Source organism: Epinephelus lanceolatus, chromosome 11, assembly GCF_041903045.1.
Source record: "Epinephelus lanceolatus isolate andai-2023 chromosome 11, ASM4190304v1, whole genome shotgun sequence".
NCBI lineage: Eukaryota > Metazoa > Chordata > Actinopteri > Perciformes > Serranidae > Epinephelus > Epinephelus lanceolatus.
In genome coordinates, this window is record NC_135744.1 from 3612622 (window position 1) to 3684710 (window position 72089).

At 40.9% G+C, this 72089-nt stretch overlaps 1 protein-coding gene across 1 annotated transcript; it reads left to right on the forward strand.

Annotated features, from left to right (window-relative positions):
* The first annotated feature begins 34653 nt into the window (after nucleotides 1-34653).
* LOC144464629 (uncharacterized) lies at nucleotides 34654-56976 on the forward strand. The gene is made up of 11 exons (XM_078172170.1): nucleotides 34654-34674; nucleotides 34761-35502; nucleotides 38898-38988; nucleotides 39097-39187; nucleotides 46732-46856; nucleotides 52451-52537; nucleotides 52569-52853; nucleotides 53114-53164; nucleotides 55484-55595; nucleotides 55755-55835; nucleotides 56543-56976. Exons 2-11 carry the CDS (start codon nucleotides 34795-34797, stop codon nucleotides 56619-56621), a joined length of 1710 nt encoding a protein of 569 aa, XP_078028296.1. The 5' UTR covers nucleotides 34654-34674; nucleotides 34761-34794; the 3' UTR covers nucleotides 56622-56976.
* The last annotated feature ends 15113 nt before the right edge of the window (nucleotides 56977-72089 follow it).

The window sequence follows — 72089 nt, forward strand, 5'->3', positions numbered from 1 at the left end:
TCCTCAGAGTTTCACCTTTGAAACAAAAGACACAATAGAGATTGCATCTGGAACCACAGCTCTTTCCCGCCTTCTTCTGCCAGCTAACAAAGCAGCACACCACCAAAGCGACTCTTTGTTCCATCCATTCAAGGATCGGTAACATAACAACTGGACATAGCTTTATCACAGCTTTACAGGCTAAGCAAGACTGTTTAACTTGTTGTATGTGATTTAATGCTGTCATTGAGTTATTGTTGTGATTGTTTGCAGCTGGGCCATTGGTTAGTTGGCTTTGCCAAAGCTAAGTGTTTAGTTTGCTAATGCTGTTTTGTTCAGAGAAAGATTCTTGCACACAACTAAACAATCTCTGCACTAATCTAGACTGTTTGCAACACAAATCACATTCACATAGACTTTGATTCAGCCATCTTGTAGTTCCCGGCCCTTTGATCACCACACTGCGTTTCTCTCTCTCTCTCTCTCTCTCTCTCTCTCTCTCTCTCTCTCTCTCTGTCTCTCTCCCTCTCTCTCTCTATCATTTTCCCTTTCCAGGAATGGTGCCCCACAAGGGAATTTAATGTTAATTAAGTCATATTATTTAACATAATTATTAATTATTAATAATAATTATTCATTAATGGTGTCCCCTTGGTGAGGCCAAATATTATTGTTCCCAATAATATAATTGGTGCCTTCGTGTGACACCTAGAAATGTGATCCCTACAAAATTGGTGCCACTGTCTGATGCCCTAATTTATGTTCCCAACACTGTTATAAATGTTTCAATAACAAATGCATTATCGGTGAGCAGCAATCACATTTCTCTGCTTCATCATTAGTTTCCTTGTTTATAACGGGATGTGCATGTAAGTCATTTTTTAATGTGATATGCTTCAGGCATATTAGGATGGAGATTTTTCCTGAAACGGTGCCAAAATGCTCGCCTGGATGGAAATTTAGTTTTAAAGCGCTGCTTTTAAAAATACCTGTGTATGTGTGGACTAGGCTTCAAATAGATGAGCAGATGTTCTGTAAAAGGCATAGCCTCAGTTATGATATGATATTTGATGGAGGTAAAATTATTATGGCAATACTTGTAATAAATAAATAATAAACGTCATTTATTTACCTTTATAAGAAACCATTGATGTGTTCAGCATGGATTAGTACACTTTCAGCACTGTGGTGAAGGACAGCTCCAACTTAGGATGTATCTTAGCAGCTCTCCTTATGAGCACCCGCTAAGGAACAGTTTGGGAAACACTCGAAGGAAAAGAAGTCCCTTAGCTAAGGTATATCTTAGAGACCTTTGGAGAGCGTTAAATTACATCGAAACTGGGAAACGAGGCCCAATACGATTTCACACTGGAAATGGAGATTCTGGCACTTTCTGTGAATTTTTGTCAAATTCTAGTTCCTGTAACCTGGGCGTGTACTGTCCTTTGCTGTGTTTGAAATTGCATATGGTGTACTATGTACTCAGTCAGTATGTACTGCATACTGCCTACTGAATGAATGATTAAGCACACACACATTTCGTCAAGCAGAGCAGTTAACAAGTATACACAAGCAATATGTCTTCTCACTGTCTTTTAAGTTGCTGTTAAATATACATTTTTTTTATGCCTCTGCGCTGGCTATAGGCCAGGTCAGAGGCATTATGTTTTTGAGTTGTCAGTCCATCCATACGTACGTATGTACCTATCTTATGAACGCTATCTCAAGAAAATCTTGAGAGAATCTTTTCAAATTTAGCACAAATGTTCAGTTAGACTATACAATGAACTAATGAGAGTTTGGTGGCTATAGGTCAAAGGTCAAGGTTACTTTGACCTTGTCTGTCTCATTCTTGTGTGCAATATATTAAGAACACCTTGAGGGAATTTCTTCAAATTTAGCACAAACGTTCACTTGGACTCAAAGATGGATTGATTGGATTTTGGTGTTCAAAGGTCCAAGTAACTGTGACCTCATCAGTCTGATTTTGTTAACACGATATCTCAAGAACACCTTAAGGGAATTTCCTCAAATTTGATATTCACGTTCAATTATGGTTTTTATCACAAATGCAAATCGACATTACCTCCTCCACTCAATGTGATATTTTCCAGTATGTTTTAAGGCAAATATATTTAACATATTACATAACACTTAAATGATTGAATATTTTGGTGTTAGATATGTTTTCGAAAGTACATTATAATGTGTGCTCTTGCACTTTCCTCCTGACTGTACCTTGAAGTCTCTCACCATGATTTGTAACTATTTTATCCAAGGTTAATATTTAAACTATCTGCCTCACTGGCCGATAATAAACAATCTGAAGAGCAGCAGTGCTTTTTGGGGCAGTTGAGAATGTGTAGTAAGCTCATGTCTCATATTCAGAAATTCTTGCTCAACTAGTATACATTCTAACATTTTTTTTTCATGCACAAAGTCCACATACACTGCCTGGCCAAAAAAAAAGTCGCCACCTGGATTTAACTAAGCAAATAGGTACGAGCCTCCTATTGGATAATTACTGCATGGGCGATTATCTTTCAGCTGGCAACAAGTTATTTAACCCCAACTGGTGCAATGAGTTGCTTCTCATTTCCTAAACAACCATGTCGAAAGACACATCCCGTGGTCGTGGAAAAGATGTTAGTCTGTTTGAGAAGGGTCAAATCATTGGCATGCATCAAGCAGAGAAAACATCTAAGGAGATTGCAGAAACTACTAAAATTGGGTTAAGAACTGTCCAACGCATTATTAAAAACTGGAAGGATAGTGGGGACCCATCGTCTTCGAGGAAGAAATGTGGCCAGAAAAAAATCCTCAATGATCGTGATCGGCGATCACTTAAATGTTTGGTGAGATCAAATCGAAGAAAAATAACAGTAGAACTCAGGGCTATGTTTAATAGTGAAAGTAAGAGCATTTCCACACGCACAATGCGAAGGGAACTCAAGGGATTGGGACTGAACAGCTGTGTAGCCTTAAGAAAACCACTAATCAGTGAGGCTAACCGGCAAAAAAGGCTTCAATTTGCTAGGGAGCATAAAGATTGGACTCTGGAGCAATGGAAGAAGGTCATGTGGTCTGATGAGTCCAGATTTACCCTGTTCCAGAGTGATGGGCGCATCAGGGTAAGAAGAGAGGCAGATGAAGTGATGCACCCATCATGCCTAGTGCCTACTGTCCAAGCCTGTGGGGGCAGTGTTATGATCTGGGGTTGCTGCAGTTGGTCAGGTCTAGGTTCAGCAACAGTATGTGCTCAAAGAATGAGGTCAGCTGACTACCTGAATATACTGAATGACCAGGTTATTCCATCAATGGATTTTTTCTTCCCTGATGGCACGGGCATATTCCAAGATGACAATGCCAGGATTCATCAGGCTCAAATTGTGAAAGACTGGTTCAGGGAGCATGAGACATCATTTTCACACATGGATTGGCCACCACAGAGTCCAGACATTAACCCCATTGAGAATCTTTGGGATGTGCTGGAGAAGGCTTTGCGCAGCGGTCAGACTCTACCATCATCAATGCAAGATCTTGGTGAAAAATTAATGCAACACTGGATGGAAATAAATCTTGTGACATTGCAGAAGCTTATCGAAACAATGCCACAGCGAATGCGTGCCGTAATCAAAGCTAAAGGCGGTCCAATGAAATATTAGAGTGTATGACCTTTTTTTTTGGTGGTGACTTTTTTTTTGGCCAGGCAGTGTATTATGCAGTTGCAGCACACTACTTACATAATTTTCCATCATACTTGTATGAGTAGATTGAGTTCAAAAAGAGTCCCTATGTTGAGGTGTGTGCCTGTTTGTTCTTCTGTTTTGTCCAAACATCATTAATGCTAGCACGCAACTGTCATAGTTAAATGCTAGTCCAACCTTAAAATGCTTTTACAGTGGTAAAAGAGTTGAAACAGCTTTTCAACTTCAGCCATTTCATCCAATAACTTTTCATGGTAAAATTGCAGCATTTAGTTTAGCTGTTTTGAAAATAGCTTTCTAGAATGAGTACAAATGAGGTGCATTATAAAATCTGTAAATGAAAATCAAGCAGGTGGTTCAACAAGTGTTTTAATCAGATCTGCAGGCCGCCACCCCTAAATCGGTGTGCAAAGCACCATCCAGCAGGTAGAGTATTGAGTGCATAAGACTGCTTTTGTGTGACAAATAAGTGTAGAGTCTAAGAACAGTGGTGCAAAACAAAATGAGGGCTGCATACAACAAATGCTCTTCCCCTGCCAATACACACAGTGTTAACCTTAGGTCAGAGCTACAGAGATGGCTATTAGATACACTCCCATATAATCAATCAATCAATCAATTTTATTTATAAAGCCCAATATCACAAATCACAATTTGCCTCACAGGGCTTTACAGCATACGACATCCCTCTGTCCTTATGACCCTCGCAGCAGATATGAAAAAACTCCCCAAAAAAACCCTTTAACGGGGAAAAAAAACCCGGTAGAAACCTCAGGAAGAGCAACTGAGGAGGGATCCCTCTTCCAGGACGGATAGACGTGCAATAGATGTCGTACAGAACAGATCAGCATAATAAATTAACAGCAATCCGCATGACACAATGAGACAGAGAGAGAGAGAGAGAGAGAGAGAGACAGTGAGAGAGAGAGAGAGAGAGAGAGAGAGAGATGCAGGTAATGACAGTAGCTTACAACAACATTGAAAGTAATAATATTATAGTTATAGTTCTGGCTACTGTGGTACAATATGTTGAAAGTATGTATTAATATCTGGCAGTATACATGTGTGACAATAGTCATATGTGTATAATAACAGTAGAAGTATGACTAATGACTAATGATGGCAGCAGCAGCAGGAGGCATCTGGCAGGAACACGGCAGCAGCACAACCACACACGTCATGCTGTCCAGGCACCGCTGCGATATGAGTTAATATAACCACTCTGATATATTAAAGCTACTAAGAGAATATGCTATCAAACAGATGATTCTGTGTGTTGGAATTGTTATTTGCCCACTGCAAAGTTAGTGTACTCAAAGAGGAATTGTTTTCTTGCTAACAATACAATATTACTGCATAATCTAATGCATGTGAAAGTCATTTTATGATAAACTATCCACAGTTCTGTTGTTGTCTATGTTATGTATAATCAACTGATATGTTTCTGTGTGATTCTGCTCCTTTTAGTGGAACTGACATGCAGTTCAAAAGGAGGACAAACAGCAAATCTTCCTGCACAACAGCCCACTGTTTAGGCTTTGGAAAGGTATATCACTTCACATAGTACACAGTAGATACTGTTAACACATTGCTGTATGTACAGTCTGTGTTGGCAAGTTTGACGATTAATTGTCTTACAAATAATTAATGATGTAGTTGTATTATCATATAAACCTAATAACCGTAAGTTTCTTGAATAAAAGCTGGGGGCTTGCCCAGCACAAATAAATAAGAGCTGGTCCCAAATAGAGTGCTCCAGGGATGAAGTTTTTCTGTGGGTCAATGTGGAAGTTAACGTCACCCTGATTCCCTCATCAAAAAGCCAACAGAATTTTGGATTATTGTAGAAAATAAGCTCTGCAGCAAACAAACATTTATGATGGTTACACGTTTTGAGATAATCTTTACAAATGAACACCACTTTTAGGATTTTTGAAGCATAACTGCAATCCTCAGAAGTAAAAAACTAACGTTAGACTTTAAACAAAGTATACCATAGTTGCGTGACTTAACATCACCACTACTAAGAGACTATGAAGCTGTGCTCAGCCTGATGATGCTCTGTTAATTCATTTAGCCACTTATTAACAACTGCCTTTTTAAAGACACATAAATGCTTCATAGAACAAAACGTGAAAATCTCTTCAGTTTGTGTTAAACACAGACCTTATTTAAGGCATCTAATCAAAATCCTATTAAAAAAGCCCAGTGACTTTGAGACACGGGAAGTTTAGCGCAAAAATGCTAAGTAATTTATGGGTTTTAGGAGTCATTCCTGGGGCACGCTCCACAGGTGGGTAAAACAAACAAGGGTGGGCAAGCACCTGGAGCCGTTTATATAATGTGCATGCCAACTAAGCATTATTTACATTTCCATTGCTTTAATTTAATAAATTAATAGCATAAATGTTTGTGGATGATAAAGCTATCACTGCAATAGCACATCACAAACTCAGCTGCATGAATATTTATTAAATGATTTTGAATGTGTTACCAGTGGAAAACAATAAATTTGTATTGAGTATGAATAAAACAAATAAAAAAAATGTTATGTACAAGAAAGAGGAGGAAATGATGCCATGGCATTTATCATATGGTAGTGTTGAAATTTAAGAGGTTACAGAACTTACATTATCGGGGGTTAAAATACAAAACAGTCTCTAATGTGTGGCTTATATTGCAGATATTTCTATGAGTAATGATAAAAATGGCAGGAATGGTTGGATTAATTTATCTAAAAACATCCTTAAGGTAACATCTCCTAGCCTAATCTACAGTCACATTCATTGATACTGAATTGGTAACACCAATCCTGCGTGTCTATCTTGGAGCTGTGCTGATTGTATAGATCTTCTGCGCTGACAGGGAAGATGTGTGTGAAGCATCCATGTTTTCACAGACATGAATATAAACCTAAGAGAAACTTGACTGGTATGCAGAGGTGTACAATTGCTAGGCAGTAATTGTAGTTTTTGTAGCAGACATAAATGACAAACATGCTTCACAAAGCTGTGGGGTTGGACAGGGCAGTAAAGTCTGAGAGTGAGGCCGTGCTGTCAGGAGGTGACAACAAATCTTCATGCAATATTTACACATGGGAGTACAAAACAAAGCAGCCTATGAGCCATAATTATAAAAAAAACACCCTGCACATGTCCAGACTAATCATGTGACACACACTGTTACACAGTGAATCTTTTCACGTGGAAAATAATTGACAACTGTATTTTGCCATAATACATGTACATGTAGTTTAAATTAGTCTCCACCACCAGGCAGGGTGTGGTGATCCTCACATCCGTGTTTTAGGATTCCTCCCTCTACTCTCCCTGTTAGCTGGAGAGCCTGTGTGTCTCTGTGTGGACAAACACACTGACAGTCACTGTAATAGTATACTGAGATGAGAAAGCCTTGCAAATAAAATGGTCATGACAGAGAATTATCTTAGAAATATTTACAATATTATACTTAGATTAGAAATGACATACATATTGCTTTAGGGATATTATGGGAATAGCATACAGGGCCTGAAATGAAAAACTAGGAGAACAAATGCTTCGGCTTTTAGCTTCAGTCTCTTGTTTCCAGAGTTACATAAATACATCCAGCACATAATTCTTTATCACATAGAAGATTCAGTGCTCTTCTTGTTTTGTGTTTTACCAGGTGTGTGTAAACACACCATGCCAAGCACTGGCTGTGCCAGCTTCTATTCCACTGATCCGAGAGAATGATCTGACCAAGGCTGATCAAGAAACTTTGCTGTCCTTCACCTGTGGCTCTTTGACCTCCATGACCAAGTAAGTCCATTATTAAATCACACAGTAGGTTGACACAACAAGGAAGACAAGGAATTTGACCGTTTTTGAATAGCTCTCAATATTCTCACTCACCTGCTCACTATGGAAATAACATGATGCTTTTAAAATATATGTATGTATTTTTTTCTCCTTTTGTCCTCGGTGATCTAATGTATTCACTATCACATGTTTTTCTTCTTTTCCTTTCTTCTAACGTTTTTACTACTCTGTAAATCAACCTGCCAAGGGACTACGGATGAAAATATAATCCGGCATATTTACATGCAAATGTTACATTAATGTGCACTGTCCCTTCTAACGTAAATAACTAAATAAATCATTTCTAATTAAGGGGAAAACTGTTGAAGTGCAGTATTTTCCCTATATTCATTCAACAGTGGCGGAGCACCCTGCTAAATCATTAGTGTCAATCAATCAATCAATCAATCAATTTTATTTTTAAAGCCCAATATCACAAATCACAATTTGCCTCACAGGGCTTTACAGCATACGACATCCCTCTGTCCTTTGGACCCTCACAGCGGATAAGGAAAAACTCCCCAGAAAATCCTTTAACGGGGGGAAAAAACGGTAGAAACCTCAGGAAGAGCAACTGAGGAGGGATCCCTCTTCCAGGACGGACAGACGTGCAATAGTGTCAGTGCTATATAAAAATCTCCCCAAACACAGTAAGCTCTCTGCCATTCTGACTTTAAGCAGCCAGAGTCAGGGATGAGCAAGAAGATCCTGGTTTCTCAGTGCCAGCGATTACCTGCGCAGGCCTGGCTTCAGCCCAGAGACAGAATAGAAATACAAATAACTCCAAAAATCTTCTCCCTCGTCCAAGATTTTTATAGTATCAATGTGGGTAGTATGCGTAAATAAACTGTTGTAAACTGCCCTCCATCTAACCAGGGCCTAGATTTCCCTACTCTCATCCCAGCAAAACTCTGCCAGCAACACACTTTCATTCCGACCTCGTCACATGTCAACGTTTGGTCATGGACTTTCTACATCAAGATATGACGTGCAAGGTACTCTGGGTATGTTAGTTGTTGATGCTCTGGGACGCCGTGTCAACTTTAGCCTGTTACATGCATTGTCTGTTTTCACGATACACTTGGGTTTTCACAGGAAATGTACAGTTTGCATACAGTCTCTTTTAAAACAAATGCACCACCTCGGTACAACACTGTGGATTGACGTTTCTTTCCCTCAACAACAAACGCACATGGTTATGTTTTGCCAACACATATGTTGTTGGGTTTAGGCAGCAAAAGCACGTGGTTGGGTTTAGGATAAAAGAACAGGGATTGGTTTTACAATCTAACGGGAAGCGAACACCAGCCTCCTGGGTGAAAGCCAGTGGTTGTTGGACCCATCCATCACCTCCCCCGATCTACCCTACTCGGACTTCCGCTGCCTTAAGTTTTGTTGTTGTCCACCATGTTTCCCCCTGACACTGTTAAAAAATAATGACGACCGTACTGAAAAAAAAAAAATGTTAACAAAAAGAAACTTTAGGGCCACAACTAGAAAAAGAAAAAAAAAAATCGACCCAAATGTCGACTTGGACTCAAGAACGAACTGATTAAAATTTGGCGGTCAAAGGTCACTGCAAGCTCACGAAACATGTTTTTGGCCATAACTCAAGAATTCATACTCACAGATAATTTCACACAAACGTCTGATAGGATAAAATGATGAAGTGATGACGTTTGATATCCAAAAGGTCAAAGGTCAGTTTCACTGTGTCATCATAGTGTTCTGCAAAAACACTTTTCTGGCCATTACTTAATGTCATACAGAAATTCAGAACCAGAAGGGGAGACATTTAGTCAGATACTGAATTGGTGACACTAATCTCGGGTGCCCACCTTGAAACTGTGCTGATTGTATAGATCTTCTGTGCTGCTGGGGGGAAGATGTGTGTGAAGCACCTATGTTTTCTCAGACATGGATGTAAACTGTAAGTGCAACTCGTCTGGTGTGCAGAGGCAAACAACAGCAAAGTGGTAATTCTAGTTTTAATTTAGCATGATTAGATTTGATTTATTGTATTACATGTTCAATAAAAGTGTATACTTTAATTAATCTTGAACCATGTCAGTAATCATAATTTGACTATACACCACAAATGTGTCTAAAGCCTTTTTTAAATTTTTTTTTTTTAATTATCATTTTATAGGGACAATGCAGTTAACATAGTTTCAATACAAAGCATGAATCTGATGTGCTGCATATAGAGTTATAGCTACAGCTAATTTTCAACTCCTGTCCCTAGTTGGGCTTTTAAACAAATACAACATACAAAATCACAATCCTATAAAAATACAATATACAAATACCCTGTACAAAAACAAGTACAACCTATCCTACAGAATTAAGTTCAAAATAATCACAACTCTAAACAAAATAGAATAAACTTACAAACCATGTCAGCGGACACCCTAAAAATCCTCCAGCAGTGCAAAATAACTTTTATATGACAGTGATGACTTTTCTTTAAACTCATATTTAGATTTTTATTACAATCATCTCCAAATGGTTTCAGTTCCAGGTGGAAGGGCTCCAGCGTGACAGTAAAAACACTGAGGGACAGTCACACAGCCTATTTGGACCTGCTCCTCATAGAACAATACTACTGCAGGTGAAAGAGAACAGTGTGTGTGTGTGTGTGTGTGTGTGTGTGTGTGTGCGTATGAGGGGTGAAACGTATCAGTGAACACACACTGCATTCACTGCATACTTGATACGTGTACATTACGTGTGCAACCATCACCGTGTACTTGCTTCGTGTGCACTGCATGTGCATTCACCGTGTACTTGTTACACATGCAATGCGCGTGCATTCACCGTGTACTTGTTACACATGCAATGCGCGTGCAATGCCTGCACACGCCTAGACGTGTGGTTATTAGACGTGTGTGCGTTGACACATCATGTGATCGCAGGGGTCAAAAGTTTCAGCTCGAAGCAACAACGCGTCGTGTGACAGGTAGCATGTCATACGAAAATTATTATAAATTTCAATAGAATAAACTTGTCTGATTAACTGAAAACAATTATACAATAAGGAAAAAAATAATAGCCTATCGAAAATAATAGTCAAGTCAAGTAAATTGATCATCTGAAAAAAGCCCATTTTACTGCGCTGAGACTCACAGCGAGCAACTGAGACTGAAGTGTCCCAAAATGCGTGTGACAGATCTTCTGTTATAATACTTACAGCTTTATATCAAAGAAAAAATGTGTCTCATGAAATTGTTATATTTTTAATGTAAACTGTAAATGTATGTCTGTTTAACGTTTAGAGTGATTTCAGCATATGGTAGTCTGAGTAAACTGTTAGCATTGTGACTGAAAATATTTCCCCATCATTTACATGGAGTATTAGATTTTTAAAATGTATCAAACTATTTGAATGCATTGCAGAGTAGAGAGTTTCACCCTCCTGGTCACAGGTTGAGGTGGATTAAAATGAGGTGTGTTAATTCAGCACCATGGACAGCTCCACGGATTTATCATTAAACATCGACCTGCTCCACCTCAACCTGTGATATCCACGGATTTGGGTCATTCAATTTTAATTATTAATTAATAGCGTAATAGGGTACGGGCAGATTAAAACCAGGCTTTATTGTGTGTAGAACCACTTTCTACAGGTGGCGGCTGGCTTAACTCGCCAATAATGCGCTGAGAAAAATGTTTGAAGTCCAAAAAAAGTAATTTATTACAAAAAAAAGGTCAACAAAACAGGTTTCAAAATTCAAATTATACTTTGTTCAAACGAAATCTTCAATATGACACCTTATCTTTGGTTAATTTTCTGTCAAACATTTTTTTAAAGATGTGCACTCCACAGACAGAAAGCACCGCACGGAGCGAGGTTTTTGAGCGCGCTCGGCTTTCAGTTATAACTGACAGGACTGCAAATATAACACAAACACTTAAGATGTCATACTTTAAAACAATCTCTTAACTGGCCGGATCAACGAGACCCTCCCCTGGGGTCTAGGCTTGTGGTGCTGGTCCGACCCGGCCCGTATGCAGTGGAGGTTCCAGCGCTGGAACACCAAGCGGCTGACAGCGTGACAGACGCCCGCACACACAAAGCTGGAAAGCGGGAGGACACTCCTAATTCCCTGATCCTTAACTAACCTCCACCCTACCCCCGGAACTTCTCCACCTACACTGGCCAGGAGCAGTAGCATCGCTATGCTAACTAGCTTGCTATGCTAATCAGACGTGTGTGCGTAGACACGTCATGTGATCACAGGGGTCAAAAGTGTCAGCTCTTGAAGCAACAACGCTTCATGTTACGGATGTGTGACATGTAGCATCGCTATGCTAACTAGCTTGCTATGCTAATCAGACGTGCGTGCGTAGACATGTCATGTGATCACAGGGGTCAAAAGTGTCAGCTCTTGAAGCAACAATGCTTCGTGTTACGGACGTGTGACACGTAGCATCGCTATGCTAACTAGCTTGCTATGCTAATCAGACGTGCTTGCGTAGACATGTCGTGATCACAGGGGTCAAAAGTGTCAGCTCTTGACATATATATATATATATATATATATATATATATATACACTGCTCAAAAAAATAAAGGGAACACTAAAATAACACATCCCAGATCTGAATGAATGAAAAATTCTTATTAAATACTTTGTTCTTTACATAGTTGAATGTGCTGACAACAAAATCACACAAAAATTATCAATGGAAATCAAATTTATTAACCTATGGAGGTCTGGATTTGGAGTCACACTCAAAATTAAAGTGGAAAAACACACTACAGGCTGATCCAACTTTGATGTAATGTCCTTAAAACAAGTCAAAATGAGGCTCAGTAGTGTGTGTGGCCTCCACGTGCCTGTATGACCTCCCTACAACGCCTGGGCATGCTCCTGATGAGGTGGCGGATGGTCTCCTGAGGGATCTCCTCCCAGACCTGGACTAAAGCATCCAACTCCTGGACAGTCTGTGGTGCAACGTGGCGTTGGTGGATGGAGCGAGACATGATGTCCCAGATGTGCTCAATTGGATTCAGGTCTGGGGAACGGGCGGGCCAGTCCATAGCATCAATGCCTTCGTTTTGCAGGAACTGCTGACACACTCCAGCCACATGAGGTCTAGCATTGTCTTGCATTAGGAGGAACCCAGGGCCAACCGCACCAGCATATGGTCTCACAATGGGTCTGAGGATCTCATCTCGGTACCTAATGGCAGTCAGGCTACCTCTGGCGAGCACATGGAGGGCTGTGCAGCCCCCCAAAGAAATGCCACCCCACACCATTACTGATCCACTGCCAAACCGGTCATGCTGGAGGATGTTGCAGGCAGCAGAACGTTCTCCGCGGCGTCTCCAGACTCTGTCATGTCTGTCCCATGTGCTCAGTGTGAACCTGCTTTCATCTGTGAAGAGCACAGGGCGCCAGTGGCGAATTTGCCAATCTTGGTGTTCTCTGGCAAATGCCAAACGTCCTGCACGGTGTTGGGCTGTAAGCACAACCCCCACCTGTGGACGTCGGGCCCTCATACCACCCTCATGGAGTCTGTTTCTGACCATTTGAGCAGACACATGCACATTTGTGGCCTGCTGGAGGTCATTTTGCAGGGCTCTGGCAGTGCTCCTCCTGTTCCTCCTTGCACAAAGGCGGAGGTAGCGGTCCTGCTGCTGGGTTGTTGCCCTCCTACGGCCTCCTCCATGTCTCCTGATGTACTGGCCTGTCTCCTGGTAGTGCCTCCATGCTCTGGACACTACGCTGACAGACACAACAAACCTTCTTGCCACAGCTCGCATTGATGTGCCATCCTGGATGAGCTGCACTACCTGAGCCACTTGTGTGGGTTGTAGACTCCGTCTCATGCTACCGCTAGAGTGAAAGCACTGCCAGCATTCAAAAGTGACCAAAACATCAGCCAGAAAGCATAGGAACTGAGAAGTGGTCTGTGGTCACCACCTGCAGAACCACTCCTTTATTGGGGGTGTCTTGCTAATTGCCTATAATTTCCACCTGTTGTCTATTCCATTTGCACAACAGCATGTGAAATTGATTGTCAGTCAGTGTTGCTTCTTAAGTGGACAGTTTGATTTCACAGAAGTGTGATTGACTTGGAGTTACATTGTGTTGTTTAAGTGTTCCCTTTATTTTTTTGAGCAGTGTATATATGTATATATATATATATATATATATATATATATATATATATATATATATATATGTTAGGCTTGTGCCGATTTCCGGTTTAACTGGTTCGGTCCGATTTAAGAGCTCCACCCGGTTTAATTCATGTCAACCGGATAAACCGGAGGGAAAAAAAAAAAAAAAAGCTTTTCACATCGGCAGCGTGTCAAGGGACTATGTTCAACTTATCTTGCATTGTAACATGCATTATGACAACTTAATAAGGTTTATGTTTGTTTATAAATGAATGAAGCCTACAAGTGTTTTGTTTAGTTTGTCTCAGAGGCTTCAGAGGGACTCTGCAGCTCCGCTCAGCTGTCTGCTGCTGCTGCTGCTGCTAGAGATCAAATTTCATTGGGGGCGGGGAAAAGTGCAAGGGAGTCAGCAGTCATTCAGTCTGTTGCCCTAGTAACCCGTTTCCACTGAATGAGTTCCTGGTACTATTTGGGGGGCTGGAACTACTACAGGAACGTCCTCTCGCTCGGCCCTCTGAACTGCCGTGTCTCCACTGAGAGAGCGGAGTCGGAGGAAGGTTCCTTGGGCCCAATTCCAATCTGCCCCTAAAGACTCAAGCCCTGAACCCTCACTGACTTAACTGACGTCATCTGTAAGTGATTGAGTGTGAGAGTCTGAAAGGGCTCCGGATGCTACAAATAGGAATGGGACAGCACTTATCCTCCTCTCTACAAAATGTTGTTGAAACTGGCGGCTCTGGGCGTGATCATTATCAGTTATTGTCAGCATATATTCCACACACAAAGAATATATATATCTATATCTATCTATCTATCTATCTATCTATCTATGTATATGTATAGATAGATAGATAGATAGATAGATATAGATATATAGATATATATTCTTTGTGTGTGGAATATAACCACTGGTATTCCTCTGACTTCGTGTGTTTATGTACCATCTTAAATCCTTGTTAATGTAATGTTTCATTGTTTATCTATCTGTTTTTCTCGCTCTCCTTCCATAACGTTACCGTTTGCAAATCTGCCGACCATGTTTTCATTTTTTTTTTTTATAACACATCCGGTGTTCCGAGGGCAACCCCTGTATTTGACATCACAACGCTATGAACTGTGGGTAATTTCCTTACCGTAAGTCCGCACAGATGCTGACCTACGGTAAGGGGGCATAAAGGGCTCACTCACTGACTCACTGACTTGACGATTTGACAGTGGGACAGCCCTCACACACTCACGCACTTCACATGAACGCGCCTCTAAGTCAGTGAGTCTGTAAGGGATCGGATTGGAATTGGGCCATGGTGTCCTTCCGCGTCTTCTTCTTCCTGTGTAACCTTGTGTGTATTGGCAGTTAATACAGCATTACCGCCACCTAGTGGATTGGAAGCGCATTACACCTATAATGGGCTTTTATTGGGAAAAATAGCTCAAATGCGACCCCCAGTGGTAAAATTAGGTATATAATTCGATATATCGGTTCGGTTAGATATTTGGCTTTAAATCAAACCGGTTGGAAAATTTTCAAACTGGCACAAGCCTAATATATATATATATATATATATATATATATATATATATATATATATATATATACAGTAGGTATATATATATGCTATAAGTGTAGCCTATATATATTTACACAGTTTCTATCTGTTTATCTATCTATCTATCTATCTATCTATCTATCTATCTTTTTATTTTCTTTCCTTGTTCAGGCACTATTTTTAACACTTCTACAACAGATCATTTGTTAGCCTATAAGAATAGGATACTTGCAGCTTTATATCAAGGGGAACAAATTGGCACAAGCCTAATATATATATAATATATATATATATAGATATATATACAGTAGGTATATATATATGCTATAAGTGTAGCCTATATATATTTACACAGTTTCTATCTATCTATCTATCTATCTATCTATCTATATCTTTAGGCACTATTTTTAACACTTCTACAACAGATCATTTGTTAGCCTATAAGAATAGGATACTTGCAGCTTTATATCAAGGGGAACAAATTGTGTCTCATGAAATTGTTATATTTGGCAGAAAATGTAGCCTATGGCAAGCCGTTTTAACATTTAATCGCTAAGTTTGACTATCCGGAATTACCATTGTAGATATCAACAACGTCATTTTGACTAGTAGTAATGTCATTGTGACTAGTATGAATTTTTATTGAAGATATCTATAACGTCATTCTGACTAGTCAAAACTGAATTACAGATATCTATAATGTCATTTTGACTAGTCAGAACCGAATTACAGATATCTATAACGTCATTCTGACTAGTCAAAACTGAATTACAGATATCTATAACGTCATTTTGACTAGTCAAAACCGAATTACAGATATCTATAATGTCATTCTGACTAGTCAAAACCGAATTACAGATATCTATAACGTCATTCTGACTAGTCAAAACTGAATTACAGATATCTATAACATCAGTCTGACTAGTCAAAACTACAGTTACAGATCTGTAATTCAGTTTTGACTAGTAAGATTCAAACTATTTTTGCCATTCATGTGTATGGGGTTTGTCATTATAGATATCTACAATTACATTATGACTATCTATAATTCCAGTTTGAGATATCTACAACATCATTTTGACTAGTCATAATTCAGTTGTAGATATCTACAACGTCATTTTCACTAGTCATAATTCAGTTGCGGATATCTATAACGTCATTTTGACTAGTCATAATTCAGTTGCAGATATCTACAACGTCATTTTGACTAGTCATAATTCGAATTCAAGATATCTACAACGTCATTCTGACTATCTGAAACTCAATTCAAGATATCTAGAAAGGACCATGTAGATATCTTCAATTGATGATAATTAAAGATATCTTGAACTTGAATTATGACTAGTCAAAATTAAACTGTAGATATCTCAAACTGGAATTACAGATATCCACAATTCAGTTGCAGATATCCGCAATAACAATTGCAGATATCCGCAACTACATTGGAGATATCTATAATGACAAACCCCATACACATGAATGGCAAAAGTAGTTTGAATCTTATTAGTCAAAACTGAATTACAGATATCTGTAATTAGAGTTTTGACTAGTCAAAATCTAATTACAGATATCTTGAATAAGAGTTTTGACTAGGCAAAATTATGTTGCAGATATCAGTAATGAATATCCAGTCTAGCGATTAAATGTTAAAACGGCTTGCCATACGTAGCTTACTTATTTCCACAGCAGTTGGGGTGCTGTGTGTTGTTGCCTGTTCCTGCCACAAGGTGGAGTCTGGGGTTTGTGAGTCAGTGCCATAATACCAGACTGTATAGAGATTTCATTTTTATTTTGAATGTGTGAAAATAGGATCTGCACACTTGGATCAATGCAAGTATCAATTAACCAAGCTTTTGGTCAGAGGACCTTCATCAGGGTGACAATCAGCACATGAGTACAATGAACAGTCTTATGTGATTCATCAAAGCAATCAGCCACACCTGTGCTGCACCACTCCTGCTCAGATGGGAGATGTAGTTCAAAAGCAGAGTGTGTAGTCCTCTCTGCACAGCAATAGAGTTCAAGTCAAGGAAACATTATAGAAACACACCACAAGAACCATGCGCAGACAAAAACAACCAGACAACAGAGAAAAATAGATATACAAATATATACACAACATAACAAGTAGGAGATTGACTATATACATGCCACTAAATAAAGGGTATGGACACTGCATAAACATCAGGCAAACGGTCACAAAATGCAGTGCCTAAAACCTTAAGAGATGAGTCTAAGACAGATCTATAAACATCATATTATAGCACAACACTCATATCAAAATCAACATTTTTATTTTGAATAAAAATGAAATCTCACGTTTCCAGAGGACGGTTTCACTTCAGATTGATAGTAGACCACCTCAGAATGTCACACACTAAATTTCATTTGATTCTGATGTAGAATTTCAAAATAAGAGCCTTCTTAAAAAGTAAAATATGAGAAAACACCTCATATTTAATTTTTTATTATCTCTTATTTTAACCCTTTGATGCACAACATATGCACACCCCTTCCAATGCACAATATGGGTCAAAAACGACCCATATCCATTTCTCATGTTATTTCATGCTGACTGAGTGTTTCTTTGCTCTATCTTTTGAAATCAAATTATTTTATGATTAAATATTTAAAATATTTATGATTAAGTATTCTTTAAATATCTTGTTTTTGATTATAACAGATCATTATTTCCATTTTTCTTTTCATACTTTATGAACAAAAATAGTTTTTGTATTACTACATCAAGTTTACACACAGATCAAAAATGACCCATTTGTCCAAGTGTGATTTAAAATTAAATGACTTAATACTATAATAATAACTTGTTTCAAATAATTACTTTAGCAGTGAGTGGGGGAAAAACACTCACAATATTTGCAACATGTTTATTTATCATTTTGTCACATACACATACCTCTGATAACAGAAAACATGGCTATGTAGAGACAGAAATGACATGCTGTGGTGTAAATAAGATAAATAACATAGGGCTATTGAGTTTGTTTAATAAAAGGACAAGGTATAGACATGTAGGAAAAGTAACCTTAAATGACTTCTGTTGTGATCTGGCGCTATATAGAAAATAAAATTAAATAAAATTAACTTGACCTTCAAGAGGGGGGGGGGGGGGGGGTGTTCATTCTAGAACATGCGCTTCAACTAGTAGCAGCAAAGTCTGGTAGCTCTGCAATTTTACTTAGCTTTACTGAATTTTTATCATATTTTTCTCAACTAGTAATGGATAGCCTACTTCTGTGAAGAGAAGAGTTTATTCAAGAGAGGAGCTTTTTTTGTTGAAACAGAGCAAGTCTGGAGGACCCCATCCTATTAAGTTAGTTATCTAACTACTTGGCAAAGTAGTTAGCTAACTACTTAGCTAACTACTTTGTCAAGTAGCTTAACTAACTCCTTGGCTAAGTAGTTAGCTAAGCTAACTACAATAGTTAGCTAACTACAAAGAACTAAAATAGAATATGTCAACAGCTAGCTAGTAAGCTAACAGTAATTACTTAGAAGTAATGTACTCACTCTCAAGGTAACCTAAACCTAATCAAATATTATGTACAGCTATAGTTCACAATTATCATCAAATATTTTCTTAGGGTAATGTTTGAACAATTGTAAAACAAGACTAAGGGCCCTATTTAGATAGTCTAAAGCAGACGGCGTGTGGAGCATGGGCGTGTCCCAGTCACTTGCTAGTTAGACAACGCGTTTTCAGACTGTGTGCCATGGCGGAGAGTCTAAAAGGGTTGAACTTACTCTGTGAATTAGTCATGGGTGTGTTTTGGGTGTATCATTCCATAAGCCAATCAGAGTGTCACCTCTCATTCCCTTTAAGAGAGGCGCAATTGGAGCGCACGGCGGAGAGATAGTTAGATGGCGTACCTACCAACTGGAAGGAGTGAGCGTTTTACAGCTGAGGAGACGATAAATGTATCTCTATATTGACTGTCCCGTCACATCTGATGACAGATCAAAGGGGATTGGCACCGTTTGGTACGTTTGGCACGTGTAATGGAAACCCAACCTGATTTGATTAACACAGCTGCAGTCTAATAAGTTCACGTCCCTCTCAGCCACAAACAGCCACAGCATCAGGTAGGGAGTATATTTTCAGCATCTGTCATCTTAGAAAAGCCAAAAGAAAAGAAACAGAGTGAGACTGCGAGAGAGAAAGAGAGAGCGTGCGCGCACGGGAGAAACGCTGTCAACAAATTGCAAGTTATTCAATTTTATTTTAACCAGGAGGTTAGAGAGCCCAGCTCCCTCTCCAGCATCCTGAACCCCCCCGCCTGAAGGTGCAGGAAGGGCTGGTCCCGTGGCTGCACCCGGGCCGTCTGGTCTGGCTGCGCGCAGGCTGCAGAGCTTCCCCCGGGTGCCCCCGGCTGTGCGGCGGGCTGTGCGGCCGCTGTGCATCCTCCTCCTCCTCCTCCTCCTCCTCCTCCTCCTGACAAGCTGATCTTCAGTTTTACGTTCTAAAAGCTGTTTTTTACATATACATTTGTACTTGTAGGGCTGTAAGTTTACGTTTTTAGTTCACAGAAGCTGGTTATTGTTGGGTTTATGTCAAAATAAAGTTTATGAAACAAGTTCATTTTACAGGCTATGCATCATCAGCCCGGTCTGCTCGCAGTTCCGTATATTCGGACACTGCGAGCTTGGACCTCCCGGATTATGATGATCATTATTACTGCGGTTAGATCATTCTGATTAATGACTGACCATTAAGACGTGTTTCTGATAAATATTTTAATGTGCACAATAATAATCTTTCACATTGTAAACATATTTTTATTTGTTATCTTTTGCATATGTGTGGCTGCTCCGTGTGTCTGAGCAGAGTGCACGCGCGCTGTGCACCCGCCTAGAGACGCATATTACCAACTTGTTTAACAGCGAAATACTGCGCCGTTGACTTTAGACCAGGTTTTTGTTGGTCACTGGCGCATTTGCTTTTCCCGTCATCTAATTAGCAACGCACCATGACTGCACCTGACCACTCCTCATTTTTAGACCAACACACCCAGAGAAGCGCAAGTTCATTTGCTAGTTAGACGACGAAGGCGCAGGGCGTGAAAATGACAACTGCGCCTGCATCTAAATAGCAATGACACTTGCGACATGGATTATGTGCCCTCCGCCGTCCGCTTTAGACCATCTAAATAGGGCCCTTAGGCTACATGTATCAGATGTGCAAAGGGAGCTGTGCTGAGCTGTGAATAGTGGTCCGAGATAAGTATGTTCCTACTTGCAAAAAAACAACTTTCACAGGCTCCTGCCAAATGCTGACCCATGTGTGCAAACTTGATGTAGAAATACAAAAGCTGTGCTTGTTCATAAAATAAAAAAGTAAAAATGATGATTTGTGCTAAACAAAAACAAAATATTTACTGATTACTTGGAATAATAAATGATAAAATACATTTATTTCAAAGATATATCATAGAAACACTCAGCCATACATGAAATAACATAGAAAATGGATATGGGTCATTTTAGACCCATGTTGTGCATTAGAAGGGTAGTGATACAAAAAGGGTTTTTATTCAAAAAGTAAGAAAGGAAAACAAAATAAGGATGAATAAATAATCAAAAACAAGTTAATTGAGGAAAACCTGGAATACTGAATGATGAAATTAATTTATTGCAAAGATAAAGAACATAAAAACTCAGTCGGGTCACTTTAGACCCATGTTGTGCATCAATAGCTATTTTCTAGAAAATGCACTTACATTAATTCCACTGCCACTGTAGCTGCTTAATAATGAAGCCCACTCTTCTGCAACTTCTCTTTCCTCTAGAGTTCTTCCAGACATTTCCCCACTACTTTCTGTTTAACATAGCCTATCTCACCAGAAAATGCTGGCAGCCGGGATATCTTTTCATTATTGTGTAACTGTTTTTTCCCTCCAATTTTATTTTAATTCATGAACATGAATGTAAATAAATAAAAACAAATATACAAAGTCATGAGTACATTCAAGTTATAGAGAGGATTTTAAGGCTTCATAAACATTCAAAGTCCTGATGGCTTTCATATTGGTCAGTTCATATTTTAATTGGTGTATATTGGGTTTCCTTTCAGTCCACTTGCTTTTGTGGATATGAAACTTTCCATCTAAAATATGATGGTTTAAAAATAAAAGATGTCTTCTGTCAATATTGTTTTTCTCCAAATAAAAAGTGTTTTTTTTAAATTTTTTTTAGCAAATTAATCTTAATCCCACATAAAGAATCAAATTGTCAACATCAATCCAAAATAATTGAACATAAATACATTCATAAAATAAATGAACAATAGTTTCTGTGTCCATTTGCAGAATACACAGGATTCAGACAGAAGGTCTGTACATTTTAAGAATTTCTTTTGTTGGATAAATTAAATGTATATCTTTAAAATAAACATCACCACCTTTATTACTGACTATATATTTTTTGTAGTAAGTCAAACCACTTTCCAGTTAATGTAACTGTATAACTGAGGTTGTCTGGAATCTGTCAATATCAATGTGCTGTTGATTAAAAGTCGAATCTCTCAAAAATACTTTGGTTGATCTGCTGTTTATTTATGATATGCAGCAAGTCACAAAGTGATATGAACTTTTTGATTTATACAACGGAGAGACAAGTCTGTGATAACAGTTAAATGGGAAATTAGTAAACCATAGGCTACTTTGCAGAATAAGTTTGATCTGTCCTCATAATGTGTGAAAATATTTGAGTAGCATCATCACAAAGCTGCTTCAGTTCTTCCTCCATTTGTTTCATATCTGTGCAAACGAGTTCATAAGTTATGTAAACAAGTAGGCTAGCCTGTGTAGACAAATGTGTGTGCAGACGATTTCCGTTACGTTAATTCAGTGCTGTATTTCTCAGCACTGGGATGTCGCTCCAACAAGCAACTCACAGCTATGGAAAGTTCAACTTTTCTAGTTTCTTTCAATGTCCGCCCTATCTTGCAGTGAAGGCTATCTCATGAGCAATTGCCCACATCAGCCTCATAGCATTAACAATTTGATTTAAGATATTGAGGTAGGCCTAACTCACATTTATACATTTAATGATGAACTCATACATTAATTCACCATTAACTCATCATTAATTAATGGTCCACACCATTAGCCTAATTAATTAATGGTTAGGTCACTATGACTTAACCCACTTAATATATCATTATTTAAGGGCGATATTTAATTAATACATTAATTCATATGCGATCAAACTATGTGCCATGGATGGTGGGTTTGTAGATCTGCTTTTTCGGTGGATTCTGTGCCCAGGATGAGTGTTCAGGAATAGTGAGCAGGGTCTGACGGTGGTTGTTCCACAACATGTGGGTCTCCCTAGTCCTCAGATCCCCCTGGGACCCCCACGCGGGTCATGGTCTTCATCATTATTGTTTACTTACTACTTAATTAGGCTACTGTAGCCTTTTTTTTTTTTTTTTTTTTTTTTAAAGTAATTAGAAAAACTACACAGGAGGCGAAAGCTATGATGTCACATACGCGACCTCCTCCTGTGTAGTTTTTCTAATTAAAAAGCTTATATCTCAACAGTTTTACCACAAAGTATGACTTTCTTGGACTTTATTTATGTTTTAAATTCATTAACAACATATTTAGATTTCATGTCACAACTCAAACGGGAACAAAAGATAATATTGCTCTCCCCATTCACTGCCATTCATATTTTTTCCCATCTAAGGTCCCATGAGCTCTACCGGAAGGGGCGTGACATCAGCAAAAAATCGTATCAAAACATTAATGCTGAAATGCTAATGAGAGCTGAGGGGAACTGCAGAGTCTAATGATGACAAATCATACATGATCCAACATTTCTCGAAGAATGCGCATTGTCTCGATGTACATTGGTATTGTCTCTGGCAATGGAACAGTTGGATGTGGCAATATTGCCAATTCTGCCACAGACAAGGCACGGAGGAGCTCCAACTCAGGAATGTGAACTGTCACAGGTGTCTGCAGCCCTCTCCAGTCAACTCTGCATTCCTCATCTGCCTGGAATTTAAATATAAATTATTAGTTGTAAAAGTGATCAATTTTTACAGTATTTCTGGTAAGGTTACATAAAGTATTTTGAAATAAGGCACTACATTGAATACAATAATTACCTGACAAAAGTTTGCCCTGGTCCCATCTCTCGCTTTTGCTCAACCACAGCTGCAGAGGGGACTGGTTTCTGGTCTCTTCGTATCTCAAGACAGGGCTGAACCTCTGACATGTCAAATCAATTTTATTCAAAATAAAAATGAAATCTCTATACAGTCTGGTATTATGGCACTGACTCACAAACCCCAGACTCCACCTTGTGGCAGGAACAGGCAACAACACAGCACCCCAACTGCTGTGGAAATAAGTAGGTAGGCTGTAAGTAGGTATAATAGGTAATATAACAACTTCATGAGACACAATTTGGTCCTCTTGATATAAAGCTGCAAGTATCCTATTCTTATAGGCTAACAAATGATCTGTTGTAGAAGTGTTAAAAATAGTGCCTAAAGATAGATAGATAAATAGATAGATAGATAGATAGATAGAAACTGTGTAAATATATATAGGCTACACTTATAGCATATATATATATATATATATATATATATATATATATATATATATATACCTATTGTATATATATATGTGTGTATATATATATATATATATATATATATACGTATATGTATATATATATATTTATATATATATGTATATATATAGTCTATATATATATATATATATATATATATATATATATATATATACGTGTCACACGTCCGTAACACGAAGCATTGTTGCTTCAAGAGCTGACACTTTTGACCCCTGTGATCACGTGACATGTCTATGCACGCACGTCTGATTAGCATAGCGATGCTACGTGTCACCAGAGATATTGGATAAAGGGAGATACCCCACTCAGCTCACTTTCTGATTCAGTGACGTCAGTGTGACGCCCCTCCCAATGTCTTTGAGAATGTTTCAGCCAGTCTCATCAGGCAGCTGGCTGATATGGGAGGGTCACCATGATTAGGCTCACCTGGGCTTCCAAGCTAAAAGCTGCCTAATCTGTTCACTTGGTCTCTCCCTTCCTTTCAGCTGACATCCACTGAGCATCTTTGGTTTTGGTTTGCACCTTCAACACCTCCACAGAACACCTGACACTCACCCATGCATGGCTTTCATGACTGATTTTGCTGATCTACACACTCCAATGATTTGAAGTTAATTTTAGTTTAATAAATTCGGCTTGCTTTAAGTAAATCTTTTGTGTGGACTCCCTTCTTGTCACATACTCTGAGCCAGTTTGTGACACAGCGCCACACCCCGTAGGAGACTTGCGGCAGCTCTGAATGTATTGTCGTCAATGAGGAAAATGAACGTGATCACAATTTATGGTCAATTCTTTCGCCCTATAGTCACTAAAGTAGCCTAAATATTGGGTTCATTTTCCACAAGCCACACATCTTACCAACATTCTGACACTAAAGCTGCATTTTTCATCCACACAGATCAAGAGAAAGTTAACTTTGTTTGAGCCCTGTCCGTCTCAGAAAACAAGTTCTCGCGAGATCTCGTGATCTTGATAAACAGGCGGTAAAATCAGGCGCAACATCACAGTTAGCTTACAAACAGTTATTTACCGCTAGTAATAAATAAAAAATGCCCAAGCTTTGTGCAGCAATAGGCTGCAATAATAGGAATAATGTATTTTCATTCCCAAACGAAGCAGACAGGTAAGCTAATGTCACTTTCAGCAGAGATACTGGATAAAGCGAGATACCCCACTCAGCTCACTTCCTGATTCAGTGATGTCAGCGCCACGCCCCCGTAGGAGACTTGCGGCAGCTCTGAATGTATTGTCATCAATGAGGAAAATGAACGTGATCACAATTTATGGTCAATTCTTTCACCCTATAGTCACTAAAGTAAATATTGGGTTCATTTTCCACAAGCCAGGGAGGGAGAACAGGCTCTGATTGGAGGGAGAGCTAACCACGCCCACTTAGGAGACAGGAAGAGTAACCGTTTTCTTAACATTGGATAAGCCTACGGTGGGGTATCTCCTTTATCCAATATCTCTGGTGTCACACGTCCATAACACGAAGCGTTGTTGCTTCAAGAGCTGACACTTTTGACCCCTGTGATCACATGACGTGTCTACGCACACACGTCTGATTAGCATAGCAAGCTAGTTAGCATAGCGATGCTAACTAGCAAAGACAGCCAGTGTAGGTGGAGAAGTTCCGGGGGTAGGGTGGAGGTTAGTTAAGGATCGGGGAATTAGGAGTGTCCTCCTGCTTTCCAGCTTTGTGTGTGCGGGCGTCTGTCACACTGTCAGCCGCTCGGTGTTCCAGCGCTGGAACCTCCACTGCATACGGGCCGGGTCGGACCAGCGCCACAAGCCTAGACCCCAGGGGAGGGTCTTGTTGATCCGGCCAGTTAAGAGTTTGTTTTAAAGTATGACATCTTAAGTGTTTGTGTTATATTTGCAGTCCTGTCAGTTATAACTGAAAGCCGAGCGCGCTCAAAAACCTTGCTGCACATCTTTAAAAAAATGTTTGACAGAAAATTAACCAAAGATAAGGTGTCATATTGAAGATTTCGTTTGAACAAAGTATAATTTGAATTTTGAAACCTGTTTTGTTGACCTGTTTTTTGTAATGATTACTTTTTTTGGACTTCAAACATTTTTCTCAGCACATTATTGGCGAATTAAGCCAGCCGCCACCTGTAGAAAGTGGTTCTACACACAATAAAGCCTATAGTTTGGGAAAGTATAACACAGAGGTCCACTGGTTTTAATCCGCCCATATACTATTACGCTATTAATTAATAATTAAAATTGAATGACCCAAATCTGTGGATATCACAGGTTAAGGTGGAGCAGGTCGATGTTTAATGATAAATCCGTGGAGCTGTCCATGGTGCTGAATTAACACACCTCATTTTAATCCACCTCAACCTGTGACCAGGAGGGTGAAACTCTCTACTCTGCAATGCATTCAAATAGTTTGATACCTTTTAAAAATCTAATACTCCATGTAAATGATAGGGAAATATTTTCAGTCACAATGCTAACAGTCTACTCAGACTACCATATGCTGGAATCACTCTAAACGTTAAATAGACATACATTTACAGTTTACATTAAAAATATAACAATTTCATGAGACACATTTTTTCTTTGATATAAAGCTGTAAGTATTATAACAGAAGATCTGTCACACGCATTTTGGGACACTTCAGTCTCAGTTGCTCACTGTGAGTCTCAGCGCAGTAAAATGGGCTTTTTTCAGATGATCAATTTACTTGACTTGACTATTATTTTTTTCGTTATTGTATAATTGTTTTCAGTTAATCGGGCAAGTTTATTCTATTGAAATTTATAATAATTTTCGTATGACATGTTACCTGTCACACGACGCGTTGTTGCTTTGAGCTGACACTTTTGACCCCTGCGATCACATGACGTGTCAACACACGCACGTCTAATAACCACACATCTAGGCGTGTGCAGGCATTGCACGCGCATTGCATGTGTAACAAGTACACAGTGAATGCAAGCGCATTGCATGTGTAACAAGTACACGGTGAATGCACGTGCAGTGCACGCAAAGCAAGTACACGGTGATGGTTGCACATGTAATGTACACGTATCAAGTACGCAGTGAATGCAGTGTGTGTGTGTTCGCTGATACGTTTCACCCCTCATAGTATGTCATGTGAGTGGAGCGAACAACGCCTGCGCGTCATGTAGCAGGCGTGTGTGTAACACTCGTGTCTCCATAGTAACCCTTTGTAAAATTTAGGCGTGCGCTCACATGGTTTGATTAGATCTGATGTGTCCTAAGTAGGCGCAAGTGACGCGTTGTAGTGTGGTTGGGTGAAACGTTTGACCCCTCATAGTGTGCGTGCATGCGTGCGTGGGGGTGGGGGGGTGGTTTTGATTGAGTATTTGGTAAAACTACGACAGTTAATACTTTTATTTAATTTTTTTGAATCATATCTGCCACTTCTCCGTCCCAAGCTCAAAATCAAGTTGCACCGAGGAATAAGGGAAGCAGTGCATTGAAGTGAATATCTGAAGTTAATATGAGCAGAAACCTTGACAACATAATTTATTTTTGATTGCGAATTGTTTCATTAATTGCTTAACTTGACCAAAATAAGTGCAGGCAATAGGATCACCCAACAGATGACTGAGCAGCCTTATCCTTTGCTAAAACATCAGCATGGACCCCTTTGTGCACTTGAATAGATTTTTGCCTGAGACCAAACCTTTAAGTGCAACAAGTGTAACCAGTGTAACGGTTCATGTGAGGCAGAAAACAGGAATAAAAACTGATGCACTAAGACAAGGCACTACATCAGATAATCAGGCAGATGACTGGGGGAAAAGTTCTTGTGTGCAGGTGGGTGTGGGGGTCAGGTGACAGTAATTGATGGACAGGCACCTAGGGCAGCTACAGGGCAGTTGAGGAATGGCAGGCGTCTCAAATGTGACATGTCAGTGACTGAGTTGTGACATACGCAACAGTGTGAGCATTTTGCTTGAACGTTAGCTGTTGTGAACTAACAATCATTTCATGACGAACTTGACGAATGAAATGGAATATATGTGTGTGTGTGTGTGTGTGTGTGTGTGTGTGTGTGTGCGAGCGTCAGTCAGCTATTCCACCCACAGTTGCTGCAGCTGATGGCTGTGAGTCTGTCTGATGACCTCCAGAGGACCAGTTTGGTGTTTGAACCAGTCAATGTTGGAACACTGCACAACCTGCTGCACAACAGGGTAACAAAGACACAGCATAAGGATTCTTTTGTACTCAAGTCAGACACACAGAGTACATGAGAATTGTGTAGTGTACTGAAAAACTGGGGGGTTGGGGGAGGGCTGTTTTTGTTTTTGACTGATAGTTGACAGTGTAGAGATAAACAGGAAACATGGGCAGACAGAGTAGGACATCAAGTAAAGGCCCCTACTGGAATCAAACCAAGTAAACTGTGGTTATATTATATGTGACTTAACCACTGGGCTACCAGGGCTCCTTGTATGTTGGCTTTTTAGCCCTGCCAGCAGCATGGCTCTAAGGATGGCAATGCTGGTCAGTCAGACAGACAGATCTTAACAAACATGTGATGCAGAGTTCGACATTTACACTATTTTGGCCTGTGGCTACAAAAAGTTACTCTGTGGCTATAAGGGGTGGAAATCATCAGAGGCGCCACGATACGATATTACTGCAATTTTAAATATGTTGCTGCTATGTATTGTGGTAAAATATATTGCGATGTATTGTGATTTTTTACCTTTTTTCATCTGTAAATTTTGTCCCGAAAGGAAAACTTTGTCAATGTGTTTTATCTTTTAAGATGAAGTTTTCAGTCGTTGATCTCACCTCAGCGATTTTTTTTGCTGCAGCAAAATGTATCTTGTGGACTGAAAAAGCAATTGATAATATTATTCTAGTAGGCTATCTAAAGTTTAATTTGTATTTGTACTATTAATAATATACTCAATTAAAAAATTAATACTTGGCACTATGTGAGGATACAATGTTGCCACATAAAAATATTGTGATACTATGTTGTTTGTAATGAGAATGAGACTGCCTGTCTCAATCAGATTACCGGTTTAAAAAAAGGTTTAATAACAAAAAACTCCCACACTGTGAGCTTTTTCCACATTACAGTTACAGTTCCACACACATCTTGATTTATTTGCACCGTTTAGTTCAACAGTCTATGAAAACAGCAAACTGTACCCGTCACCAGCTAGCCAGGGCTTGAGACTGACGATATCCCTCATTCTGGGGACTTAAAAAAATGTGTTTGAGACGAATCTTCCCCAGGATGCCTCCAGGATGAAAGGGATTTTTGTATGTATGTATCACTATCACTTGGCAAACGACAAAGTGAATCAAGTGACTACAATGGAGCATATCTTTATGATGTTAGCACAGAGAGGGGTGCTAGTTTGCTGTTAGCTGTTAACAGCTGGTGGGCAGCAGAGTTCTGTAGTGTGTTTGGCTAACTGAGCTAAGAGCTATCAGAGCTAAAGCCAGCAGGACTGAGAGTTTCTGTTCAGAGGAACATAAAGCATTTAACTCTGACCCGCAGTTTAATATGACAACACAAGTTTACAGTAAACGTCACTGGAGTACAGTTTGGAGGTAACATTAAAAGTACTTTGAGTTTGGAGTTGCTCTCCATAAGTGTTTACATTTTACCAAACTTCTGTCAGAGATTAAATTAATTAACCTGCTACTTTTACTCCATTGTGTACTGAGGTACACTGGTGAGGTACTTGTACTTTGATAACAAAATGTGTATGTAGCTGTTATTGATTACAAAGTACTTTACAGTATCTTTTAGTGTGACTTTTTAAAAAATGGCTACCAAAACAAATGTAATGATTAATTTCCTCAGTATTTTAATGGCATGTTTTATTAGGCCACTAACAACTATCAATAATAACGCGAATATTTTGCTAGAAAGTTTGAGTGTTTTCTAACCCTAACCACTTTGCTAACCCCCACCACTAAGTAGGTATTGATAGCAGTAGCTGTATCATTGAGGTACATAGGCCACAAGCTGTTTATGTCTACTACATGTAGTACATACTATGGAAACTATGTATTACAGGTACTGCATACTGAAGGCACTAAATACTACAGGTACTACATACTACATGTACTACATGCTGCAGGTAGTACATATTATATGTACTGCATACTGTAGGTACATGTACTACATACTGCAGGTAGTACATACAGATGCAGCCACTTCAAATTTCCCATGCCAGTTGGAAGGCAGCCGGAAGCCAGCCAACTGCTAGTCATCTCCCAGACAAATACAATTTTATTGAAAATAATAAAAGTAAAAAGTCACTTAAGTGCTGGAAGTTGTTATTTACGTGATGACGCCTGAATGCAACACAGGCTCCGAGTGCATACAGTGCCGTGCTGCGCTGCTGTTTGTCTGTACATAACAGCAGCCTGTTGGTGGTTATTTACACACTGTCCATATGCACTGTATGCGCGATACAGAGAGCAGAGGAGAATTGTTAACATGTGACCATGTAGAGACAGAAATGACACGATGACATAACACCATAAATAGTAGGCCTATATTGTTATGTCATACGGATTACTGTGAGGGTCCCAAGGACAGAGGGATGCCGTATGCTGTAAAGCCCTGTGAGGCAAATTGTGATTTGTGATATTGGGCTTTATAAATAAAATTGATTGATTGATTGATATATGAAGCGTCCGTCACGCAAATTAATATAAATTTGGTTTATAAAGACCAAGCCCCCTCCTCTCCTCTTATATGCTTTACTCACAGCACAAGTGTGTGAATTGACCTGGATATAGCGCCAAATAATAAAACCGTAGTTTCTGAAGAGCTAAGACGAAAAAATAAAATAAAAAAAAATCAGCCGTGATCATATTTCAGGTGGGCCGCTGCTAGTTGCATATAGGGAAAACACGTGAGCCTGTGATTTCTCACTGACTGACAGCCTCATCAAAGTGACATTTTACAATTCATTCATTCCGCCCCGCGTATGTTCCGCCTGAGTATGTTCGGGCCTTTAGAGTTTTGTTGTGACAAAGTTACAAGTATTTGAAAATGGCAGGGGGGTAAAAATGACCCCTAGGCGGTAAATAGTAATAAACATTTTATCACAAATTCCTTTTGCATCAGATCTTGTGAAATATCGCTTCCATGAATCTGTTTTGACAGACAGAGACAGCTCAGTGAGGCAGAGCGTGTGCAGAGCCTTGTACAGTCCCGTCATAATGATAATTAAAAAAAGAAAAGATCAATGTAATCATTTCCAATATTCACAAGCTGTTTTTATCTAACAAAAGATTCTGCTTCAGTCCATATTTGTTGGCGTGTAGTCATTTTCGCTGAGGTTAAAAAAAATCCTCGTCTTTTGCACATTCTGTAAACGGAGTGGGGGGGGTCCAACAGCACCATAAATTATATTTACATAGCCATAATAATGGTATTATGTGTATATATATATATATATATATACACTATATTACTAGATTTATTACTATGACATTATTATCATTACCACTGCAGATAAACTTAGCCGCTAAGACTAATGATTCAAACGCAGTTTTGTTCTTGCTGTATATCGCTCAGTTCCCAGCTGCAGCACTTTAATTTTCATGAAATTCTTTTGAATAACAAAACGCTGAAGCATAAATATTTATGACCTATGATATGGTAGCCTGATAATCATTAAATGTGCTCTGTGTGGGAAGCTCTCTCAGTAATAAGAGGTGCAGTAAACCGCTTCAGCTTCCGCACTCACTGCTCCTCCTGGTGGATAGACTGACCATTGCAACTGGTTTCTACAAATTAAAATTAGGGGCATTACTGGTCGGCCCAGTTTTCTCTACATCATTGCGGGGATCTCATTAGAGCTACGAGCCCGTCAAGGTGATGACAGGGACCCGTCACGAATCGGTCACAGTCCCACCAGGGACCAAACGGAAATTTGAAGTAGCTGCATCTGTATTACATGTACTACATTCTGCAGGTACATACTACATGTACTACAGGTACTGCATACTACATGTACCACATACTGTAAGTACATACTACATGTACTACAGGTACTGCATACTACATGTGCTACATACTGCAGGTACATACTACATGTACTACAGGTACTGCATACTACATGTACCACATACTGTAAGTACATACTACATGTACTACAGGTACTGCATACTACATGCGCTACATACTGCAGGTACATACTACATGTACTACAGGTACTGCATACTACATGTACCACATACTGTAAGTACATACTACATGTACTACAGGTACTGCATACTAGATGTACTACATACTGCAGGTACATACTACATGTACTACAGATACTGCATACTACATATACTACATACTGCAGGTGCAAACTACATGTAGTACAGGTACTGCATACTACATGTACCACATACCGTAAGTACATACTACATGTACTACAGGTACTGCATACTAGATGTACTACATACTGTAGGTACATGCTACATTTACTACAAGTACTGCATACAACAATTGATAATACAGACATGAGAGGATTGTTCGTGGAAGCTGAGATCATTATTATTAAAACAATTTTAAGACAAATGTAAACACACAGTTAACACACGCAGTCCAGAGTATGAGTGATCTATATAAATATTTAATATTTTAAAAAGCATAAAGGTGAAAAAAATTATTGAATCATAAGTGTGTGTGCGTGGGTGCGTGCATGTGTGTGGTCTACTCCCTGTCCCTGCAGTGTGCAGAGTTCCCAGTGCTGCAGGACAGGTGGCTGCTGTCAGTGATGCTGCAGGTGTGTGAAGGTCTGGAGTACATTCACAGGGGAGGCCTGGTGATGAGGGCCCTATCTTCCCACACTGTGGTCCTCACAGAGTTTGCAGTAGCCAAACTAACTGGTTTAGGCTTCATTGTCCCCAGGTAGGCATGCCCAGGCCTACACCAGCTTGTGGAGGGCTGACTATACCCAAAGAGTGCAAGATAACCAAAAACTGCATTTGCGTTTTTCTTAATAGCAAGTACTCAAGTAGATGTTTCTGCAATAAATACTGAAGAAAAACGTTTTTAGAAATTAGTGAAATGACCTGATTGTGTTTGGGCTCTACCTAAATCACTTCTTGACACTTAGTTGTAGCACCCAAGGAAGTAATATTTTCCTGAAAATGTAATACAATTTTCACTTAACCTGATCAAAAATGTAATCAAACCCAATAATTTAATAACTTGACTATTTATGCAATAATTTACTGATATTGTAATAACTATTACCAATACATAATTTAACCAATGAAGGGCCACAGGCTGGAATCAAACCCACGGCCACTGTGACAAGGACATTGCCTTTGTATATGGGACACCTGTTCTACCCACTAAGCCACTAGGCACCCCAATTGTCTAGATCTTCCGTGCTGCTGGGGGGAAGATGTATGTGAAGCAACCATGTTTTCATAGACATGGATGTAAACTGTAAAGACAATTCTAGTTTTTGTTTATAGATAATAGTTGAAAAGACCAGCACATCAGCCTTTGCCCCCAGAGGCTTCTCGTTGTCAAACCGATGGATAACTGATGGTTTCCAAGATTGGGATCTTAGATTAGACACCATCAAAAGATAACAAAAACTGCAGAGGATCGTGCATTGAGTGCTAAAGGACTATGACATTATAACACATAGTTTAACGGATGTTGTTGTTGGTTTGTAGTGAATATATATAGAAGCATAAATGATAAACTTATTAATATTTCTCATTAGTATAGTAAGGAGACGGCTTTTAGTCCTGGTAAACATACTGTGTTTTACTACATTATTAGTTAAAATAATATTCTGTGTGTGTGTGTGTGTGTGTGTGTGTCTGTGTGTGTCCAGCAGTCAAAGTACATGTGTCAAATCCCCCATCCACATAGTCCTGCCCCCAAGCCTTTACAGATGGGCTGCTCCAGAAGTCATTAAACAGTGGCCGTGCACAAAGCAGGCAGACATCTACAGTCTTTGTGCTCTGATCCAGGAACTCTACACAGGTAGCTGTCACATACTGCCCTCTCATCATGGATAGAAACATTGTATGTCAGGGAACAATAGCTGAAATGTTGTTCGGAGGATTTTGCTGTCACTGTGGTCTTTTTATAACATGATCACATGAAAATAATTTGATGAACAGGATTAATATCGTGAGTTAAATGGTGTTTTGTGTTTTTCCTTTCTCTATTAAATGAAAATTTGCCTAATGTTATTTATTTTTAGTCTGGAGGAATATAATATTAGAGTTTAACAAAAATGAGCATTTGAACCAAAAATAAAGATGAATAAATGAATAAACTTCAATGAAACACTGATAAGAATTCCAACATACAAACAGAATTAAAAAGTTGTGATTTTACGTTTCCTGTAGTTTTAGGACATACAGTAGGTAACAGTTTGTCAGTCTCTTGTTTTCTACGTTGTTTCAGACAATGAACCATGGGGCACACTGGACCTGAATGGGATCAAAATGGTGATAGATTCAGGACAGGTCCTGGCAGTAGACAGCAGCATTCCACAGCCTTACTATAATGTGGTCCTTGAAGGTCTGCAGCAGCACCCACAGGACCGCACGTGCAGCTTGCAAAGCCTGTGCCACACTCTACGACAGGACATCAAGGTGTGCCTAACTTTATATGCTTCAGTCTCTGCAGGGTTAAGGCTTGTTTGGTGTGTGTGTGTGTGTGTGTGTGTGTGTGAGTGAAGGTGGGTTTATAGTTGTGTGTAAGGGCAAGGTTCACATTTTTTAAGTCTATGTTAAAATAATGCTTGCATGCCTATATGTACATTGAAACAGTTACTGATTTCTGTGTTTTTTTCCTCCTGTCTATACTGGCTATGAAGAGATCCCTTCATAAAGGGATTTCAGTGTAAGTGATGTGACAGATAATCCACAGTCATTGTTCACAAATGCATTCTGTTGTCAGTTTGAACATTTACTGTCTTGTCTTGTCAGAGGAGCAAAGCCAGAGCTGGGACAAGGAGAATCCATGTTCCACCAGGTCTGCCCTTCCACACACATACTTCCTCTGCTTGACGAGTTTGAGTTACGTAGTGTTGAGGAAGAACCTGAACCAGAGGCAGACATAATCTGGGAGATAATGGAGCAGTTGGATGGCCTGAAGCTGTCAAAGTTAGCAATGGATGAGCAGATCAGTACCATTGCAGTCAACCTCAAAGTGTCCCAGGAGCTGGTGCAGCAGGCCAACAGGAGCCTAGACACAGTGGAAAAACACCTCCAGCTGGCCCACAGAGGGGAAGATCAACTGGACTCAGTGACCAGACTCAGAGATGCTCCTCTCTGTATCCACACCGAGTCTTCTTGTTCCTCCTCCACCTCTTCCTTCTCTATGTCCTTCTCAAATTTTTCAGGAGGTAGTGCTGCTGTTGGACCACCTTCAAAGCAGTACACACTTTTACCGCGCAGGAGAGATAACTGGGTAAAGAATCTGGAGGCCCAGTTTTTGAGTAGAGATTGGGAACTGCTGAGCCAGGAAGAGCTGGCCTTATGGCAGAGTCACTATCCAGCTGAACAACAGCAGGATGAGGGGGACTTGTCGCTGCCTTTCCTTTCCTTAGGTTGCTACAAGACAGAGAGCCATTCAGTGGGAGCTGATGACAGCACAGACAAGCTGAGCAAGTACAGATCAGCTCTGGACAGCAGCCTTCTCACCATCCTCTCTGGGAAGAAGCGGCAGGTACATGGCTTTACTCAACAAGGCTGTTACTGGTTTCCCACACATTTCTCAACACTGAGTTAACTTTTTCCCACCTCTTCATCACAAGCAGCACAACAGCACTATATATGGACTACACTGCAGGGAATCTTTTATTATTAGCCAGCGATAGCTGTGGCTGGAGGCATTATGTTTTTGAGTTGTCTGTCTGTTCCATTCTTGTGATTGTGTGTAACACAAGAGTGCCTTGAGGGAATTTCTTCAAATTTGGTACAAACATCTCAGTGGACTTTACAATGAACTGATAAGATTTTGGTGGTTGTAGGTCAAAGGTCAAGGTCACTGTGACCTCATCTGTCTCATTATTGTATATCTAATATTTCAAGAACACCTGAAAGGAATTTCTTCAAGTTTTGGACAAATGTCCCCTTGAACTCAGCGATGAACTGATTAGATTTTAGTGGTCAAAGGTCAAGGGCACAGTGACCTTGCGTCCGTCTCATTCTCGTGAGCATGATACAGGGCTGCCAAGTTTCAGAAAATGACAAGAGTGAGACTTTAGTGTCATGATGCGTTCGGAAAAAAATTGGCCTTTTTTAACATCAATTTGGCTGGTTTTAACGTCGATTTATACCTTAAGACTGATGTCCTCACCTCCATGCTAGCGGCTCTCCCTGCACTGTGGCCTCCTAATGCTAGTTTTACAGTGGTTCTCAAAGTGGATTCCAGGGACTCTGTGGGTTCCTTTAGGGGGGTCTAAATTGACCCTTACAAGGTCTGTAACTCTGACAGAGTTAAGGATAGACCTTGAAATTTAGAATTTTGAGAAACACTGCTTTAGGAGGGTCTAAATTGATATTTACAAGTCTGTAACTCTGACACACACACACACACACACACACACACACACACACACACACATTGAGACTAACGTTAGAGTCTCTTTTTCAAGTGTGAACTGGCCAAGAGAAGAGGCAAATAAATGTTACACAGCTCTGCAACAAATACAGGACAATGATAGACTTATAGCAGCCTTAAAACAGTACATATTAACTAGGAAACTCAAGGAGAAACAGCGAATCAACAGTGAACAAAATTGGGTAGTTACCTACCGTCCGTCTTCTAGCAAGCAGGAGAACGTCGAGTGGGTTTTAAATGTCGGCGCTGTTGTGTGTGAAAGATAGTTAGAGACGCCAAGACCCGCCTTACGTTGCTTCTGATTGGTTTATATTGCGTGGTGCCTTCCGTGGTTGGTTAGATTTAGGCACAAAGGACTGATGGATTGGTCTGGGATTGGTTATCTCGGTCAGTCAATCAGAGTTACTCGAACTACGGCAAGCCACGAGGACCAAAGTTTATTATCATGAAAAAAATAAATATAGAGTATTGAATGGGGAAATATAAGCGTGAGAAATGTCAAGTGTGGCGTGTGGTGTGAGAATGGGTCAAATTGCGTGACTGTCACACTCAAAGCTTGACGCTTGGCAGCTCTGATGATATCACAGGAAGGCCTTGAGGGAATTTCCTCAAATTTGACAGACGTCTACTTGGACTCAAGAATGAACTGATTAGAATTTGGTGGTCAAAGATCAAAGGTGTCACTGTGAACTCACAAAAAATGTTTTTGGGGAGAACTCCAGAATTCATATGCTAATTATGGCAAAATTTCACACAAATGGGGCGTCGATAGCGTAGTGGATAGTGCAGGTGCCCCATTTACAGAGGCGATGCCTCGCTGCAGCGGTCGCAGGTTCGACTCCGGCTTGCAACCATTTCTGCATGTCACCCCCCGCTCTCTCTCTCTCACCCCCTTTCACTCTGTCCTATACAATAAAGAACTCATTACCAAGAAGGGGAACGAGTTCTTAAGTTATTTGGAATTGGTTCGGTTTTGTGGCATCAGACACCCAATATGATGGTAGGGGAAACACTGCCATATGATGAGAAAGGGGCCCAGTGGAAAGTGATCACGGATGCAGTCGTGATGTATATTGCAAGAGATATGGTGCCCATATATACACTGGAAAAGCCGGGGGTTTATTCACATGCTGAAAGTTTTGGACCCCAGGTATGTGCTACCAGGCCGCAAATATTTTTCTGAAAATTGGAGATTTTTTTTTTAGGCCATATCACCCAGCCCTTGCGTCATACTTTAGGAACAGAGGGGGAGACATTTGCTCTGAATTGGTGATTAGAGTTGTCACGATACCAAAATTATGACTTTGATACAATACCTGCCAAAAATATTATGCTACTCGGTACTAACGATATAATACCAAAAATACGATACAATACCCCCCAAAAAATGATACGATACGATACTAGCGCCTTTTAAAATATCTGTAGTAATAAAAAAAATCTGCATGGTTCCCTTTTTACCAACTTGTTCCTGTCAAGCTTTTTGAACACTTAACAAATGGCATTAATATTAGTATTAGCCTACAGCAAAATATACTAATGAAAACCACATGGTGGGATCATTGCATTGATTGCACATGGCTATGTAGACCTATTGTCTGTGTCCGATGGATCTAATGACATTTTCCATAAGTATGAGTATAAGTAAAGATGGACACAGAATTAAAGGGCAATTTCTCCCCTTTATTGAAAAACAACAGGGAAAAACACGAGTCATAGTAATCTTACTGTTGGCAGATTAAATGCATAATTTTCAGACTGTGGCAGTTAACATTGCTGTTGTGAAAAATGCAATTTCATTACGTTAACCACACTGCATTATGACCATTGTCCTACGCATCACCAAAACTCTGTAACTCTGTAACTCTGTAAACTTTGTAATACATCTGCGATGTATCCAAAATAATTCCAGATTTCACTTAGGGCATGTTTTTTATCAACAAGCCGAGGGCGGTCGGCAAGAGCTCCTGCTGCACTTGAGGCCATGTCTCCCCTGCGATCTCTCGCTGCTTCTGACTGAGAGCTGCCTGCTGCGTGTGTGAGAACTGGCAGCCCTGCCCACACACTCTATGCGTGCAGGCAGCATGACAGGGAGCGCAGCAGTGAGTGCGCTCTGATTTTGCACTATTTTAATGAGCTATCGATACTAAAAAATATGTAATATCATATAATTCTCAACGTGAGGGTACCTTTCTGGTATCGATATATCGATATACCATGCAAGTCTATTGGTGACACTAATTTTGAGTGTCCACCTTGAAACTGTGCTGATTGTGTAGATCTTCTGTGCTGACAGGGGGAAGATGTGTGTGAAGCATCTATGTTTTCACAGACACGGAGGCCAACAACTCCTGTGCAGTGATTCTCATTGCTTTTAAAATACATTGGCCTGAGCATTTAAAACGTATAAATTGTTTGTTCTCTGCAAGTAAGGAGTGAGTTTCTGCCCCAAGTGAAGAAGTTCAAGTAAGAGTAAACATCTTATATGTCTCCTCCAGATATCCAGTCCACAAGAAAATGCGGACATTACACTGGAGGTGTGCAGGCCAGCAGCTAGTGAGAGTCAACTGCTAGATACTCAAATCACCAGTAAGCCACTGATATTTGCTGCCATTGAAATGTCAAAAATGTGTGAGGCAACATATTTGCAAACTGGTGTAAATGTTTAATTGAATTTCTCTGTTTGTTTTTTCCCAGAATATGAGAGCTTTCCAGACAACTTTGAGAAAATAGAACATGATCCTGATATTAGTGGAATAAAGGCTCAGTATACACCTGACACTAACATGTAAGGACACTGACATGAACCTAAAGGTGCTTCATATTGTTAAGTGTATTGAGACACTATGTGCCTTTAAGATATGGAAAATAACTAACTAAGTTACTAACTAAGTAACTTTTCATAGCTGTAATTATTGTCCCCTAGGGCTGTCAGAACGAACTTCACTATTCGAAAACAATTCGAATTATTGTAAAAATAAGCATATTCAAAGTTGGAAACTAAGGTTCGAATATTTTGAAAAAAAACAAACAAAACGGCACTCTACCGTGCATTAAGAGATGTTTTTTGGGGAAATACATGACCGTCAGAGAAGCCCCGTTTGTCACGACCGAACAAGGACCTGAACCCAAATGCATGACTCGACAGACAAAGTACAAAATCAAAGTTTATTAAACACAAGATGAAAATCACTCTCGAAAGAGGAACAACCTACACTAAAGCTAAGAACAAAAAGAGATCTAGGAAATAAACGCTAGACTAAGAAACAAACAGAAAATCACTCTACTGAGGCTGAACTATCACTATGAAAAAACAAACAGAAAATCACTCTACTGAGGCTGCACTATCACTATGAAAAAACAAACAGAAGACAAACATGAACAAAGTATCAAAATAACAAGACCTGACAATAGCAATGGCAAAATGGCATGGATACGACGCTGGTTCTCTGACACGTAGGACAAGATGAACTGGCACAGGACAAAGGGAGACACAGACAATATACACACAGGGTAAGGGCACAGGTGGAAACAATCAGGGGCGGGGCAGACAATCAGACCAGCGGAAACACAGGGGAAGGAGCAAGTTGCCTGAAACGAGAGGAGAGTTACCTTTCAAAATAAAACAGGAAATCACGAGACAACATAGACACAAGACAAACTGATTAAATTAACTTAACAACGTTTCTTGGTTATGACACCGTTTACAAACAGACCTACAATCCATCTCCTCTCCTCTCCTCTTCTCTCCTCTCCTCTCTCTCTCTTCTCAGCGGAGGGTGCCCTGTCAGCCCTGCGCTGACAGTGACAGGGTGCATCTCTTTGATCTGAAGTGACACAGCCCGTTTGCTCATGCTTCGGGGTCGTTCAATAGAGTAATTGCAAATAAATATTGTTTTAATGTGTAACTATTGAAATGTTCACAAGGGCTTTCATAAATTCCTACAATGTTGTGGCACTGCCGCCTTTGCAGGTTAAAAGTTAATGACAGCGACTTGAAGTGAGGAGGAGCAACACGTCTCCGGCTGTGCAGCTGCGCTGACAAACTGGAGACACTCACTTTTGCATGTGATGCAAAATATTAAAATAACGTCATTATAACACAAAAAATATAGGCCTAGGCTATAGCCTATTAAGGAAAAATTTGAATATTATTCGAATTTTTAACATACAAAAACATTAAAAATTTGAATCTGATTTTGGGAGAATATTGACAGCCCTATTGTCCTGACAAGTAAAGTACACAATGAATGAAAATTGAACAGTGTATATTTATTAGTGCTAAGAGCCAAGAGCAGCTGTCGGCTAACTCTTGTTCTTCAGACGTTGCTTAGATTATCCAAATTAACATGGTTAAACTACACAATTTGTATTACTATAGCTAGTCTGTAGTCATTTAAATCATGTTCCTGATTGATCATGATCCCTTCACAATAAAATACAAATACGATTTTGGCAAAGGAGGCGATCAGCACAGTCAGCTCAGAAAAAGTTTGGATTTAGTTTGGAGGTTAGTGAAGGAGCTGCATAACGTGGAAATCCAGATGCCTCGCCCCTAACAAATTCGAATTTGCTCTGCATGGGGATCTGGCCCCGACGAGCAGAGCCCGGTGAATCGCCATCGGACCAATCAGATCAGTCTATCAGACAGAGGCGGGCCCTAGGCAGGCGTAACATGATGAGGACCATAGACATATATACGTAGACGCCGCATCGACTGCCTGAGTGCGTCCTCGCCGGCCGCCATCTTGGATGGGTCTCGCTTCGCCTCCACAGTGCATTCACTTCTATTGAGGAAGGAGCTGTATGCACAAGTAAAATAGAATAACTCACTGAATTTTCAACTGATCTTCACGCGGTTTGGTTTGTTACAAAAGGCACACATGTAGTTATGATACAGGATGCTTTCGTACATTAAAAATGCGGGATTTCATGCTTTAATACTTTATGCAGATAGCAACAGCATATTATTTAGGTCACAACACAGTTATTTTATTTTACTTGTGCATACAGCTCCTTCCTCAATAGAAGTGAATGTACTGTGGAGGCGAAGCGAGACCCATCCAAGATGGCGGCCGGCGAGGACATCGGCTCCAATAGGCAGTGGTAGTCAATGCGGCGTCTATGTATATATGTCTATGATGAGGACAGCCCTGCGCCGTAGGAGTCGAAAAGTAAACTAGGGCTGTAGTCAACCAGAGAAAATCTTGGTCGACTAAAGTCGCACATAATCTTCAACTAATCGATTACTCATGGGGGAAAAAAAAAAAATCTGCACGTTATTTTTACTTCTGCGGTGGTGTGTCTGTCATTCTGCAGTTACACCTCCAAAACACTAGTCGGCGGTGGAGGACTCTGTTAAGTGCTGTAAAATTTAGTTCAAATCAAACTTTATTTATATAGTTGATTCAAAACACGCATTAATAGGGACAATTTCAAACACAAGTACGCAAACTGGCTTCCGTATAAATCGCAGAACTGACAGACACTTGTCTTAATCTGGACACATTACCCCCACTAATACAACATGCTAATGTTATTTGCACAAGTCTATGGCGTTTTACATTGTATAAATTAGCCTAGCGTCTAGGGATCTTTTCCTCTTCTCATATAAAACCAGGGACAACAGCAGCATCTAACAAAGGTAACGGCACATAGTTTGGCTCCAGTACAACTCACAACATTCACCAACAAAACAACTGTCTTATACTAAACACATTTTCCAAGCAAATACAACATGCTAACGTTATTAGTATGGTATACATTAGCCTAACGACGAGCGGAGATTCCCTCTGCTCATATGAAGCCAGGATAAATCCCTTAAGGATAGAACACACACACGACTTAAAATGCTATTTTAGTGGAGGCTTTACTGTCTTCATAATTTATTGTTTTTTATCTGTGAAATACAAGTAAACACAAGCTTCGTTTTCACTGAGGGAAATGGTTTCAGCTTACAGAAACAGACAGGAGGTCAGGTAACTTACACCCCGCCCCCCGACCGCCATCCAAATAATGGATTAATCCTGGAAAGCTATTGATGTAGCACTTTTCTCCCTATGAAAGTAACACAGCAATTATTCGACTAATGAGAATTTGGTCGGATGAGAGCATAGCTACCAAATAATCGACTACTTGACCAGGAGACTACAGCCCTAAAGTAAACAGCCAAAATGGCAGCTGCCGAAGGAACGCGTCCATTCAGTTAAGCTTTGGAAGAAATGCTAAGCCAACTACACTTATCTTTTCCCTTGAGAGAGGAACAAAAGACTGCCCTAGAAGCCTTGGTTTCTAGGGCAGTCTTCTGCTGAAATTAGAGTTTTGACTAGTCAAAATCTAATTACAGATATCTTGAATAAGAGTTTTGACTAGGCAAAATTATGTTGCAGATATCAGTAATGAATATCCAGTCTAGCTATTAAATGTTAAAACGGCTTGCCATACAGGAAGAGCAACTGAGGAGGGATCCCTCTTCCAGGACGGAGAGACGTGCAATAGATGTCGTACAGAACAGATCAGCATAATAAATTAACAGTAATCCGAATGACACAATAAGACAGAGAGAGAGACAGAGACAGAGAGAGATGCAGGACAGACGGTAACGGTAATAGCTTACAACAACATTAATGAAAGTAATAATATTATAATTATAATTATGGCTATTGTGGTACAATATGTTGAAAGTATATATTAATATCTGATAGTATACATATGTGACAATAATCATATGTGTATAATAACAGTAGAAGTATGACTAATGATAACAACAGCAGCAGGAGGCATCTGGCAGGACCACGGCAGCAGCACAACCACACACGTCACACTGTCCAGGTACCGCTGCGATGTAAGTTAACCTGAGAGACAGTGGAGCACAAAGGCTCCAGAGAAGAAGCTGAGTTAGTGACATGAAGTATGGCCAAGTTAGCAAGATGCAGTAACAGGACAGAGAGAGAGAGAGAGAGAGAGAGAGAGAGAGAGAGAGAGAGAGAGAAGGAGAGAGAAGGAGAGAAGGTGCCCGGTGTATTATAGGAGGTTCCCCGGCAGACTAGGCCTAAGTCAGCCTAACTAGGGGCTGGTACAAGGCAAGCCTGAGCCAGCCCTAACTATAAGCTTTATCAAAGAGGAAAGTCTTAAGTCTAGTCTTAAATGTGGAGATGGTGTCTGCCTCCCGGACCACAACAGGAAGATGATTCCACAGGAGAGGAGCCTGATAGCTGAAGGCTCTGGCTCCTGATCTACTTTTGGAGACAGGTACCACGAGTAACCCTGCATTCTCAGAGCGCAGTGTTCTGGTGGGATAATATGGCACTATGAGCTCTCTAAGATATGATGGAGCCTGACCATTTAGAGATTTATAAGTTAACAGTAGGATTTTAAATTCAATTCTGGATTTTACAGGGAGCCAGTGCAGAGAAGCTAAAACAGGAGAAATATGATCTTGTTTCTTAGTTCCTGTCAGTACACATGCCGCTGCATTCTGAATTATCTGGAGAGTTTTTAAAGACTTACTAGAGCTACCTGATAATAGGGAATTACAGTAATCCATCCTAGAGGTAACAAAAGCGTGGACCAATTTTTCTGCATCTTTTCGGGTCAGGATAGGCCTAATTTTCGCAATATTACGCAGATGAAAAAATGCAGTCTGTGAGGTTTGTTTTAAATGAGAATTAAAAGACAGATCTTGATCAAATATTACTAGGTTTCTTACGGTAGTGCTAGAGGCCAGAGCAATGACATCTAGAGAAACCATGTCATCAGATAAAGAGCCTCTGAGTTGTTTGGGGCCAAGAACAATAACTTCAGTTTTGTCTGAATTTAACATAAGGAAATTGGTGCTCATCCAAGTCTTTAAGGCAATTATGAAATTTAGTTAATTGATTAGTTTCTTCTGGCTTCTTCGATAAATACAACTGTGTATCATCCGCATAACAATGGAAATTTACAGAGTGATTTCTAATGATGTTACCTAAAGGAAGCATATATAGAGTAAATAGGATTGGTCCAAGCACAGAACCTTGCGGAACTCCAAAACAAACTTTAGTACGTAAGGATGATTCGTCATGAACGTGAACAAACTGAAAACGATCAGATAAATAAGATTTAAACCAGCTTAGTGCAGAACTTTTTAGGCCAATTCAATTTTCCAGTCTCTGTAGCAGAATTTGATGGTCAATTGTGTCAAACGCTGCACTAAGATCTAATAAAACAAGTACAGAGACGAGTCCTTTGTCTAAAGCAATCAGAAGGTCATTTGTAATTTTAACGAGTGCTGTCTCAGTGCTATGATGCACTCTAAATCCTGACTGAAATTCCTCAAATAAATTATTATCATGGAGAAAATCACACAGCTGGTCTGTGACTACTTTCTCAAGGATCTTTGAAAGAAAGGGAAGATTAGATATTGGTCTATAGTTGGCTAACACCTCTGGATCCAGGGTGGGCTTTTTTAGGAGAGGTTTAATTACAGCTACCTTAAAAGACTGTGGTACATAGCCTGTTAATGCAGATATATTGATCATGTCTAATAAGTGAGTGTTAACTAAAGATAAGACTTCCTTAAGTAGCCTAGTTGGGATGGGTCTAAGAGACACATTGATGATTTAGATGAAGAAATCACTGTGGTCAATTGTTGAGGAGAAATCAGGGAGAAGCAATCTAAATATATATTAGGTCTTACAGCTGTGTCTGAGGGCAGATAGGTACTATCTGAGGACAGGAGGTCATGAATTTTGCCTCTAATAGTTAGAATTTTGTCATTAAAAAAGTTCTTAAAATCATTACTGCTAAGGGCTAAAGGAATACAAGGCTCAATAGAGCTGTGACTCTCAGTCAGCCTGGCTACAGTGCTGAAAAAAAACCTGGGGTTGTTCTTATTTTCTTCTATTAAAGCTGAGAAATAGTTTGCGCTGGCATTGCGGAGACCCCTCTTATACGTTTTGAGATTGTCTGCCCAGACTAAACGAGATTCTTACAGTTTGGTTAATCACCATTTCCTTTCAAATTTTCGCAATATTTGTTTTAACTTATGGGTTTGAGAGTTATACCAAGGAGCTTTCTTTGTTTTGCTATCAACAAGATGATCAATTTGGGAGAGGTTAAAGTCGGCACGGGAAACCTCTGTTACTGAAGGACTTGGTATTGAATTTAACAACGGAGGAATCATTTCCTTAAATTTTGCGACAGCACTATCTGGTAAACATCTAGTATAGTAACTGTTGCTGAGTGGCGTGTAATCGAGTTAAAAGAAATCAAAAGTAATCAAATAATGATCCGATTGCGAGGGATTCTGTGGAAAGACTGTTAGGTTATCAATTTCAATTCATCAGAACAAGATCGAGGGTATGGTTAAAACAATGAGTGGGTTCATGTACACCCTGACTGAAACCAGTGGAGTCTAATAATGAGATAAATGCGGTAGCCAGGGAGTCATTATCAATGTCAACATGAATGTTAAAATTGCCTAAAATAATAACTTTATCTGATTTAAGAACTAAACTGGATAAAAACTCTGAGAATTCAGCAAGAGATCAGCAAGCTGCAGCGGAGGTGAGCTGTGCTGATGTCTGGGAAAGAGTGTTGCCTACTTTGCAGATGTCCTCCTCACTGTGGACTCTGAGTTGCATAGCTGTGATTCCCAGCTTGGTCGCTTCCCTGACCTGCTCCTCCATGAGAGCAACTAGCGGAGAAACAACAATAGCCACTGGATTTTCACTGAGTCCCATCTTTTTCCTTATCAACGAGCCAGTTGGTAAATTAAACTTTTACCAAACTCGGTAGGAAGGACAGCAAACACATCCTTATTTTCAATAAAAGCTTTCAGTGCAGCCGTTTGTTCTGCTTTTAAAGAAAATGTACATTCCAGTTCGTTCAACACATTTACCATTGCAGTTTCAAAATCAGTAGCCATGTTGGTTGTTTACGAAATGCATTCACTCCACTCCTTGTCCCTCCTATTCTGATGACGTGCCCGTCCCAAGGTAATAAATGGTTGTGATTGGCCCAGTAAGCTTTAACCGATGCCAGAATGCACCTTTATGATTGCATGGCCAGACTGATCTGCGAAATGAAATCAAATATGAGCTCGCGAGATTGGGATGGTTTCACCAGGCTAGTATCGGTGAGGGCCAGACTCAAAATCTTTCTAGATTTGAGTCTGTATTTCCAGGCTAGGAGCTGCACACAAAGGCCGAATGTATGAGAAACCTTTTTGTCCAACAAATAAAAACATGTTTGCCAATGCTTTGCTTTTAGCATTGATAAGTAGCATATAAACATGTAATTAATGATTTTCTGCGTTTGTGTGTGTGTGTGTGTGTGTGTTCGTGCGTGCAGGGCTCAGTTGGACATGGCTGAACTCTCCAGCATCACATCCTCTCCAGCTCAGCTTCAGAAAAAACACTACAGTATCTCTGTCAACGTACGAGCATCACCCTGTAATAGTACCCCACGTAGCGCAGGTAAAAACACACACAATGTGCACTTTGATTAAATATAGCTAATTATTTTTTACATTATTTGACTTAATTGGGAACTTAGGCAGTTCCCAAATTTCAGAAAATGTAAATCCAAATAAGAAAAGCAAGGCCATGTCCCTGTAACCTGTTTGTCACATAGCTCCACACTGTAGAATCCAAATCAAGGAGAGTAAATGGTGCGCAGTTTGAAGGCCCACCACCAGTCTGCAGTCAGCACAGACTGAGACACTGGCTGCTTTTTGTGCCTTTTCAGTGCTTTAGGAACAAGAGTTGTAATGCCAGATCAGAATAACCATCCCTAATGAATAATTATATTCAGAATAACGTAGAGTATTTCTAGAAGTAAATGAAATACACTTAACACATGCAGTGTGTTTATGCAATATATTGTCATAGAACAGTTTGTATGATATCCTATGAATTTGCGCCCCACAAATAATTTTATGTCTTTAATATACAGTTACGTAAGTAACATAAAGTTATGTCAGCACATTGGTCACGTGATTACAGCCTTTCAAAATATGTAGGACATGTACGAATGTGCGTGCATTGCGTTTCGTAGGAAAAACATTTTAAAAAAAGAGTCGCTGCTCTGCTTCGGTAACGTTAGTTTTTGGGCGATGGCAAAAGAAAGTATTCATAATATACTTTGTGGTTTGCCTCTCAAATGTAATCATTTAGACATTAACACAAAATTTGCAACGGCTGACTTTTGTAAAGATGAATTGCAAGTCACCTTTTGCACGTCCACTCTATAAACTGTCAAGGACCTGCACTGTTTTTCCTCTTTCGTTCTGTCAGCATCACGTTATTAATAAACATTTAGATAATCATTTATTGACATTTGTGAATCGAATCTGAATCATCCAAGGCCTAAGAACTGATAAAATTTCCCCCACCCCTATTTTGCAGTGTGTGTCGAAGCAGACTGATGGAGCACTGACAGGACAGATAGACACACAGACAGGATTTTTTCTCACAGCATAGTGTCTGAATGAAATAGTTAAATGTTCTGATGTTGAAACTTGCCAGCCTAAAGTGCATTTGTAAAAAGCCAATTACAAACCAGGTTACGAGGACAAGGAATCTGCCTTGACCAGGAGAAATGTAGCTTTCCTTAATCCTCGACCCTGATTAGGAAAACCAGGTTTCTTGTTTACATGACATTTAAGAAATCAGATTATTGGAGAGAGTCAGCTATAACCTTAAGTGCATGTAGAGTTGCATGCAAAAGGTTGGGCATCACTGGTCAAAATTTGGTTAATTGTGTATAGCTAGGCAAGTAAATATGAATAAGAATAACTTTATTCATCCCCAAGGGGAAAGAAGGCAAAAAGTTGAAGATGACACATTTCATCAAAATTTTTAGCAAGAAAACTTTTTTTTTTTTTTACAATTGTTTTACAGTTTCAAAGTGAAAAAGGAAAAGGGCCTGAAACAAAAGTTTGGTACCCACCCTGCATGGTCAGTACTTAGTTGCGTCCTCACTTTTTGTAACCAGGTAATTGTCTTTCAATTCTTATTTGGGGGATGTTTATTCTCCTAACATAACTTTGCTCATTGCGTCCAACAAGTTTTATTTTAACCTCATTAGTCTACAGGACCTGTTTCCAAAAAGGCATTAGGGTTGTTTAGATGTTCCTTTGCAAACTTCTGATGCTGAATGCTTTTTGTGGAGGAGACAAGACAGGTTTTCTTCTGATGACTCTCTCATGAAGATCATGTTTTTACAAGTGTCACTGCACAGTAGAACAGTGCACCACCACTCCAGAGTCTGATAAATCTTCCCGCAGGTCTCTTGCAGTTTTGATTTGTCTTTCTAACAATCCTACGGGAAGCTCCCAGAAAGTTTTTTCAATCTTCCAGACCTCAACTTGACCTCCACAGTTCCTGTTAACTGCCATTTCTTAATTACAGTACAAGCTGAGGAAACAGCTACCTGAAAACACTTTGCTATCTTCTTTTAGTCTTCTCCTGCTTTGTGGGCACCAGTTATTTTAGTTTTCAGAGTGCTAGGCAGCTGTTTAGAGGAGCCCATGACTGCTGATCGATGGGACAAGGCTTCAGGAATCTGAATATTTATACAGCTTTTAAACATGCATCACCTGGCCTTTCCTAATGATGACTGTGAACAAGCCATAGCCCTAACAGGCTAATTAAGGTCTGAGACCCAGGTGAAAGTTGTCTGACAACTCAAATGTCTCAGGGTGCCCAAACTTTTGCATGGTGCTCCTTTCCTTTCTTTTTCACTCTAAAATTATACAAAACAAAAATAATACACTAAATCTTGTTTGAAATGTTTAAGTATGTTTCATATTTAACCTCATGGATTTTGGTGATCAGTTCATCTTCTACTCACTTAAAGTTCGTTGTATGTAAGAATGTGGCCAAAATGGTTACTGCACTCAAATTCAAAATACTGCCGCAAGTCGTGTAAGCCCCCCCTCCCCTACAGATTCGAGGTTGCTGGACAGCAGCACACTGGAGACTGATTTGTTTGCCCACGGGCGGCTGCCGTGGCAGGGCCGCGTCGCCGCGTCCTTGATCTTCGGTTTTCCAGTGGACCGTTCGAGCAAGTCCGGCTTCTCTCCTGCTAACGCTGCTGCCGGGATACAGCTGAGGAGGAGCCGGCTGCTAATGCTATGTACCGGGACACTGCTAACGCTGCTGCCGGGATACAGCTGAGGAGGAGCCGGCTGCTAACGCTATGTACCGGGACACTGCTAATGCTGCTTGCCGTGCTACTGTAGCTCAGTCGTAACTGTAACTGATGCTGAGACTCTACTGACTGCGTGACTGGTAGACGGCGGTGGGTGGTGCAACAGGCCAAAACACAAATTCGAAACATTAACATGATTTGCGGACTGTAAAAATGTTTTTTAAATGCGAATATTCTGGCTGTACTATTGTTGTCGGTGAGATCAGTATGTTATATGAACATTATTCCTTAGTCTCTGTGACATATTAGGATGATTTTACGACTATTTGCTTTAGATTTCTTACATATAGCTCCTTTAAGTATTCACAGTAAATGAAATTTTGACAAGGGGTGTCCAGAATTTTTGCATTTGAATTTTTGGATTTTTTCACTATAAATGCTAGGGGCTGCCGCTTAAAAGTTGAAGATTCAAATTGTCAGTTGGAGACCCCTTAGTCGACTGAGACTGCTTCAAGTCAAGCAGTCTTTTATTTTTTGCCACTCAGTGTGCTGTGCAGTGTACTTCTAGGGACGTTTTGCTCCCCAGATTTTACTGCGGAGTGAGCATTCCTGACTTTAAAGCTATTCTTTGGAACAAGCAGCTGTTGACAGGATGCAAAGGCACAGAGGAGGAGAGACCCTGCACCGTAAGCCTCCAAGATAACATTATCTTCTCTGTTCTGCTTATGAATGGTGAATTTACAGTTCACAGATACTTAATATGACACAGTCTCTGGCTTGATATCTAGCGTCGACAGAAAATGTTGTTGCACATTTTCGATCCTTCATTAGAGCATTTAGCCTGTTTATTGACTTTGTCACACTGAGCGTCCTGCTGAGCCCGTTCAAACTTAAAACTTTATATGGAAAAAAAAAATCAACTCATATTTGTATTGAACAGCTGAATCTGGTTTGACTGACATAAATCTGAGTCAGGTACAGCCCTAGTAAACGCACTGATGGAAAGCAATAAAAACTTGAATTCCAGTAGAGGGGAATATAAGTGACATGAGGTCTTTCCATGTTGTGTTTTGACAGACGTACACCAGCGTGTGATGACAGGTGTTATTAACTCCCCTGTCTGCAGCCACCTTAGCTCTGTGTTTCTCAGGACCGAGAGTTTCAGCATACCAGGAGAAGGCTCAGAACAGGTCTGTCATTTCTTCAGAGGACTCTGGGTTGACCTAAAACATTCTAATAAGGAAACAAAGTATTAACTTCCCTCCTTTTTGATTCACTCTAGACTTAGACTTAGACTTTATTGTCCCCTTGAGGAAAGTCTTTTCCACAGCACCATCTCCATTCCCCAGTGTCCACCACAGAGCAAAGACACATCTGGAAACACACATTAGAAAACAGACAAAACAGTGTCAACACTTCAATTCAATTCAATTCAATTTTATTTATAAAGCCCAATATCACAAATCACAATTTGCCTCACAGGGCTTTACAGCATACGACATCCCTCTGTCCTTAAGACCCTCACAGCGGATAAGGAAAAACTCCCCAAAAAAACCCCTTTAACGGGGAAAAAAAACGGTAGAAACCTCAGGAAGAGCAACTGAGGAGGGATCCCTCTTCCAGGACGGACAGACGTGCAATAGATGTCGTACAGAACAGATCAGCATAATAAATTAACAGTAATCCATATGACACAATGAGACAGAGAGAGAGAGAGAGAGAGAGAGAGAGAGAGAGAGAGAGATGCAGGTAATGACAGTAGCTTACAACAACATTAATGAAAGTAATAATATTATAGTTATAGTTCTGGCTATTGTGGTACAATATGTTGAAAGTATGTATTAATATCTGACAGTATACTTGTGTGACAATAGTCATATGTGTATAATAACAGTAGAAGTATGACTAATGACTAATGATGGCAGCAGCAGCAGGAGGCATCTGGCAGGACCACGGCAGCAGCACAACCACACACGTCACGCTGTCCAGGCACCGCTGCGGTATGAGTTAATCTGAGAGACAGTGGAGCACAAAGGCTCCGGAGAAGAAGCCGAGTTAGTGACATCCAGAATGGCCGAGTTAGCAAGATGCAGTAATAGGATGAGAGAGAGAGAGAGAGAGAGAGAGAGAGAGAGGGAGAGAGAGGGAGCCCGGTGTATTATAGGGGGTCCTCCGGCAGACTAGGCCTAAGTCAGCCTAACTAGGGGCTGGTACAGGGCAAGCCTGAGCCAGCCCTAACTATAAGCTTTATCAAAGAGGAAAGTCTTAAGTCTAGTCTTAAATGTGGAGACGGTGTCTGCCTCCCGGACCGTAACAGGAAGATGATTCCACAGGAGAGGAGCCTGATAGCTGAAGGCTCTGGCTCCTGATCTGCTTTTGGAGACTTTAGGGACCACGAGTAACCCTGCGTTCTCAGAGCGCAGTGTTCTGGTGGGATAATATGGCACTATGAGCTCTCTAAGATATGACGGAGCTTGACCATTTAGAGCTTTATAAGTTAACAGTAGGATTTTAAATTCAATTCTGGATTTTACAGGGAGCCAGTGCAGAGAAGCTAAAACAGGAGAAATATGATCTCGTTTCTTAGTTCCTGTTAGTACACGTGCTGCTGCATTCTGAATTAGCTGGAGAGTTTTTAAGGACTTACTAGAGCTACCTGATAATAGAGAGTTACAGTAATCCAGCCTTGAGGTAACAAAAGCGTGGACCAATTTTTCTGCATCTTTTCGGGTCAGGATAGGCCTAATTTTCGCTACACTTAACAGAGTCCACACTCTGGCCTGTTCCGCGAGGCCACAACATCCTATAATGTTTATGTCCGTCACATTTTTATTTATGTTTTGTATTGGTCCAAGAAGATCACAAATGTCACCAAGACACAAAGCTGAACAAAGATGTCACCTGTCAATTTTTTTAGCCTCTACCTGCCAGCAGTCCTCAGGGCTTCCTCACAGGCAGCCAGGAGAAAGAGCTGTTCACAGATACTGTATCTCCCAGCTCCACCGTCCACACATGCTGCAGCATGGTGGAAGGAGAGCACAAAGTACAAGAGAAAGAGGAAGGCAAGGGAGCAGGATCATCTAACCAGGAGCAGAGTGAGGAGAGGCGGGAGGAAATGGATGGAACTAGACAACCAAAGGTGTATGTGGAGGAGGAAGATAGGGCAGAGGAGGAACTTGAGGAAAGGGACAAAGGATTGCAGATGGTCAAACAGTGCAATCAAGGAAAAGAAAACATGACAGAGGAGGAGGAGGAGGGAGGAGAGCATGTTGAAGAAGACAGTGAGGAAGAAGAACATGGCTGGTGTGACCCACAGAGAGGTGAGAACCAGTGGGCAATACATATAGCACCAACATCGCTGATAAACAGTCCACCTGTGGCTTTCTGCAGTGTCCTGTTCTGAGTAAAGTCATTCAAAAGACAAGGATCAGCTGACACATTGTTATTGTTTTTGTTTTTTTTTAATTCTCAAATATATAACCTATTGAACTGTAAACAGGAGAAAAAATTGTTTAAAACAATCCAAGGTCTGCCACTGGATAGATGCTCAGTGCTTTATGCATTTGACTTTGTTTTACAGATGTGGGATCAGTAAAGGAAGAGGAGGATGAAGAATATGTCGATGACCGGAGTAAGAAAACAACAGTTTTCAACAACTTTTTTGACAACAGTGAAAAAACAGGAGATGTCTTGTTTAAGATCAGTAAGCAGAGACACAACAGTCTAACAAATATTCCACTATTGACCTTTAGTTTGATAGGGAATAGTATTGTGTTTGCATAATTGGGTTGTAAGGGCTGACCCCGGAACAAGAGGGACAGCAAGACTTTTTGTCCCCCCACTTTTTCTGCATACAAGAAGGCACCAAGGACTCTTATATCGTGAACCAAGCAGTGTGACCAGATCACAGTCAGATAGACCCTGTCAAGTGTGTTAGGCGCATGCTAAACACTCTGCTGGTAATTCCATGATCAGGTTCCCCTGGTACACCAGTGGTGCTCTTGGACACAGAGTGGGATCAGAGAGAATGCATTATTATAGGTGGGCATTTTTGAAGTGGGGCTGGATGAGGTACTTATCTATAGTGTATTTCCTTCAGTAGATGGCGGCAGCATGCCCCCAGTTTGAAATAGCAGGCAGGAGTCACACCAGAGAAGCCAGCATTATATATTGCTGGACTTAGTTTCAACACAACTTCAGAATCTTTCTGAATCAGAGGATGCCAGCGCTTCATATACAAACTGCATCACCAACCATCCAGAGTTCTTTGCCTTACTGAATGCTGGTGTCTTACAAATTTTCTTCAATTCCAAAGATAAAGTGGAAAAAACGCCCCATACAAGAAGGCCCTAATGATGAGTTGTCTTCAAAGTAACTTTGGACTCTCCGTGCATGTTATTGTATAATAACTGATTATTAGACAAAGTTTCATGGGCTTTGTTTACCTTTTTACCTTTTCAGTGTATTTGTGTTAGCAGTTATGAGAGGCAAACTAAGCTGGAGTCACATACTCTTCAGCCACTGGTATACTGTGTTAACCTACAATATGTACCTCATACAGCCTTAATTTAAAAATCCCGAACTAACCCTTTACTCACAGAGCTCTCCCTGTTCCGGCACACTGACATTTTGAGAACCCTGCTGAGAGTTTTACTTATTACTGTCTGGGACATGAGACAGAAATTACTTTTAAACAAGTTTGGAACCTGAACAGTCTCTCACACCTCATGTTTCTCATCACAGCCACACACCAACCCCGCATTAAAAACATGGAGCTTCAGACGACATGTCAGTCGGCCTTGTTTAAAAAAAGATGACGCACAGTCATTAGCCAGCTTAACTGGTGTTTTGGGATGGATTTACTGGGTGAAAGACTGAGTGTAATTGCAGTTCAACAGTGCGCAGCATCACTCCAGTTATAGACTGCAGATGGAACAGGTACAAGCTGCCTTCAGATGGCTGTAAAGAGAGTCACCAGTATCAGGAAAAGACCTACAGTATATGGTAGTGAGAAACATCAGAGAACACAAGTGTAGATATTTACATGTTAAAAAGAACCCTTCCAGCACCTGCAACCTATGTAAGTGATAACCACCAAAGCCAGTCCAAACTCTGTTGGGCCCCGATCACACAGAAAGTGTTTTAGCAGCTGGAGGCAGCTTTTTGTAATAGTTTTGAATGATAATGAAGCTTTTTGCTCACTGTTTTTGTGTTGCTACATGCTTTGTGTTCCTGCGCTCAAGGCACTTGGCGTTTGTGTTCAACTCAGAGCAGAAGAGTGCCCCACGTCATCTCCGCTTTTTCCCCATTGTCCAATCAGATGAGTTGAGAGACGGGCCTTCTGTAGTGGTAAACAATGGAGAAGACGCTGGTGGTAGCGGTTGCTGGATACCCAGAACTGTATGACTTTACACACTGTAGTTACCACCATCTCAATAGAAAACAGCAGGCGTGGAAGCATATGAGTGCAGCAGTTGAAACGGCCATCAGATCTCAGTTTCCCTGTGTCCCAACAAAGTTTTTGCTGACAGTCTTTCACCCTTAACCAGAGCTGCAGCAAGTGCCCACTGCCTGTCCATTTTAGGAACTAGCTACTAATTACTGTGAAAAGAATAAAATAAAATTTTCAAATAAAATAAACAGTAGATTGGTTGCACGGGAAGTTCAGGGTAAGGAGGTGACGGGGTGGTTGCCTGGCATAAAAACAGTAGTGTCTCCTAGTTTTTACTGGTGGCATTCAGTTTAAAAAAAGAGGCAGTGTGTAGCGTCTCATGTTTTACAACCTGCAAAATGCATTCTGTGTAATTTGGGCCTTGGAGAACACAGTGTCCCCCTGACAAGATGTCAGATGTTACCTACATTTTACCCCTTTGAACTAAACCCAAGTTGGCACCTATGGTTGTAAGTGTTAACTGAAAATGATTCTAAAAGTCCTGATTTTTCTGCTCAGGTGAGCTTGGTGCTAGTACTGACTTAGAGGGAGAGGATCAAGAGAACGATAACGTGCTCAGCCTGTCTCCAGGGTCACAGCACAGTTCCAGTTTATTGGAGGACACTGACAGGTGGGTGACAGCTGCTTCACCGACTCCACATTCCTGTTACTCTCAATGATGTCAATCTGCTCTACTTTGGACCTGATATACGTAAATTCCATGATCATTTAGACCTTCTAATGCCTGTTGTTAAGTCATAGTAATGCATTTACTGTGTGTGTCTGTTAGAGCGCACTCAACACTCGATGATGTGCTGCAGGGCTTTTTAGTGGAGGGCACCAGAAAGAGCCCAGGAACAAGTAAAGAAGTGTGAGTATCAAATACAGACAGGCTGGGCATGATTTCAGTGCTGCTAAAACTTATTATTCAAATTCACATTCAATTCATATACTAACTTTTTTCAGTTTATTTTATGGAGTAAAGACTGCTCAGTTAAACCTGCAGGCAAGTTATTTTCTCTACATCAGTTCAACATTTTTTAGGCTGACCAAACGTCCTCTTTTGCCCGGACATATCCACTTTTCACGTCCTGTCCGGGGCGTCCGGGGGGTGTTTATAAATTGATGATAATGTCCGGTTTTCCTGTGTGTGTGTGTGTGTGTGTGTGTGTGTGTGCGCGCGCGCGTGTGTGTTAGAGTGCGGCACGGCCGCATATTTCTGTCCGAACCCGACAGTCATTCTGTTTTGTTATGTCCGAAACCGAACCGAGCCTGACATTATTTAATCACTAAAGCACTGAGTTTGTGTCACACAGTTGTTATGGTTACAGGCTATTTAACAGGCCGGGCGTGCGCTGTGGGCGCTCCGCAGCGAGGGAGACCTCCGTGTTTGAGAAGGGAGCAGGCGGCGGGAGATCTGAGGTTTTTGGCTTTTTTGGAAATCAAAATATGGTCACCCTATTATAGGTTCTAGGTGGCACTGGGGTCATCTCACTGTCTGTCAAACACTTTGGTCCAGAACAAAGTCCAGAAAAACATACAAAAGAAATAAATTAATAGACTGCCTCCTTTGTCTAGGTTTCAGCAGTTTGAGGAGCAGACTGATGATGATAAAGGACACCCAGCAGGAGACCATGCACAGAGTCTGCTCCAGTGATGACGCAGCTAACACCTGAAACATTGTCTCAACTGGTAATGTTTCTTCCACAATATTTTTATTGAGATTTTAGCAGCATGAAATACAGCCATTTACATTCAATGTATGCCGTGAATTTGCTGCATTAAAACAGAACAAAACAATTACAAAAAAAAAACTAAACACAGAGTAGGGCTGCAACCCTGGATTACGCTCTTTGTCCATCAGTCCTGTCGATAATGCTTCCTGATGATTACAGAGCCAATCAATCCACTAAATGTCAGAAAATACTGAAAAATATTAAATCAATCTCGCCCACTATCACAGAGGACTGAGCAACCAGAAAATATTTAGATTCCAGAAATTAGGACTACAGACTCGACCTTTTCAAAAAGTACTCAAACTGTCCAGTCAAAAAACAAAACAATAGCCATTAATTCAACAGATAACAGCCAATCAATTAAATGTTACAGCTCTAAAAAACAAAAACAAACAAATACAAACTCAAGAACAACTTGCACCTCATCTTTTAATAAAAGGTAATCTATACTAGATGGTGTATTTTAATTGTGGCAGATACAAAACATGTACTTAGAAGACAAATAAGACTTAAAAAAGATTGGGAACTTCATTGTCCACACAAATTATTCAGCTTGATCATTGTTAAATCTAAGTCCTTAACATAATTGATGAAGGGTCTCCATATATCATCAAATATGTGCTGTTTAGACTTCAATATGTAGGTTATCCTCCCTAGTGGAAGGTTTGATAGCATCTGTCTCATCCATTGAACAGTGCTTGGTCTGTGAATATTTTTCCATAACTGTGCAGTGCATTTTTGGCATACAGCAAGCTGAGGTCTATAAATGCTTGTTTATTTTTACTGTAATTATTTTTCTTTGTATATAAGCCCAACAAAAAAAGTTTAGGATCCAGTAAAATTTGTTTTGAAATGATCTTCTTGATTATAACTCTTATCTCTTCCCAGAATATTTTAATCTTTGCCAAATACAATAACACAATGTCCCTCTGACTTTCATGCATTTTGTGCATATGTCTGGTATGTTTTTGTTATATCGATTTAATTCCACCAGTGTTACATATTATAGAGGACAGGAACTGCCAAAATTAAAAATGAATACATAAATAAATAAATGAGTCAATAAATAAATTCATATGCCATTAAATTGCACAAAAAATGCATATAAGATAAATGTAGGCATTATTTAACTGATAAAATGCGTCTTTTCTTTTTACATTAACATTCCCTCACACATTCTTTGTACATTTACATTCCTACATACATTTTAACATTTACATTCCTTCACTCATTCTTTATACATTTACACTTGTTCATACATTTACACTCCTTCACAAATTCTTTGTACATTTACATTCCTTCAGACATTTAATAAAGTTTATACAATTATATTCCTTCCTGAATTCTTTTCACATTTACATTTCTTAATGCAAGCAGAAAGGCATGAAGAAATGTAAATGCAGATGAGGTGGCTGTCCAAAGGTTGTCATGGGGTGAACTTTTCGCCTATTGGTTGATCGACACCTGAGTGCATGGATCAACTGTACGTGCCTTGCTCCCCACAGCCAGCTTAGAGGAAACCTCAGAGGACTATGATGGCTGGAGCTTTATCCCTATCTTTATTCAAGAGAGTGGTATATCAGTTTGAGAGCATTATTTAGTGATTTCACGTTCAGATTTTATAATATTGTCCCTCAAACCCTGCCCTCGCACTCAAATAGCCTCTGCTTGCGCTTAGATCTACTCTGTTTCTGCTCAAACTGTGTGCTCGCACTCAGATACCATGTTGCTTGCACAGATTTCCTACTCGAGCTTTGGCTTTTCTCCTCGTGCTCAAACTGTTTCCGTGTGCTTGCTGAATTTCTGCTCTCAGCTTTCGGCCCTGCTCTTGGATTTTTTTGTGTAACAACCCTGTCAAAATCCACCAACCGATAGAACGCCAGGTTTACTGTTGACCAATGAAATGATCCCTGCCTCCTTGCGGGCGTGCTCGCTTTAGTTTTAGAGCATCCCGTCCGGACGAGCACTCTTTAACCGGGTTCATCCACTCCCACCCACAGATATCATTTACATGATTATATATATATCTATGCTCCCACCCTCCAGGGCTTTATTAAATGTTCTTCCCTTGCTTTCTTAGCAACTTCTTGAATGACACCAATTGTCACGAATTCGCATTATCAAGTCAAGTCAAGTCAAACTTTATTTATAAAGCAAATTTAAGAACAACCTCAGGCTGGATCCACTGAAGACACAACAGCTGCACATGAGATCCTCTGACAGGATGTTAAGGATCGTTCCAACAGGTGGATCGTCTGAGAATCTGCATTATACCGCTTCCATTCAGATTGCAGCTGAGATAGCATATGTATTCCCCCAAAGCCAGTTTGTGCATATTCAATATGTACCTAGGAACCTTTTGCAAGCACTGGTTTCTTGTAGGACCGGTTGGAGTGACAACTACATCCGGTTCATGGAAGCTAATGCTTTGGCTAACCACTGCGTGTGGAGGCTGCAAATTTGGAGAAATTGTCCAATATGAGGTAAGTTGTGCTAAGGTAAAAATACTTGCCAGCATATGGATTGCTTCTACAGCTGACATATTGGAATAGATGTCATGTGGTGAATATTTTTTACGTTATTTGAAGATTTATGTTTGTCGCGAATTCGCTACATTCGGCCATAACGGCTGTATTTGGCCATAACGGCAGAATAGAAATGATGCTGTATTTAGATGGATTTCAGCACTCGCATGTATTTTCTTTGAGAAATGCCATTCTAGTTCATTTCTATAAACATTATAAAAATAGCATGCTGGGATATAAATGCAATTTCTGTGCTTTTTCACAACACAGAACAAAATGATTGCATCAATGTTCTGTGGGAAGCGATCAGGTGGACTTCAAACCAGAGTTCCACCAGTCGAAAGTGACGACAGCTGTCTCAGTGACAGTGGAGATAGTGATGAAGACTACACTCCTACATCAGGTGATGAAAACGGCAGTAACAGGGGCATTGGTATTATCCACTAAGCTACTGACGCACCGGTTTCATCACCTGGTTAGGAGTGTAGTCTGTACGTAGCATGCACAGGTGGTCGCAGGCTCGATCCCAGCCTGCGGCCCGTGTCATTCCCCCATTTTCTTTTTCCCAACTTCATGCTGTCCTAAAGCAAAAGGCCAAATAGATAATCTTATTAAAAAACAGCAGTAATGATGCTATAATTTCGTGTAGAATTTCAGCTTTTTGCCGTTTACATATGGCCATATGTTTGTTAATGTAACCATGTGTACATGATGTGTATATAATATAGATAAAAATGTCTGCACTCTTATATAGTGATATCTTTTTCTACACCAGGTGATAAAAGCAGCAGTAGTGAGAGCACTGACAACAGGAGCAGCAGTGATGAGGACTCCGATGGAAATGGTGATGCATGATGCACTTCCTAGCACCAGTGTGAAAAGTTTGAGCTCTGTTTCACATTGGATTATAATAGCTGGTGTTATAGTCAGGACATTGAAAATAATTGTGTAGCATCAATAAAATCTACATACCTGAGACAGGAAAATGTGTTTTAATATTATTTTTTATATTTTTTTTTTAACCATTTTTTTCCATTTATTCCTGTTATTGCTAATTTGTATCATACCTTAATTTATATCTATTCTGTGTGCTAAAGAGAAATTAACAAAATCCGCTTAATTTAGCATCAACTTGAAAGCAACAGCACATATTTATTTTTTTTATGTAATTGTAAATACATTCAGGCATCAAGGGGATAAAGGGACTGTTAATTTACACACGTGAGCCTGTATTTTATGTCATAGTATTTTTTTAGTATATATAAATATTTATATATATATCAGTAGAGGGAATCTCTAGCGCTTCAGCCCTTCCGCAATTGGAGGTCGGTGCTTCTCAGACCAGGACAATATAGATCAAAATCACCCCATCATAATCTGCACTGAAGCACTCAGATCACTTGTGATGAATTTATTTGTGACTAATGTTTCGACGCCAGCTGCATCTTCATCAGAGTCATATATATGTATACATATATATATATATATACACACACACACATATAAATATATATATATGCACACACACATATAAATATATACACACACACACACACACACACACATATATATATATATACAGTACAGGCCAAAAGTTTGGACACACCTTCTCATTCAATGCGTTTTCTTTATTTTCATGACTATTTACATTGTAGATTCTCACTGAAGGCATCAAAACTATGAATGAACACATGTGGAGTTATGTACTTAACAAAAAAAGGTGAAATAACTGAAAACATGTTTTATATTCTAGTTTCTTCAAAATAGACACCCTTTGCTCTGATTACTGCTTTGCACACTCTTGGCATTCTCTCCATGAGCTTCAAGAGGTAGTCACCTGAAATGGTTTCCACTTCACAGGTGTGCCTTATCAGGGTTAATTAGTGGAATTTCTTGCTTTATCAATGGGGTTGGGACCATCAGATGTGTTGTGCAGAAGTCAGGTTAATACACAGCCAACAGCCCTATTGGACAACTGTTAAAATTCATATTATGGCAAGAACCAATCAGCTAACTAAAGAAAAATGAGTGGCCATCATTACTTTAAGAAATGAAGGTCAGTCAGTCCGGAAAATTGCAAAAACTTTAAATGTGTCCCCAAGTGGAGTCGCAAAAACCATCAAGCGCTACAACGAAACTGGCACACATGAGGACCGACCCAGGAAAGGAAGACCAAGAGTCACCTCTGCTTCTGAGGATAAGTTCATCCGAGTCACCAGCCTCAGAAATGGCAAGTTAACAGCAGCTCAGATCAGAGACCAGATGAATGCCACACAGAGTTCTAGCAGCAGACCCATCTCTAGAACAACTGTTAAGAGGAGACTGCGCCAATCAGGCCTTCATGGTCAAATAGCTGCTAGGAAACCACTGCTAAGGAGAGGCAACAAGCAGAAGAGATTTGTTTGGGCCAAGAAACACAAGGAATGGACATTAGACCAGTGGAAATCTGTGCTTTGGTCTGATGAGTCCAAATTTGAGATCTTTGGTTCCAACCGCCGTGTCTTTGTGAGACGCAGAAAAGGTGAACGGATGGATTCCACATGCCTGGTTCCCACTGTGAAGCATGGAGGAGGAGGTGTGATGGTGTGGGGGTGTTTTGCTGGTGACACTGTTGGGGATTTATTCAAAATTGAAGGCACACTGAACCAGCATGGCTACCACAGCATCCTGCAGCGACATGCCATCCCATCCGGTTTGCGTTTAGTTGGACCATCATTTATTTTTCAACAGGACAATGACCCCAAACACACCTCCAGGCTGTGTAAGGGCTATTTGACCAAGAAGGAGAGTGATGGAGTGCTGCGGCAGATGACCTGGCCTCCACAGTCACCGGACCTGAACCCAATCGAGATGGTTTGGGGTGAGCTGGACCGCAGAGTGAAGGCAAAGGGGCCAACAAGTGCTAAACACCTCTGGGAACTCCTTCAAGACTGTTGGAAAACCATTTCAGGTGACTACCTCTTGAAGCTCATCGAGAGAATGCCAAGAGTGTGCAAAGCAGTAATCAGAGCAAAGGGTGGCTATTTTGAAGAAACTAGAATATAAAACATGTTTTCAGTTATTTCACCTTTTTTTGTTAAGTACATAACTCCACATGTGTTCATTCATAGTTTTGCTGCCTTCAGTGAGAATCTACAATATAAATAGTCATGAAAATAAAGAAAATGCATTGAATGAGAAGGTGTGTCCAAACTTTTGGCCTGTACTGTATACAGTGCCCTCCAAAAGTATTGGAACAGTGAGGCCAATTCCTTTATTTTTGTTGTAGACTGAAAATATTTGGGTTTGACATCAAAAGATGAATATGGGACAAGAGATCAATGTTTCAGCTTTTATTTCCAGGTATTTACATCTGGATCTGATACACAACTTAGAAGATAGCACCTTTTGTTTGAACCCACCCATTTTTCATGACAGCAAAAGTATTGGAACATGTGACTGACAGGTGTGTTTTGTTGCCCAGGTGTCTCCCAATTACATTGATTATTCAAACAATAAATAGCACTGGATGTCTGAGCTCAGTTTCAGATTGGGTACGATAGGTTTTGCCTGTGCAGACTGCATTTAGAGGTGGAACCAACATGAAAACCAGAGAGCTGTCTATGGGTGAAAAAGAAGCAATTGTGAATCTGAGAGAAGATGGACAATCAATCAGAGCCATTGCACAAACATTGGCCATAGCCAGTACAACCATTTGGAATGTCCTGAAGAAGAAAAAAACCACTGGTGTACTAAGCAACAGACGTCGAACAGGTACACCAAGGAAAACATCAGCAGTTGATGACAGAAACATTGTGAGAGCTGTAAAGAAAGACCCTAAAACAACTGTTAGTGATATCAGCAACAACCTCCAGAGGGCAGGAGTGAAGGTATCACAATCTACTGTTCGCAGAAGACTTCATGAACAAAAGTACAGAGGCTGCACCAGAAGATGCAAACCACTCATTAGCAAGAAGAATAGGAATAGGAGGCTGGAATTTGCCAAAAGGTACAGAGATGAGCCTCAAAAATTCTGGGAAAAAGTTTTATGGACTGATGAGAAAAAGATTAACTTTTTCCAAAGTGATGGTAAGGCGAAAGTTTGGAGAAAGAAAGGATCTGCTCATGATCCCAAACATACAAGCTCATCTGTGAAACACGGTGGAGGTAATGTCATGGCTTGGGCTTGCATGGCTTCTTCTGGGACGGACTCTTTCATCTTCATTGATGATGTAACACATGATGGCAGCAGCAAAATGAACTCAGAAGTCTACAGAAACATTTTGTCTGCTAATTTAAAGAAAGATCCAACCAAACTGATTGGGAGATCCTTCATCATGCAGCAAGATAACGACCCAAAACACACTGCCAAAACAACAAAGGAGTTCATCAGGTGCAAGAAGTGGAAGGTTTTAGACTGGCCAAGTCAGTCTCCAGACTTAAACCCAATAGAGCATGCATTTTACCTGCTGAAGAGGAGACTGAAGGGGGTAACCCCCCAAAACAAACAACAACTGAAAGAGGCTGTGGTGAAAGCCTAGAAAAGCATCACAAAAGAAGAATGCAAAAGTTTGGTGATGTCAGTGGGTCACAGGCTTGATGCAGTTATTGAAAGCAAAGGATTTGCAACTAAATATTAAGTCTCATTCACTTTAATCTATTTTAAGTTTATATGTTCCAATACTTTTGGTCACCTAAAAATTTTGTGTTCCATTACAAATAATGCTATCTTCTAAGTTGTGTATCAGATCCAGATGTAAATACCTGGAAATAAAAGCTGAAATGTTGATCTCTTGTCTCATATTCATCTTTTGATGTCAAACCCAAATGTTTTCAGTCTACAACAAAAGTAAACGAATTGGACTGACTGTTCCAATACTTTTGGAGGGCACTGTATATATATATATATTTTTTTTTCCCTACTTGTCTGCATTGGTCTTCATAGCTTAGCACCACTAAAGGGTGTAAGCTTCTTGTGAAGACTGATGCACTGTTAATCTTGCAGTCAAGTATTTTTATACCCATAATGCGTGGTTGTGACCGTCACCCACCCTCCCTGGAGACTAACCTAACAGCCTTTATTGGAAAAACTTCCTAATATGAGTCAGAGAGGGCCGTGATACACCAAAGTGTGTCAAGGGGAAAGTAAGGAAACAAGCAAGGGGGAGGGGGCAGGTGCTTAAGTCCTGAGTTATATAGTGACAGTGCATGTGGAGAAGAAGGAGGAAAAACAAACAAACAAATAAACAAACAAACGGAAAAAAAAACAGGGGAGAAACAGGCAGTGTAGCTGATGTATTGTGGCCTTGAGTTGGTTGTGCTCCATGCAGATTATCAAAAATAAACATATACATGTCTACTATACTGTACTGAAAAACAAAAACAAAAGAGAAGTCTATACTGAACACCAAAAATGTGAGAGTCTTGGTGGAGGGGGAAAGCCCGATTGCAGAGAAGAGTTGCCAGCGCGGTGTGGTAGGTTTGAGAAGCAAGTGGGCCCCTTTGGAGTGATCCCATCGGTTCTTTGCGATGCGTCACGGAGCTGAAGTATCGAACATGCATGCGTGTATTTGAACCCTCCCAATGTGTATGGTATGGCACCCCAAGACCGCAGGAGCGCCCAGACCCCAAGACCAGGGAGCCGCAGAGGCCGCAGGACACCACGCAGGCCCAAGGACCCAGGGCAGCAATGGCCGGCACCCCCAGAGAGCCAGAGACACACCCCAGACAGGCGGGGCAGGAGGGCCCGCCCACCCACCGCCCGACGCGGACCACCCCCACCCCGACCCAAGGAGCCAGGCGTGGGGTCCCGGCACCGCCCCCGGGGAGAGAACCAGCACCGCACCGGACGGGCCCGCACCAGGCGCCGGCCACCAGCAGACGCCGGACCGGACGGTAGTGAGAGCCCACCCAGGCCCGGGCGGACGCGGGAGGCAAGGAGGCGATGCTGCAAGGCATATGTCCCCGGCACATCGGGAACCAGGGGACCGCGAAGGGCCACCCACCCGAACCCCCCAGGAGGGCCCCCACCAACACACAGGAGAGAGCGGCCCGCCACGAGCAGTCAATCCCCCATCGGGACCCTCTGGCAGAGGGCCCATAAACCACAGCCGGTCGGGAGGCAGAACCCCGGCAGGAACCCACAGAGCCCCCAGGGCGCCACCCAGCCCACCCGCCACAGGGCCACGGGACCCCCCAGACACCGGGAACCCAGCCACACCACCATGATGTAAATGGGCTCCAACCCTCAGCCCAGGAGGGCCGGGCCCCACTAGCCACGCCATGCGTATCTACAGTGCGTGTAAACCCACCACCTCCCCTCTTACTATGATTCTCCGATCCCTGACGGAGAAACATTAACCCTACACCGTGAATGTGAATGTGAATGTGAGTGCCCATAAGTGTGATGTGGTGCATTAAAATTGAGGGACATAGGAGACAGGTGGGGGCAAGGCTGATGGCTACAGCACACTGCTGTCCTGCAGCCCGTGCAGCCATAGGCACCTGGAACCTGTTCCCATCTGTCCCACAAGATGTAGGTGTATGTGGTGCTTTAAAATTGGAGAACAGATAAGGATGGGCCGGGGGGCAGCATGGAGGGCTACCGGACACCACTGTCCCATAGCCTGCCCCATCATGAAGCCCCCCAATCCATCCGTGGTCTGCACCTCAAAGAGAGAGTGTATGTGGTGCACTAAAACTGTGGAATGTGTGTTGAGTGAACTAAATGTGGTTTAGGAGGTCAGGCCAGTGTAGGCCCGGCCCGAGGGCTGGAGGGATGGATGAGAGGGGCTAGAAGGTAGCGCCAACCAGACCCCGGCGCCGCGAGGCCCCCAGCGCCCATGGACAGCGGGCCAGGCGGGCCCCAAGGAAACCCAACGGGCCCCCACCCAACCCCGCCCCCCAAGCAACTGCAGCGTCAGGCCCCCGCAATGGTCCCGACCTGGGCCACACCGCCCGCAGCAAATCGACCCCCAGCAGAAGGACGAGGCGCGCCACCAGGGTGCACGGACGACGGGCCCCACCCAGCCCCCCCGAACCCCGACGCGCAGGAGCACAGGCCAACCCGCAACCCCGCCAGTACCCCCCCAGACCGCCACAGACCCAAATCTGGACCCCCAGCCCATCCGACCCCCCCCCTACCGCCGGCCGCACACCAACGGACAGGCCCACACTGCGCAGCACCAGAACACCCCCGCGGGCAGCACCCAGCCCCCACACCAGGCCCCCCAACCCGGGGAGGACCCCGGGCCTGCCCGAGGCCGGGAGAGAGGAGCAGGGAGGGACGGGGAGAGGGGAGGGAGGAGGGAGGGGGAAGGGCAGGAGCGGAGCGAGGGGGGGGGGGGGGAGGAGGAGCCCACCTACCCCGCACCACCAGGGGCGGAAACAGCCCCCCAGGGGGGACTGGCCACGCCGCCCCAGGCCCAGGGAGCACGAGGAGACCCCGCCCCCCCCCCCAGGCACACAGGGCGAGCAGTCCAGACGCACCCGCCCCCAGGGGAAACCGCCCGGCCCCGCGATCCCCCACAGAGCCAGGGAGCAGGCCCGGATTCAAGGGGAAGAAGGTGCACCTAACACATGCTTAAGACCTTGAGTTCTGATGAATCGCTGTGGTATATTGTGGTGAGAGAGATAGAGGGATTAGGGGTTACCGGTGATACACCCAGCTCTTTTTCCCATTTTAAAATTGGTAAATGTATAGAACTGGTCTTTGACAGTAATTTATAAATCTTAGAAAGGTTCTTCTTATTACTCGGAGAAAGCTTTGTAATATGTTTGGCAAATTCTGGTGGCTGCAAAGTGTCCTGAGGCGCTGGAATTCTCCTCTTGATTGTTTTTATCAATTGTAAATATTGTAGAAAATTGCCATTTCTTATTTCAAAAGTTTGAAATAAGTTTGTGTATGTCATAAGTATATTGTCTTGGAAAAGGTGATGGAGATGAGTTACTCCCTTCATCTCCCATGTGCTAAAATGGAGAGGTCTTTTGTTAATTTCAAAATCCGGGTTGTGTCAAATTGGAGAGAGCAAGCAAGGTTCTATCGGAGAGTTTGTGATTTCTAGTGTTTTCCACCAGGCTGATAAGGTGGAAGCAATCATTGGGTTCTTAAAACAGTTATGACGTCTGAGTGTAGTGGTGATAAACGGGAGGTCAGAGAGTTTTATATTGTTGCAGTCCGCCTGTTCTAGTTCGAGCCAGGAGTTGTAGTCTTCGTTAGGATATAACCATTTCAATAGGTATTGTAGCTGGTTAGCTAAATAGTAATGTTTAAAGTTAGGAGCGTCCAATCCCCCTTCCAATTTGTTTTTCTGAAGAGTGCTTAGGCTAATTTTTGCTGTTTTGTTCTTTGAGTAGAATTTTATAATTGCAGAATCTAATGACAGGAACCATTTCGATGTGGGTGTGAATGGAATCATGGAAAAAAAATAGTTAATTTGGGGTAGAATTTTCATTTTAACTGTGGCTATTCGTCCCAGGAGGGAGATGGGAAGATTATTCCAGCGCTTCAGGTCACCACAGATCTTATCTAGCAGCGGGCTAAAGTTCAGGTGGACCAGGTCTGATAGTTTGGGTGAAATATTTATGCCAAGATATCTTATGTTGCCCACAGGGAGAGAAAATTTTCGGTCTGCAGGATTCCAAGAGTTCTCCGTTATTGGCATTATTGTCGATTTAGACCAGTTGATGGAGTAGTCCGAAAGTTTAGAAAAATGTGTTATGAGATTAAATACTTCATGTAAAGACGATTTCGGTTCTTGTAGATAAAGTAAAATGTCGTCGGTATATAGATTAATTTTATGCTCTGAATTGGCGGAATGGATACCTATGATCTTGCTGTTCTGACGGACTGCCATAGCCAATGGTTTGATGAATATTGCAAACAGTAGAGGTGAGAGTGGGCACCCTTGTCTGGTTCCTCTCTGCAAAATGAAGCTTTTAGATGTGATCCCATTGGTGGTGACTGTGGCCTTAGGGGAATTGTATAAGGCTGATACCCACTGGATAAATGACTCTCCAAAGCCAAATCCACTCAGGGTGGCAAATAGGAAGGACCAGTTGACCTTGTCGAAGGCTTTTTCTGCATCAAGTGACAAAATAATTGCTTTTGTATTAACGCGTTGTACTTTACTTCTCAGATTAAGAACTCTTCTGACATTATTACTTGAGTGTCTGCCATTAATGAAGCCCGTTTGATCATTATGAATTATTGATGCGATTATTTTCTCCAGTCTAGAAGCAAGTGCCTTTGAGATCATTTTGATATCACTGTTGATTAGTGATAGAGAACGGTAGCTAGAAGGAAGTGTGGGGTCTTTGTCTGGCTTTAGTAATAATTTGATTGCTGCTGTATTCATGTGAGGTCTTATACCTCCGTTCTTTTTGATCTCTGTCACTGTCCTGATGAAAAGTGGTGCTAATATTGTCCAGAAATGTTTTATAAATTCGGCAGGAAAGCCGTCTGGACCTGGAGTCTTACCTGTTGGCATTTTGTCTAATGCGCTCTGCAGGTCATTAATTGTCAGGGGGGCGTCTAACATATTTCTGTGTTCCATGGATAACTGAGGTAAATTTAGGTTATCGAGAAAAGCCTGAATATCTTCTGGGTTTGGATTGTTTACTGTTGAATATAAGTTATGGTAGAAAGAATAGAAAATCTGATTGATCTCCTGAGGAGATTGTGTGTAATTTCCGGACGGCCTCTGGATTGCTGGTATCAGAGATTTTTCTTTATTGCGTTGGAGCTGATTAGCCAAAAATTTTCCTGATTTGTTACTGTGTTCAAAATTATTATATCTTAGTTGCTATATGATAAATTCAGTTTTCTTTGATAGAATATTGTCCAGTTGCGATTTTGTACACTGTAATTGGGTCCATATTTGATCACTTGGATTGTTTGCATATTCCTGTGTTAGTTGTTTAATTTTTTCCTCAATGTTTTTTTCTGCTTGCAATTCCTTTTTCTTCTTGTAGGAGGAGTATGATATAATTTTTCCTCTGATTACTGCCTTTCCAGTTTCCCATATTAAAGATGGAGATAAAGTTGGAGAGTCATTGTCTTCAAGAAAGTTTGCCCACTCCCGTCTCACCATTTTGTCAAAGTCTGGGTCTTTAAGTAAAGAGATATTAAAGCGCCATGTTGGGGGCCGTTTATGGATGGTTTCTATTTGCAGATTGAGTGATATTGGTGCATGGTCGCTGATAATGATCGGGTGTATTTTTGTGGTAATTTTTTGTGAGATGGAGTTATTTAAGAGAAAAAAGTCAATTCTTGAAAATGAGCGATGCACAGGAGAGAAGAAAGTATATTCCGTCTTCGATGGGTATTTGAGTCTCCAGCCATCGCCAAGCCCAAAATCATCCATGTATTCCTGTATTACCTTAGCCGACTGTGATTGCTTTGTGTGTACTGAGTTACTAGATCGGTCTAATGAAGCCTTTAGGACTGTGTTAAAGTCTCCTCCAATTATAGTTGTCGAGCTGTCTGATAGGTTAGATAGTAAAGAGAAGATTGTGTGAAAGAAGGCTGGATCATCATTATTAGGGGCATACAGATTAACGATTGTATATAATTTGTTAAAGATTGTTGCCTGAATAATGATGTAGCGGCCTTCTGGGTCTGTTACCGTGCTGTTTAAAGTAAATGGTAATCTCTTGTGGACCATGATAGAGACACCTCTTTGTCTGTTGTTATAGCAGGATGAAAAAATTTGATTAAAATTTGGATCTTTAAGAGATTTTTCTTCTGACTTTAGCAAGTGGGTTTCTTGTAGGAGAAAAATATCTGTTTTCAATTTTGTGACAAAGTCCATCACTTTAATTTTTTTCGCCTGTGAGCGGATGCCATGTACATTCCAGGAAACCAAGTTTAGGTGTGACATTGACAAAGTGGGGGTTTTATCATACTGTGTGTGGGTATGGAGAATGATCTGTGTGTGTTTTTATGTGAGTTTCTATCTGCATGGATTTTGCATGAGTATATGTAATTGTTAAGTGTATGTATTACAGTCAACCGATGTGTCATGGTGAAGCATCGCAGGGTTATGGAGCAGAGCATTAGAATATATACAAGCATGTTCAACAACCAGAAGCGCCTGTGCCTTGAGGTATTCACAAACCTGAAAAACAAAGGGGTTACATGAAGTGTATTTGTGTGTGAGGTGAGGGAGGGGGAGTGAGTGAGAGGGATAGGGAGGGGGGGGGGCATGAAGGATGGGAAAAAATAAAGAAGGAAAGGGAGAATACTGGGTGGAGTATGTGAAGTGTACATTCACACCCTGTGAGATTTTTTTTTTTTCCCTTTTTTCCTTTTCAATAAGTCAGTGTTGTGTTCATTATATATACATATATATACATATAACCACATGTACATACATATACATCTGCATATATACATACATACATACATACAGTACAGGCCAAAAGTTTGGACACACCTTCTCATTCAATGCGTTTTCTTTATTTTCATGACTATTTACATTGTAGATTCTCACTGAAGGCATCAAAACTATGAATGAACACGTGGAGTTATGTACTTAACAAAAAAAGGTGAAATAACTGAAAACATGTTTTATATTCTAGTTTCTTCAAAATAGACACCCTTTGCTCTGATTACTGCTTTGGACACTCTTGGCATTCTCTCCATGAGCTTCAAGAGGTAGTCACCTGAAATGGTTTCCACTTCACAGGTGTGCCTTATCAGGGTTAATTAGTGGAATTTCTTGCTTTATCAATGGGGTTGGGACCATCAGTTGTGTTGTGCAGAAGTCAGGTTAATACACAGCCGACAGCCCTATTGGACAACTGTTAAAATTCATATTATGGCAAGAACCAATCAGCTAACTAAAGAAAAACGAGTGGCCATCATTACTTTAAGAAATGAAGGTCAGTCAGTCCGGAAAATTGCAAAAACTTTAAATGCGTCCCCAAGTGGAGTCGCAAAAACCATCAAGCGCTACAACGAAACTGGCACACATGAGGACCGACCCAGGAAAGGAAGACCAAGAGTCACCTCTGCTTCTGAGGATAAGTTCATCCGAGTCACCAGCCTCAGAAATGGCAAGTTAACAGCAGCTCAGATCAGAGACCAGATGAATGCCACACAGAGTTCTAGCAGCAGACCCATCTCTAGAACAACTGTTAAGAGGAGACTGCGCCAATCAGGCCTTCATGGTCAAATAGCTGCTAGGAAACCACTGCTAAGGAGAGGCAACAAGCAGAAGAGATTTGTTTGGGCCAAGAAACACAAGGAATGGACATTAGACCAGTGGAAATCTGTGCTCTGGTCTTATGAGTCCAAATTTGAGATCTTTGGTTCCAACCGCCGTGTCTTTGTGAGACGCAGAAAAGGTGAACGGATGGATTCCACATGCCTGGTTCCCACTGTGAAGCATGGAGGAGGAGGTGTGATGATGTGGGGGTGTTTTGCTGGTGACACTGTTGGGGATTTATTCAAAATTGAAGGCACACTGAACCAGCATGGCTACCACAACATCCTGCAGCGACATGCCATCCCATCCGGTTTGCGTTTAGTTGGACCATCATTTATTTTTCAACAGGACAATGACCCCAAACACACCTCCAGGCTGTGTAAGGGCTATTTGACCAAGAAGGAGAGTGATGGAGTGCTGCGGCAGATGACCTGGCCTCCACAGTCACCGGACCTGAACCCAATCCAGATGGTTTGGGGTGAGCTGGACCGCAGAGTGAAGGCAAAGGGGCCAACAAGTGCTAAACACCTCTGGGAACTCCTTCAAGACTGTTGGAAAACCATTTCAGGTGACTACCTCTTGAAGCTCATGGAGAGAATGCCAAGAGTGTGCAAAGCAGTAATCAGAGCAAAGGGTGGCTATTTTGAAGAAACTAGAATATAAAACATGTTTTCAG

Bases quoted from the DNA above. Each gene is read 5' to 3' on its own strand.
- LOC144464629 (XM_078172170.1), top strand. From the start codon at position 34,795: ATGTTCCACCAGGTCTGCCCTTCCACACACATACTTCCTCTGCTTGAC. The intron at 46,857-52,450 runs GTAAAAACACAC...CAATTTTTTTAG, and splicing joins TAGTACCCCACGTAGCGCAG to CCTCTACCTGCCAGCAGTCC. The intron at 52,854-53,113 runs GTGAGAACCAGT...TTTGTTTTACAG, and splicing joins CTGGTGTGACCCACAGAGAG to ATGTGGGATCAGTAAAGGAA.